The 72,089-nt window shown below is 40.1% G+C and overlaps 1 protein-coding gene across 1 annotated transcript; it reads left to right on the top strand.

Moving 5' to 3' along the window:
- Positions 1–40,572: 40,572 nt before the first annotated feature.
- On the top strand, positions 40,573–64,654 carry cdx1.L (caudal type homeobox 1 L homeolog). Its single transcript, XM_018251931.2, has 3 exons — positions 40,573–41,155; positions 61,831–61,976; positions 62,326–64,654. Exons 1-3 carry the CDS (start codon positions 40,723–40,725, stop codon positions 62,536–62,538), a joined length of 792 nt encoding a protein of 263 aa, XP_018107420.1. The 5' UTR covers positions 40,573–40,722; the 3' UTR covers positions 62,539–64,654.
- The last annotated feature ends 7,435 nt before the right edge of the window (positions 64,655–72,089 follow it).

Here is a 72,089-nt window from a genome sequence, read left to right as displayed (position 1 = left end):
AATAGGCAGACCAGTTAGTTATTGGAAGGATGGGGTCACCTGGAGGGCCCTATTCACAGTTAGAAAAGGCGCCACTTGATCTGGAGGGGCCCATTCAACAACTTGTATCAGCTTGTGTATTGCAATATTAAAGGGGTGGTATCACAAATCCAGTGTTTGGAAAGCAGCACCAAGAGGTGCCTTTGGACAGGTTACATTTTAAATGCTTATTTGCAGTATGACGGTTTGCTGCCCTAGACATTCTGGAAATATTATTCATCATATTGAGCTAAAGGGGGCTCTGACCCTGAATACTGGATGAAAAAGATGGGCTAAAACCAACAAAAAAAAAAAAGAAAAATTAACCACTGCCCTAAGCTACGTCCATGGTCACACACATTATTACGCAAGCATGAAGCACAAAATGGCAGAACAGAGAATCTGCACAAATAATTCAACACTTGTTGCCTATTTCACCCCACCATAATGCTGCACACCATAGACAGTATTTCAAATAGGACATTTCTGCATGCATTATGACACTAGGGATCCCAGTTCCAATCACGTCTTTATCCCCCAACTGACCTTACTTAAAATAAAATGTCAAATTGCATTTCAGGATGTAAAAGAAATGAATTAGGTGTAAACATTTTTCCCCAATGCAAATAAAAAAGTATACATAACTGTGTTACTATGTTATACAGTATAAACCACTTGCAAAATATAAGTAAAACATTCCTCTATGCTGCAGTGTGTTTTCAGGCAAAATGCTAACATTATCTTTCCCAAAAGAGTTGCTTTTTTAATCCAGTGATCCATTGACTTAAGATTTGTTTTACTGTAATTTTTTAAATATTCCATTATCGTCTCTCTTCCTTGCATCCTGCTTCCTTAGTTTCTATGTCAACCTTTAACTACTATATTTCCCTTTATATTTTATTATGCCAAGGGAGGTAAAGATTTCCCATAAACCACAAATAATGCTCCTTTAAACCATTGGTCAGCCAAAGACTGAACCACGAATTCAGCATAAAAAAATATTTTACTGTAAATTTTATGACCTTGTAATTAGTCCGTTTTTTTAAATATCCCATTATCTCCTCTCTTCCGTCCATCCTGCTTCCTCAGTTTACATGTCAACCTTTAATTACCATATTTTCCTTTATATTTTATTATTCCAAGGAAGATACAGGTTTCCCCTAAACCACAAACAATGCAGAGCCTTAATTATAAGGAACAGTGACCTGCAATGATCTGTGCGTTATTTTATCTTCACAGGGTCTTATTGGCATCTATTAAGTTTAACTGCTCTGTAAATACAATAAAATTATCTTGCTTTATGATTAATGTATATGTCTAACCAATTATTATACACTAACCCTACCATATTTGTAAATATCCATATAATTATAATCTAGAATGAAAAGAATGGAATTTAGAGTAAAACTTTGATTTTGATTTGCAGACTATTATTGCTGTGCATCAGATATAAAATACAAATTAAAAATACATAAAGGAAATAAAATTGTTACATAACAAATTTGATCTGGAAACTGCATTACAAAACGAAACCTAGAAATAAGTTATAAATGAATCCGCACTGAAAAATGTTCTTAATCCAGTGAGAAATCATTTTGAGACGAAAGAAAATCGAGTTTATGAATTCATTAAGAAATTAGTTTTTTTAAAATAATATTTTGCCTGTTTGAATTTAAGAATCCTATAGGAATTACATTTCAAAGACCAATTAAACACACTTTTAAATATTTCCAATCTGGATATATTACAAAATGAATGACTGACCAAAGCCATGTTTTTTGACATAATGTTGTTCTATTTCACCTGCAGACACAAAAGTTTATCGGCAATAAAGGATTTGTAGGCAGCTGCTTAGGCAGGGGTAGGGTGCAAGTTGCAACTGTCCAATTTCACACTTAGGAACTTTGTTCACTCATTTAACTGATAAAAATTTGCTTTTTCTGCACTTCAGAACATAAACTGAACGTTCACTTAATCCCTGTTTATTTACATATTTTATTATCTGAGTTAGAAGCAGTCAAGTAATCTACCAGCAGATCATATCATCTACAATGCATCACTTGTTTTTCTTTTTGCATTGTGTTTTGCTTCAATATATCGCTTGCTAATTACAATATATCAATGTGGTGTCTATAAAAAGCAAATACAATTTTACTAAGAGATTTCGTTTGGGTGATTTTGTGTGCAATATAGAATGGGTTATTTGTTATATGGCTGTAATTAAAATGTCACCAAGCTGCAAATTATATAAATATATAAACTCATTGGTTATGTAGCTAAAGCAAAATGACCTACTGAAGCAACATGAGATACTCATATTTAGTATTTATTATATTCTGTATGAGGACTCATCCAGAAGATCCAGAAGATAAAATAAACTCAGTCTCCCTGCACTTCAAATTAAATTAATTTGGATTGTAAGGTATTTAAGCGTTGATATTTGGGTTAAAATGTCATTTGATCTTCTGGTGAGTGTGAATGAAAATAAGTTACTTTGAATGGTGGGGGGATGGGAAAGGCTTTTTATTTCGCATTTTTTGATCCAGGGAGTAAGCTTTGTTCATTGATGCTTTCAGTTCCTGCCAGAGGTGGAACAATAGCTGAAAAGCAAGTTACAGGCTGAGGTATGAGATGTAACTAGTGGGATAACAGGATGTCCCCAAGGAATTAGGGATCTCTATGTATCAGGGGCTCCATCCATATACAGTGGAGCCTGATAGTCTCAGAAGGCGGAAAGATTCTGGGGCAGTGGGAGGGAGAATTGGACAAGAAATAGAACAAGGTGGATGATGGGCAGGTAGTACAAGGGGGCGTCTGGCACGTGGCACTTCCCAGCCCCCCTACCTGGGTCTCTCCTGTATTCCAGTACAGAGGTCGTTTCCCCTAATAATAACATGTTTTCTCTGATAAGCAAACCAGTTTAGCCATACAAAGCTGCTGAATGTTATCAGGGCTCCTTCTTATTCAGTGTCTTTATTGGGGTTTTAGTTGGATAACAAATCAAAGTTGAATTAGGTGACTCTTACCTAATTGGTTTTTGTTTGCCTTTCTGAGATGGCCCAGTGCAGATATCATACATGATACAAGTAATGTTAGTGTTGCCTTTATCTCTTCTGCTCCTGCCAATTCTGTTTGCTGAAAGCGTTACAACAAAAATCCTCTGATCATCTCCAAAATGATTTTAACTTTGTCAATGATTCTTAATAGCAATTTCACTTTGTTTTGGGGTAAACTTGGGTTTTGGATTATTTAAACAAGTTTAATAAACCGTTTTTAACAAATGTAGCTCTTTTAACATTAGTTCCTTTGTCAGTTTCTGAAGCTGGAAACAATGGAACAATTAACCAGGGAACAGTTTTACCATTGGTATCCCTGCAGCATTTAAAGGGATAATGTAATGGGAAAAAATGTTTTTTTTTCAAAACATATCAGTTAATAGTGCTGCTCCAGCAGACTTCTGCACTGAAATCGAATTCTCAAAAGAGCAAACAGATTTTTTTATATTCAATTTTGAAATTTGACATGGGGCTAGACATTGAAATGAAATCTCACCCTGGTAGTCTAGTGGGGGGACGGCGGGGACGCCCGCCGAGCTGCTGCTCCACCGCAGGCGTCGATTCCATTAGGGGCGCGCGTGCACTGTGTCCTGTTTTGTAGCGCATGCGCGCTGACGTCAGCGCGCAGTGGTGCGAAATTTAAAAAGTATTTAAAGGGACTTCTGTGTAGATTCAGTGCCCGTAATAGGATTGTATTGTGACCCCTGCCTGGCTATTTTGACTATTCTGACTTCTGGATCCTGACCTACGACAACTCTTCTGTTTAACCCCTTGATTGATCACCCGGTTTTGACCCTTTGCCTGTTTGACGATCCTTGCTATCTGCCTACCTCGACCCAGCCTGCCTAACTACGATTCTGCCTAATCCCGTTTCCCGCGACCGTCGGCCTAACTGACTTTAACAACTGTCGAGCCCCTTTGCCTGCCAGAACTCCTCGCCTTGCTCCTCTCGAAAAGTCCAGATGGCATCTGAGTACGCTGAGGGCTCCTCCCGAAGCCAAAGGCGGTCACACTACTGGTGAAGCCGAGACCAGGGAGCTTGGCACTAGTTCTGGTTTAGGGTGCCGACCGTGATATTATCACGGGCCATGGAGGACGAAAGTCACAATGAAGCTGCTGCTGCTGCTCCTCCAACTACCACCGAAGCGCTTCTTACCACTCTGTTACAGCGCTTGGAGGACCACGAAGAGAAGCAAAATTACCTCCTGCAGGGTTTCCACAATCTAACCCAACCTCTGGAGGCTACGCAAGCTTCGCAGCAGCAACCTGTTCCTGTTCCTGCTCCTTTGGGTTCAACTAGACCCCATGAACCCAAAATTTTGTGTTCCCCGAAAAGTTCAGCGGGGATCGCACTAAATTTTTTTTTTATAAAAAGGCATGCAAGCTGTACCTTAGTTTCTTTCCTCACTCTTTCCAATCTGGTGAGGAGAAAGTAAGGTTCGTCATGACCCTGCTTTTGGGAGATCCCCAAATTTGGGCCCTTAGGTTGCCTTCTTCTGACCCTGCCCGTTACTCCCTTGACACATTTTTTAACAGCATGGCTTTACTGTACAATGATCCGGATCGTGCAAACTCTGCCGATTCCGCGATTCGTAAGTTGCACCGGCGGAAAAGTGATGCGGATGTGTACTGCACCGAGTTCCGCCGGTGGGCAGTTGAAACAGGGTGGAACGACATGGCTCTACGGAGTCAGTTCCGTTTGGGGTTATCCTACTCTGTAAAGGATAGTCTTGTTAATTACCCCCTATCTTCCAACCTGGATGATCTCATGTCTCTCGCCATCCAGGTAGATAGGAGGCAGAGGGAGAGAAGGGGTGAGAGGGGTACAACCTTTTCTGGAGTTACTAATTTAAGGACTAATATTAGGACCCCTAGCTCCTCTATGCCTTTACCTCAGGAGGAGCCTATGCAGTTAGGCATATCCCACCTAACTCCTGAGGAAAAGGCACGCAGGTGTTCTTTGGGTCTTTGTATGTACTGTGGTGAGAAGGGACATTTTTCAAACCAATGCTCAAAGAGGCCGGGAAACTCCGAAGCCTAAATGGAGAAGGGGAACACAACATTCCATTAGTTCCTCTAAGTTTCCCCCTGAAAATTTTGGAGGTAGACAAAGACCCTTAGGGTCAGGTATAGTGTCTAAAAAGACTGGTTTTCTTTCTATGTGTATAGATAATCTACACTGTGAAGAGATAGCTCTGTACCTCATTGAGGGTGCTACCTCTCCTCTCATTTTGGGGTTACCATGGCTCCAGAGGCATAACCCTCTTATTGACTGGGTCTGGAGAGGGGTTATTCAATGGGGTTCAAAGTGTGGGGGGTTTGTATTCCTCAGGGAATGGCTACTACATCTTTAGAGGGTTTACCTGCAGCTTATGCAGATTTTGAGGATGTATTCTCTAAGAAAGCTGCAGAAACTTTACCCCCTCACAGGCCATACGATTGCCCAATTGACCTGATCCCCAGGGCAACTCCTCCCCGAGGAAGAACCTACCCTCTTTCATTGCCAGAAGCCCAGGCAATGAGAGAGTACATTCAGGAAAACCTGGAAAGGGGCTTCATTAGGCCCTCTTGTTCACCAGCAGGGGCAGGTTTCTTTTTTGTGGGAAAAAAAGATGGTGTCCTGATTTGTAGCGCATGCGCGCTGACGCCATCACGTCAGCGCGCTGTCAGGCCCTCTGCCAGAACTCCTTGCCTTGCTCCTCTCGAAAAGTCCAGGTGGCATCTGAGTACGCTGAGGGCTCCTCCCGAAGCCAAAGGCGGTCACACTACTGGTGAAGCCGAGACCAAGGAGCTTGGCACTAGTTCTGGTTTAGGGTGCAGACCGTGACAGTTTCCAAGCTGCCCTAGTCATGTGACTTGTGCCGGCACTTTAGGATGGAACTACTTTCTGGCAGGCTGTTATTTCTCCTACTTAATGTAACTGAATCAGTCTCAGTGGGACTTTGCTTTTACTATTGAGTGTTGTTTTTAGATCTACCAGGGAGCTGTTATCTTGTGTTAGGGAATTTTCTTTATTAAATTCAATATCATACAAATAAGCAAACACAAAGATAATCAGAACATTATATCATCAGAATGAAACATCAAAAGGAGATATTAACATTTTCCCATAATCTAAGATTTCTCTTAGAGATTTTAACCTCCTGTGTCTTAATAATGAGGATTTCCCTTAACATAGCATTGGCAGTATATTCAATAGAATCTACATCTTGGCCTGTTTCCTTATTACACAGACAGTCCCGACTCAGTTAATAAAGGGGAGGCATATTGTTTTTAGATAAAACCTCCAAATTAAACTTAAAGGAGAAGGAAAGCTACAGAGGCATTTTATTGCCAATAGATTAGCTGCAATAGTGCAAGCTAGAATGCTATATTTATTCTGTAGAATGTTTTACCATACCTGAGTAAAAAGCTCTAGAAACTCTGTTTGTTTAGGATAGGAGCTGCAATATTAACGTGGTGTGACATCACTTCCTGCCTGAGTCTCTCCCTGCTCTGGGCTCAGATTACAGTAGAGAAGGGAGGGGGAGGGAAAGAAGCAAACTGAGCACGCTCTTGCCCAGGGCAATGAGGTTTAAGCTGAAGGCAGGAAGTCTGATACAGAAGCCCATGTGTACACAATAGAAGGAAAGAAATGCAGTGTTTCTTTTGACAGGGGACTCAGAGCAGCACTACTTTCTCACTACTTAGATGGACCTTTCTGATAAGGCTTACTTAATTTTAACCTTTCCTTCTCCTTTAAGAAAAATTATACCAAACAACAAAACGGGACATACTGTATCATAGCCAGACCCCCTTCCTCCCTTGGCAAGAATGTTATCCCCCTCTTTACAGGATTCAGCCTGTTTCCCCAAAGCATTTGAAAGAAGAGGCTGTACATTCGGGCATACAAGGCTGTCTTTATAACAGCAATTCTTTCTTTACAAGTCAATCTCCAGGATTTCCATCTCTGAACTTTTGACATGGCAGTTACCAGTTTTTCTTCCCTGTTAAACTGCGCATTATCACTCCTCCCAAATTTGATACCTACTATATTAACCTGGGAAGGGGCTACAGGAAAATCCCCACACTTAAAAACAGGTTCAGTCTCCAAAACCCAAAAAGCCTCTGATTTGGCTCGATTGATACAAGAACCAGAGGCCCTTGAATATTTTTTGATGTGACTATCCAGAGCCTTAACTTCATCTGAATTAGAAATGACAATAATCACATTGTCCGCATAGGCTACTTATCTTGTGGGATGACAGTCAGAGACAACGATACCCTCCAATCCACATTCCTGCAATGATCTTAAAAAAGGGTCTATTGCAAAACTATACAAAAGTGGGCTTAAAGGGCACCCCTGCCTTACACCTGACTCAACTTCAAAATGTTCCCCTATCCACCCATTGATCAATGGAAAACTTTTTGTTCCCGCTTAGAGTTTTTCTTAACCAAATTCCAAACTGCTGGGGGATACCATACCTTGCCAAATTAGCCCATAAGTACTCATGGTCAACGTGGTCAAAAGCTTTGGCCTGATCTAATAACAGCAGAAACTTCCCATAACCATGAGTTTTACACCTCCCCAGAATTTCCCTTATTGTTAACAAAGCTCTAAAAATGTTCCACCCTTTAACCGTGCTGTACTGAAAGGGAACCAAAAGTGTCTCGGAAAGCTTAGAGAGTCTGGAAAAAAGAATCTTTGCTAAAAGTTTTCTGTCAGTGTTTAACAAAGCAATTGGTCTCCAGTTTTCTACCTGTCTTGGATCTTTCCCTTTTGATAACAGGATTAAGGAAGAAACCCTCATAGAGAAAGGAAGACCCCCACCTTGTAAACAGTCATTGAACAGCTCCACCAACACTGGCACCAAAAGATCCCTGAAAGTGATATAGAATTCAGCAGTTAGCCCACCTGGTCCTGGAGCTTTCTTTTTCCTTAGCTGCTTTATAGCTTCCGCCACCTCTTCACCTGTAATATCTGCTGTCAGGAAGGAAAAGTCTACCTTACTAATGTCAGGCCCAGGGGTCTTTTCCAAAAAATGTTTTATTTCCTCCCTCTGCAAAGCTTTTGTTTTAAACAAAGCAGCATAATAATCCCTCACCACCTCTAGGATACCTTCCCTTATCTCGACTAAGTTACCATCAGTATTAAAAAGGCCACTGATTAACTTTTTACTAACGGATTCCTTAAAGTTCTGAAAAGGATCTGGAGAAGCAGATTTCCCATAATCCCTCTCTAAAACCAGGGATCTGAATCGACTGTACTGGCACTGTTTCATTAAAAACTTGAGTCGGGTAATTTCCTCCCCAGCCGCCCCTACTGATATACAAGCTTCCAGTTTTTTTCTTAAACACTGATACTTTTTATTATTATAATGCACCGATTTAAAGGACACATTTTTTGAAAAAGACACGCAACTCCTTCTTAGCTCCCTCCCACCACTGAGATATAGAATCAAAAAAATCCACTTGTGAAATCTGACACTGAAAAAAATCTTTAAAAACAAACTCCCATTAAGTCTCCATATCCCCTTTCCCCTCCTAAACCCTTCTAATCCCCCAAAAACACAGTATACCCTTAAATGGTCAAAATATTCAACTGCTTCCTCCATAACATCAGAAAATGACTCCCCTTTTTTTATAAAAATCATGTCTAACCTACTGCTGTGGTCAGCACAGAAATACGTATCTTTCCCCACATGTCCCCCCCAGGTACCAATATCAACCATACCCTCATATGTGGTATGTGGTAAAAATCACCCGCTAGAGTAACTGGGATGGAAGTGCACAAAAACTGCTTAACTTCAGACAATAAGGTTCTTCTTTCAGATATTCTCTGGGGACCATATATATATGAGCCTTACCAAAACCCCCTCAATCTTAACATCAATCATTAGACATCTACCTATTTGTATCTCTACCAGACAGACTACTTCTAAAACCTTAACACCCTTAAAGAGGGAGGCAACTCCTCATGCTAAGTCTTCTGCTATAGACCATAGAGAGCAGCCATATTGCCAGTCTCTCTTTGCCCTAAACATCTCAACCGTCTTTGTGAGCCGTGTTTCCTGAAGGAAGATAACATTAGCCCCCGAATCCTTCAGACTCTCGTATGCAACAAAACTGGCCTTATCTGATTTTATACTACACACATTTGATGTTAAAAATTTAAAGGAAAAATCTGACATGGTATTACTTTTTACCTCTCCCTTTCTTCTACATCCCAGTCAGTCACCTCATCTTCCTCCATTGATTTCCACTCATCCTCTTTAGAATCCTGATCTTTTTTCTTTTTAACTTTCCTCCCTTCACTTGCCCTACTTCGCTTCCTCCTGGATTGCCCGAGGACCCCCTTAGAGCATTTCTCCTCCTCAAGTCTCCTCCTCCTCTTCTGCAAGTTCCCCCCAACTTTTACCATCAGGGAGAATGAATCTGTTTGACACAGGGATCTCCTTAGCAACAGTTATTTTGTCTTGCTTCTTCCCTGACTTTTTACCAGCCACTGTCCAATTACCCCCCTCTTTTTTGTTTTTTACCACCTCTTTTTTACCTGCCCCAACAACCTCCTCTCTTTCAGTACCTGCACCTTCCTTGTTTTTCCCTGTTCTCTGTTCTCCTGCCTGATTCCTTCCTGCTCTGTGGACTGATCCATATTTTCATTAGGGGAAGAAGCCTGATCATTTCGAAATTCTCTCTCAATATTTGGAAAATTTTTCAACACATTATGCCATGCCCCTGGGCAGTCCATATGCATATGGTATATATATATGGTATATGGCCCAACTGTTTACACAAATTACACCTTATCTTACCACATTCTTTATTGTCATGGCCCAGACCTTCACACAAATGCCTGTTGGACCCACAATTTAGGCTGACCGGCATAAAAACAGACCCCTCTCTCTTTGCCAATGAGAAAAGAGTTTGGCAGATGCTTGGGCACATGCAAATCCATGTTCAACCAAACCTGCACCTTCCAGCCACAATCCCAGAAGCCTTCCTCATCATACACCTTAGTGAGAGGGGAGAGGACAGTACACTGCCTGCACAGCCACACCAACACATCCTCATGGGGGACACATTCATGTTTAAAAGAGACAGTTACAAACTTAGTGTCAGGTTTAAAAACAGGTACTGCTTTAAAACCTTCCCATTCAGCCGCACCCTTTTTCTGTTCATATTTACACCAAAAAGCCTCTAAGGTTTGTGCTAACTTAAAGCTTACATCAAATTCGCTGTCAGATATTGTGATGAAAGCGAAAACATCATCAGGTGTAAAACCCAGAGACTGTTTACTAAGGTTTCGTGCTACAAACCTCCTGCCGGGCTCCTTCCCTTTTTCTCCCATCCACTTGATTTTGCAACATTTTTCCTTTTAAACGTAGTTTGATCCATAGCACCATTGTTCTGACCCAAACTGCTCCATTTCCTAACAGTAGCTGAGATATTTCTTTATGCATACGACCTGTCAGTGCAGGACGTATGGGGTTAAGTTCTCCTCTCTGGAGGCAGGACAAACAATGAATAAATTTTAGACTCCTCCTCTTCCTGTGTCTCTCCTTCTATCTCCAGTTTTTTGTTTGTCCTGCTCGGAGGCAGACATACCTCATACCTCCTCTCATTTTTTTATTTTTATTATTTTATTATTTTTATTAATTTTTATTCTACATCAGATTTTTCCAAGATGGTGTGCTCTTATTCAGGGTGAGCCCCCATTGGCATGCGCTCCTTCTGAAAGACCTGTACAGGCAATATAGGCATTTCTGGATGACCAGCGTTTTTTCCCCCCAGTATCCAGTCGCATAACCTTGTTTAAGGAATGGCTTGAATTTGGCGGTTCTAGCCTGGCTCCCCTTACTTGGCGATTCGCGTCTAGTGCGACTTCCGCCTTTACTCGTCACTTCCGCCTCTCTTGCAGTAGTGGTGGTTGGCGTCAAACAACTTGGCGCATTCTGTTGGCGTGCATAAGTGACATCACGCAAAACAGCATCGCACGGAGCACTACTGCTAAGTATCGCTTAGCTATTATACTGGTCTTTTTATCATAAGGAATAGCAACTACACTTGGCTACTGTTTACTAGAGTCATACACCCAGTCTATCATGGCTCATTCTAAAGATTTAGCTGACCTCATTGAGGAACTATCAGCCCAACCTGCCCTGTCTCCTAGAAGACACACCAGGCAGACCAAAAAGAGACCACATAGGAAAAGGACAGTTCCTTCCTCCCCTCCTCATCTTAAAAAGATAACAAGGACAGTGGTCTCAGATGAATCTGACATGGAAAGGGAACATCCTCTAGTGTTTGCCACTACAGCCACAGTACATGCTGTGCAGGAACCTGCTACTCCACCACAATTTTCACCAGGCCCTACTAGCCCTCAAAAATCACCACAACCTTTGCCAGGAACTTCAGCTAATACACAAGCTGACCCTCAATTTTCACATTTTATGGGGTGGCTACAGGCACAGATTAATTCATCTGTTCAACATGCTGTGACTAAACAGGCAACTCCATCTGTCAAACCTAAAATTAAACAGGCCTCTGTAACATCAGAACCCTCTGCTCCTCTTTCTGACTCTGCTTCTCAATCTGATTCTCAGGAAAGTGAAGCATCTATGTCAGATAATTCTGCATCAGATGAAGCATCTACTACTAAACAACCAGAAGATGTCAAATTACTCATTAAGTACCTACAAGACACACTTGAAATCAAAGAGACTCAACTTCTGATTTCCAAGGTAGATAAGGTTTCCCAAAAAATCCAGAATCTTTCCAACTAGTCAGTCAATTTTGAAAATTGTTTCAGAAGAATGGACTGATCCTGACAAATGCAATACCATTCCACAAAAATTCCAGTACCCAGTTGCAGACGAATTTAAACAAATTTGGGACAAATCTCCCAAAGTACACTCCGCTATAGTGAGATTATCCAGAAATACTACACTTCCATTTGAGAAGCAAACTGAGCACGCTCTTGCCCAGGGCAATGAGGTTTAAGCTGAAGGCAGGAAGTCTGATACAGAAGCCCATGTGTACACAATAGAAGGAAAGAAATGCAGTGTTTCTTTTGACAGGGGACTCAGAGCAGCACTACTTTCTCACTACTTAGATGGACCTTTCTGATAAGGCTTACTTAATTTTAACCTTTCCTTCTCCTTTAAGAAAAATTATACCAAACAACAAAACGGGACATACTGTATCATAGCCAGACCCCCTTCCTCCCTTGGCAAGAATGTTATCCCCCTCTTTACAGGATTCAGCCTGTTTCCCCAAAGCATTTGAAAGAAGAGGCTGTACATTCGGGCATACAAGGCTGTCTTTATAACAGCAATTCTTTCTTTACAAGTCAATCTCCAGGATTTCCATCTCTGAACTTTTGACATGGCAGTTACCAGTTTTTCTTCCCTGTTAAACTGCGCATTATCACTCCTCCCAAATTTGATACCTACTATATTAACCTGGGAAGGGGCTACAGGAAAATCCCCACACTTAAAAACAGGTTCAGTCTCCAAAACCCAAAAAGCCTCTGATTTGGCTCGATTGATACAAGAACCAGAGGCCCTTGAATATTTTTTGATGTGACTATCCAGAGCCTTAACTTCATCTGAATTAGAAATGACAATAATCACATTGTCCGCATAGGCTACTTATCTTGTGGGATGACAGTCAGAGACAACGATACCCTCCAATCCACATTCCTGCAATGATCTTAAAAAAGGGTCTATTGCAAAACTATACAAAAGTGGGCTTAAAGGGCACCCCTGCCTTACACCTGACTCAACTTCAAAATGTTCCCCTATCCACCCATTGATCAATGGAAAACTTTTTGTTCCCGCTTAGAGTTTTTCTTAACCAAATTCCAAACTGCTGGGGGATACCATACCTTGCCAAATTAGCCCATAAGTACTCATGGTCAACGTGGTCAAAAGCTTTGGCCTGATCTAATAACAGCAGAAACTTCCCATAACCATGAGTTTTACACCTCCCCAGAATTTCCCTTATTGTTAACAAAGCTCTAAAAATGTTCCACCCTTTAACCGTGCTGTACTGAAAGGGAACCAAAAGTGTCTCGGAAAGCTTAGAGAGTCTGGAAAAAAGAATCTTTGCTAAAAGTTTTCTGTCAGTGTTTAACAAAGCAATTGGTCTCCAGTTTCTACCTGTCTTGGATCTTTCCCTTTTGATAACAGGATTAAGGAAGAAACCCTCATAGAGAAAGGAAGACCCCCACCTTGTAAACAGTCATTGAACAGCTCCACCAACACTGGCACCAAAAGATCCCTGAAAGTGATATAGAATTCAGCAGTTAGCCCACCTGGTCCTGGAGCTTTCTTTTTCCTTAGCTGCTTTATAGCTTCCGCCACCTCTTCACCTGTAATATCTGCTGTCAGGAAGGAAAAGTCTACCTTACTAATGTCAGGCCCAGGGGTCTTTTCCAAAAAATGTTTTATTTCCTCCCTCTGCAAAGCTTTTGTTTTAAACAAAGCAGCATAATAATCCCTCACCACCTCTAGGATACCTTCCCTTATCTCGACTAAGTTACCATCAGTATTAAAAAGGCCACTGATTAACTTTTTACTAACGGATTCCTTAAAGTTCTGAAAAGGATCTGGAGAAGCAGATTTCCCATAATCCCTCTCTAAAACCAGGGATCTGAATCGACTGTACTGGCACTGTTTCATTAAAAACTTGAGTCGGGTAATTTCCTCCCCAGCCGCCCCTACTGATATACAAGCTTCCAGTTTTTTTCTTAAACACTGATACTTTTTATTATTATAATGCACCGATTTAAAGGACACATTTTTTGAAAAAGACACGCAACTCCTTCTTAGCTCCCTCCCACCACTGAGATATAGAATCAAAAAAATCCACTTGTGAAATCTGACACTGAAAAAAATCTTTAAAAACAAACTCCCATTAAGTCTCCATATCCCCTTTCCCCTCCTAAACCCTTCTAATCCCCCAAAAACACAGTATACCCTTAAATGGTCAAAATATTCAACTGCTTCCTCCATAACATCAGAAAATGACTCCCCTTTTTTTATAAAAATCATGTCTAACCTACTGCTGTGGTCAGCACAGAAATACGTATCTTTCCCCACATGTCCCCCCCAGGTACCAATATCAACCATACCCTCATATGTGGTATGTGGTAAAAATCACCCGCTAGAGTAACTGGGATGGAAGTGCACAAAAACTGCTTAACTTCAGACAATAAGGTTCTTCTTTCAGATATTCTCTGGGGACCATATATATATGAGCCTTACCAAAACCCCCTCAATCTTAACATCAATCATTAGACATCTACCTATTTGTATCTCTACCAGACAGACTACTTCTAAAACCTTAACACCCTTAAAGAGGGAGGCAACTCCTCATGCTAAGTCTTCTGCTATAGACCATAGAGAGCAGCCATATTGCCAGTCTCTCTTTGCCCTAAACATCTCAACCGTCTTTGTGAGCCGTGTTTCCTGAAGGAAGATAACATTAGCCCCCGAATCCTTCAGACTCTCGTATGCAACAAAACTGGCCTTATCTGATTTTATACTACACACATTTGATGTTAAAAATTTAAAGGAAAAATCTGACATGGTATTACTTTTTACCTCTCCCTTTCTTCTACATCCCAGTCAGTCACCTCATCTTCCTCCATTGATTTCCACTCATCCTCTTTAGAATCCTGATCTTTTTTCTTTTTAACTTTCCTCCCTTCACTTGCCCTACTTCGCTTCCTCCTGGATTGCCCGAGGACCCCCTTAGAGCATTTCTCCTCCTCAAGTCTCCTCCTCCTCCTCTGCAAGTTCCCCCCAACTTTTACCATCAGGGAGAATGAATCTGTTTGACACAGGGATCTCCTTAGCAACAGTTATTTTGTCTTGCTTCTTCCCTGACTTTTTACCAGCCACTGTCCAATTACCCCCCTCTTTTTTGTTTTTTACCACCTCTTTTTTACCTGCCCCAACAACCTCCTCTCTTTCAGTACCTGCACCTTCCTTGTTTTTCCCTGTTCTCTGTTCTCCTGCCTGATTCCTTCCTGCTCTGTGGACTGATCCATATTTTCATTAGGGGAAGAAGCCTGATCATTTCGAAATTCTCTCTCAATATTTGGAAAATTTTTCAACACATTATGCCATGCCCCTGGGCAGTCCATATGCATATGGTATATATATATGGTATATGGCCCAACTGTTTACACAAATTACACCTTATCTTACCACATTCTTTATTGTCATGGCCCAGACCTTCACACAAATGCCTGTTGGACCCACAATTTAGGCTGACCGGCATAAAAACAGACCCCTCTCTCTTTGCCAATGAGAAAAGAGTTTGGCAGATGCTTGGGCACATGCAAATCCATGTTCAACCAAACCTGCACCTTCCAGCCACAATCCCAGAAGCCTTCCTCATCATACACCTTAGTGAGAGGGGAGAGGACAGTGCACTGCCTGCACAGCCACACCAACACATCCTCATGGGGGACACATTCATGTTTAAAAGAGACAGTTACAAACTTAGTGTCAGGTTTAAAAACAGGTACTGCTTTAAAACCTTCCCATTCAGCCGCACCCTTTTTCTGTTCATATTTACACCAAAAAGCCTCTAAGGTTTGTGCTAACTTAAAGCTTACATCAAATTCGCTGTCAGATATTGTGATGAAAGCGAAAACATCATCAGGTGTAAAACCCAGAGACTGTTTACTAAGGTTTCGTGCTACAAACCTCCTGCCGGGCTCCTTCCCTTTTTCTCCCATCCACTTGATTTTTGCAACATTTTTCCTTTTAAACGTAGTTTGATCCATAGCACCATTGTTCTGACCCAAACTGCTCCATTTCCTAACAGTAGCTGAGATATTTCTTTATGCATACGACCTGTCAGTGCAGGACGTATGGGGTTAAGTTCTCCTCTCTGGAGGCAGGACAAACAATGAATAAATTTTAGACTCCTCCTCTTCCTGTGTCTCTCCTTCTATCTCCAGTTTTTTGTTTGTCCTGCTCGGAGGCAGACATACCTCATACCTCCTCTCATTTTTTTATTTTTATTATTTTATTATTTTTATTAATTTTTATTCTACATCAGATTTTTCCAAGATGGTGTGCTCTTATTCAGGGTGAGCCCCCATTGGCATGCGCTCCTTCTGAAAGACCTGTACAGGCAATATAGGCATTTCTGGATGACCAGCGTTTTTTCCCCCCCAGTATCCAGTCGCATAACCTTGTTTAAGGAATGGCTTGAATTTGGCGGTTCTAGCCTGGCTCCCCTTACTTGGCGATTCGCGTCTAGTGCGACTTCCGCCTTTACTCGTCACTTCCGCCTCTCTTGCAGTAGTGGTGGTTGGCGTCAAACAACTTGGCGCATTCTGTTGGCGTGCATAAGTGACATCACGCAAAACAGCATCGCACGGAGCACTACTGCTAAGTATCGCTTAGCTATTATACTGGTCTTTTTATCATAAGGAATAGCAACTACACTTGGCTACTGTTTACTAGAGTCATACACCCAGTCTATCATGGCTCATTCTAAAGATTTAGCTGACCTCATTGAGGAACTATCAGCCCAACCTGCCCTGTCTCCTAGAAGACACACCAGGCAGACCAAAAAGAGACCACATAGGAAAAGGACAGTTCCTTCCTCCCCTCCTCATCTTAAAAAGATAACAAGGACAGTGGTCTCAGATGAATCTGACATGGAAAGGGAACATCCTCTAGTGTTTGCCACTACAGCCACAGTACATGCTGTGCAGGAACCTGCTACTCCACCACAATTTTCACCAGGCCCTACTAGCCCTCAAAAATCACCACAACCTTTGCCAGGAACTTCAGCTAATACACAAGCTGACCCTCAATTTTCACATTTTATGGGGTGGCTACAGGCACAGATTAATTCATCTGTTCAACATGCTGTGACTAAACAGGCAACTCCATCTGTCAAACCTAAAATTAAACAGGCCTCTGTAACATCAGAACCCTCTGCTCCTCTTTCTGACTCTGCTTCTCAATCTGATTCTCAGGAAAGTGAAGCATCTATGTCAGATAATTCTGCATCAGATGAAGCATCTACTACTAAACAACCAGAAGATGTCAAATTACTCATTAAGTACCTACAAGACACACTTGAAATCAAAGAGACTCAACTTCTGATTTCCAAGGTAGATAAGGTTTCCCAAAAAATCCAGAATCTTTCCAACTAGTCAGTCAATTTTGAAAATTGTTTCAGAAGAATGGACTGATCCTGACAAATGCAATACCATTCCACAAAAATTCCAGTACCCAGTTGCAGACGAATTTAAACAAATTTGGGACAAATCTCCCAAAGTACACTCCGCTATAGTGAGATTATCCAGAAATACTACACTTCCATTTGAGGACGCAGGTTCTTTTCGCGATCCCATGGACAAGAAAATGGAGTCAGCCCTTAAACGGGATTTTACTCACTCAGCGGCCATTTTACGTCCAGCTTCCGCTTCTCTTAGCGTAGCTGGTACAGCCCGTTTCTGGTGCCAGGAACTACGTAATTCTCTCTGCAGTACACAACCAGAGGTTTCTATCATTTTAATTAAACTAAATCTGGCATTATCCTTTCTCAGTGAAGCATCCCTAGAAATTACAAAATTGTCTTCATGAGCTTCAGCAGCTTCCATTACAGCACGCAGAGTACTATGGTTGAGACAATGGTCTGGAGACACAGCATCCAAACATAGACTAATCTCACTGAAGTTTGAAGGTGCACAACTTTTTGGCCCACAACTCAAGCAAATAATTTCTGAGGTTACGGGTGGCAAAGGTTCCTTCCTTCCTCAGGGCAAGAGACCACGCAAAGAGACAGACGTAATTATCACCACAGGTCTTGGGGATCTTACTCTAGAAACAATAACAGAGGACGATCTATTCAGTGGAATACTACTCCACATCAATCATCTCAGAGAAAAATCAAACCTTGGCAATCTCAACAGAAATCTGTTAGGAAAGGTGGACCACCCAAGAACCAGGATTCCTAACTCTCACACCACAAACAGACTGCGAGTGGGGGGCAGACTACAAAAGTTTGCCCAAGTTTGGACAAGCTCAATTTCAAATTCTTGGGTTCTCCAAACTTTAAGCGTAGGCCACAAAATATTCTTTACCAAATTTCCACCGAAAAGCAGGTTCGTTCCTTCAAGTGTTTCCACAGACCCTGTCAAAGCAGCGTCTAACACAGAAACTCTTCAAGAACTTTTAGAAAAGGGAGTTATATCTCCCGTTCCCCGAAACCAACATTTCCACGGTTTTTACTCAAACCTTCTTCTAGTGGTTTCCGTCCAGTCCTAAACCTACAACCTCTCAACAAGTACATCAAATATCAACGTTTCAAAGTGGAATCTGTTCGCTCCATCACTTCTTGCATTCCTTTAGCAGCCTTTATGACAAAAGTAGACCTCAAGGATGTATATCTCCACATTCCCATTCACCCAGCCCATCAAAAATTCCTCAGATTTTTTATGGACCAGCACCACTATCAATTTCAGGCCATGCCTTTCGGGCTGACTTCCGCACCTCGGATTTTCACCAAAGTCCTGAGAGCACTCATTGCAAACATTCTTCCCGTACCTGGACGACATCCTCATATTCTTGGATTCGGTCGACAAGGCCATCAAGGACACTTAATATTCTATATACCAACTACAAATTCATGGGTGGATAATCAACTTTCAGAAGAGCATGTTGACTCCCACACAAGTACTACCATTTCTAGGAATAATAGTGGATACCTGCAACCAACGTTTATTCCTTCCAGAAGAAAAGATCATCAAAATTCAATTTCTAATTGCAAAAATTTCCTGCAAACCAATTTCAGCATTCTCCATCTCCAACTGTTAGGCCTTATGGCGTCAACAATAGACGCAGTTCAATTTGCAAAATTCCACATGCGTCCTTTCCAACGAGCATTTTTGAGACTATGGAACAAGGATCACCAAGATCTATCTCAAATAATTGCCCTACCTCTCACAGTTCACAACAGTCTCCATTGGTGGTCACAACGTGTCAACCTATCCAAGAGCAAACCTTGGTGCCTTCCAAATCCAATGGTGATTTCCACGGACGCAAGTCTGTCAGGATGAGGAGCAACCTGGAACGATCTCAGTTGCCAGGGTCTCTGGGACTTTCATGAACAGAGGTTACACATCGATGTATTAGAGATAAGAGCAATTCTGAATGCCCTCCTGCACTGATCAACATATATCCAATTTACTCACATTTGAATTCAATCGGACAACAGCACAGCTGTTGCCTACATCAACAAGCAAGGTGGCACAAGGAGTGCAGCAGCAATGACAGAAGTCACCAAAATCATCAAATGGACAGAACAACACTCTGCCCATCTGACAGCCATCTACATTCCGGCATTCAAAATTGGCAGATGGACTATCTCAGTCACCACACATTAGACCCGGGGGAATGGAGATTGAAGACGGCAGTCTTTCAGATGATCACAGATGGTGGTCAGATGGGGCACGCCTTGTGTGGATGTCATGGCATCAAGACACAACAACCAACTTTCAAGATTCTTCTCCAGGATCAGGGACCCAATGGCAGAGGCTATCGACGCTCTAGCTATACATTGGTCTTTCCAGATGGCGTATGCATTTCCTCCCTTGCCAATCTTACAGAGAACACTCATCAAGATCAGGAAGGAACAAGTTCCAACAATTCTAATAGCTCCAGCTTGGCCTGCACGAACATGGTTTGCGGACATAATGACAATGTTGGCAGATCAACCTTTTCGACTTCTACTGTCACCAGAGCTTCTAACACAGGGTCCATCTTACTATCCAGACGTGTTACTTCTCTCAAAGTACAGACATCAGCACTAGCGGCCTTATTCCAAACACAGTGGGCAGCTCTTCCGGAAGTTCGCCTATTTTTTCAAGGACTGAACAGACTAAAACCTCCAGTAAGACCCCTGTCCCTTCGTGGGACCTCAAGATTGTGTTGCAAGCTCTAGAAGCCCCTCCTTTTGAGCTTCTCGATTCTGTGGAGCTAAAATTTGTGACTCTCAAAACAGTTTTTCTTTTTGCAATAGCCTCAGCGAGAAGTGTCTCTGAAATAGCCTCACTTTCCTGCATGTCACCTTGGCTGAAATTCCATCCAGACAAGGCGGTACTTCGTACCGATCCTAAATTTCTACCAAGAGTAGTCACAGCCTTTCATTTAAATCAAGATCCCAGTCCTACATCATCCAGACTCAGGCAGTTCTACTAGCACTACTAGTACTCTAGATCCTGTTAGAGCCCTAAAGACTTACGTAGACAGAACTCAGTCTCTCAGACACTCTGATGCTCTATTTATTCTTTTTGGAGGTCATAAAGTGGGTTTTCCTGCTTCCAAGAGAACCATTGCAAGATGGATTGTAGACACCATTTCCACAGCTTACACCAAAGCAGGAATACATCCTCCTTTAGCAATTACACTAGGAAAGTCAGTACCTCCTGGGCATACCATCAAGACTTAGAAACAATTTGTCAGGCAGCTACATAGGCATCACCTCATACATTTTCCAGATTTTACAAGTTTGATGTTTTCCATTCTCAACAGTCTGAGTTTGGCAGGAAGGTGCTACAAGCAGCGGTAGCACGTAGTTAGCTTCCTGATAGTTACCCAAGTATAGGTTTTTTAGTTTATACAGTTAATGATTATATTATTCCCGACCCTTTTTTTGGACCACTTTGGGACATCCCCATACGTTCTGCACTGAAAGGTAGGGCCGTATGCATAAAAGGAATTTACTTACCTGGTAAATATCTTTTGCATAGGCCCGTACTGTCACATACCTCCCAACATTTTGGATGTAAAAAGAGGGAGAAAAATATTTTTTCGCACGTAGCGCAGCAATTTTTTGGACCACACCCTTTCTGTGGCCACACCCCCTAATTACCATTTTACCAAAATTTGGCAGGTTATGAAAGTTTGAAAATATTTCTCTTTATCTAAACTGTGTTTTTGTGTCTCAAAAATGTTACAAAGTATCTTATTTGCACATGTGGCTGTCCTGGGCTCTCTGCTAAAAGCCAATTAAGTGAGAAACTTTGTTTCTTTTTCTGGCTGTTCAGTGCAGAGAAAAGAGGGACTTTCCAGTACAAAAGAGGGACTGTCCCTCAGAAAAAGGGACAGTTGGGAGGTATGCTGTCAGTGCAGCATCCCGCCCTTTTGTGTGGAGGCTGGTTGCTGCCGTTCCTTAGTTTAGTTAGGGAGTTAGTTCTATGTACTCTATATCTCTCCTTCACAGACTTTACAATCAACTGGAGATAGAAGGAGAGACACAGGAAGAGGAGGAGTGTAAAATTCACTCATTGTTTGTCCTGCCTCCAGAGAGGAGAACTTAACCCCATACGTCCTGCACTGACAGTACGGGCCTATGCAAAAGATATTTACCAGGTAAGTAAATTCCTTTTCCTGAATATCCACTTTTCCTTCTTCCACCCCCTCCCCCACATTTCATTAGAATTATTGGGTTCAGGCAACTTTGCATTATCAGTGATTGCACTGCTGTTCCCACCTGAACCTGCTTTCTCAGCAACCACCGTTGCTTTTGTGTTTAACCCTTTACCCACACCCCCTTGCTTCCCCTTACTCATAACATTTAAAACAATATTATTAGATATATTGGAAACAGAAGGAACATTAGAAACATTCAATTCATTTCTGCAGTGACTATTTTCATCCAGTTCAGTTTCATTACTTTAGCTAAGTGCAATTGTATTAAGTATTTTTCCTTTAAACCATTACTTAATTCATTTTCACTTAACTCATTCGGATTTCAATCATCCAAAATAGTCAGTTCCATGTCCTGCACATCTTTACCAGAAAACATCCCCTTAGAAACAAATTCCTTCTATGCTGCAGACTCTCCTTTCTGCATTTGCTGAAATCTCTCTTTATAACTATATGTCTCTCTCCAGGGCTCAATCTTTTTAAGAACAGTCTCAATTTCACTTTCCACCTCCTCCAAATCTTCATTTAACATCGTAAGCTCTCGTATCTTCCTTGCTCGGCTCTCACCCTTTGCCAGTTTAATGTCCATTGCAATCCTACAAATGTTACTGTCCAAAAACAGTTTTTTCTTATTCAAACCATCCATGGCTCTAAGAGCCCCCACTGCAAAGTCAGTCTCCAGAACAGAATCTTTAGCAAAACTTTCCCCATTGTCAGTATGCTTAATCCAGTCTCCATAAACCTTCTCATACTGATGCCTCCTTTGCTGTTTGCTCTCCTGCTGCCCCACATCACTCCAGCTGGCAGTGTCTCTTACCTCCGCAGCTTGTCCCTCTTTAGCCTCTGCCTTCTGCAGTACCCCTTCTGCCACTTGTACATACACTACTGGGGACAGCAGCATTGCCTTTCGGCATACTGGGGATGGGGCAAAAATAAGCAGCAGAAAAAAAAAAAGAAGGAAACTTGGTTTAAAACAAAAAAAGGGAAAAACAGCTAATCTTAACTCACCCAGACCCAAAAGGGCCTGGACAAATCATAAAATCCACCAGAGAGTCACCAGGGAACTGCTAGCCTGTTGTTACCCTCCTAAAGGGAGGGGGTGATATCACTCCAACTTGTAGTACAGCAGTAAAGAGTGACTAAAGTTTATCAGAGCACAAGTCACATGACTGGGGGCAGCTGGGAAACTGACAAAATATGTCTAGCCCCATGTCAGATTTCAAAATTGAATATAAAAAAATCTGTTGGATTTCAGTGCAGAATTCTGCTGGAGCACCACTATTAACTGATGCATTTTGAAAAAACATGTTTTCCCATGGCAGTATCCCTTTAATGAACAGTTTTGTACCAGGTTTTAAACAGATTTTTTTAATATTGATAAAGGGATTGGTCCCCATAAATAAAATTAATGAATGGATTTTGAATTCTGTCAGTTTTCTTATGATCCCAAAGTCCCTTATGTCTGTATCCAAGCTGTGTATCCAAGCTGCAATGGTTGGTAGATATGCAGGGTATTGCCAATATGCAGCTTATGCCAAATCTGTTTTGTTTACACGTTTTTATGTATATTTTTTTCTCCCATGTCAATTTCCGTGTAATTCCACGCATGCGCAGTTGTCGCAAATCGGCAAACTGCTCCAACTGCGCATGCGCAGAAATACAGATTTCCCAGTCAGCTTACAGAGGACATGGAAGATGGATGCGTGGAACTCTGCTGGAAGAATCTGAGCCGAGGGGTAAGTATGGAGTATGGGGCATTTCCCCGGGGGGGGGGTGGAAGTTAGCCTGGGGGGAGGAGGGAACAGGTTTTTTCCCCCACAGGTTGAATTCTCCTTTAAGGGCAATTTTAAAAAAGATAATGAAAGAAAAATGTGAGAATATAAATTAATGGAAATGTTCAATTCTCTGAAGAAGGGACTAAACCCGGGCCTTGGATTTATAGCTAATTATGTGTACTAAGAAAGGACTGCACCAGGTCAGAAATACCAACATGTCTGGATATGGAATTCCTTTGATTCTACACTCCAATAATTCAGCCCTAATTTATACTCAGCCTCTTTGACCCACATTATCTTGTACCTTATCTGCTTGTCTCTTGAAGATCCCCTCGTAAATTACTTTGACACCTTACGTATAGATGTATATTCCTTTTTTGTTGGTCATTTGACCTATGAGCTGAATGTTGTATATATACCAGAGAACACCACAGCTCGAAAAAGGAACTAAAATGTTCTGAAAGCTTGCTATTATTATATTAGTTAGCCAATAAAGGAATCACATTTATACCACTTTTTTTTTTCTTTTTTTTTTTGTAACTTAGTTTTTATTATTTTCCACAATAAAATACAACAGTTTGCAATGATGCCTTTCATCTGTATCTGTTTTCATTTGTACAATAATGGCCTTTGCAGCTTACAAAAATATATATCGCAATGTGTATTAACCATACAGAGCAGAGAGGTAGGGGAGGGGAAAACCAGAGAAGGGAGAGATGAAGAAAAAAAAAAAAAAAAAAGGGGGGGGAAAGGAAAAGAGCCCTATAATACAACACAGTCGGTATTGGAATTGAAATTAGAGGAGGTGGAGCAGAATGATAATCACTTTTACAGACAGATGTCGATCCAACAATCGTCATACATCCGGAGTTTCGGCATCCCCAGTAGTTAGGAAGTAATCCCAATTACCCCAAACCTTACTATGCAAGTGTAGTGTAGTGCTTATTCGGGCTGTCATTTCCTCGAATTTCTTATTGCTTTCAAGTCTAGAGGTAACCTCTTTAATTGTAGGAATTACAGGGGATTTCCATTTCGATGTGATCGTAAGTTTTGGGACAGGTAGGGCCAGTAGTAGATGGGGCATCTCCACATTTAAGGGTGTTTTAAAAACCAATGTTATTAACTTAACAATATCTGACCAGAATTGTGCCAATTTCGGTCACTCCCATAGTATATGATGTAGTGTGCCTTTGAGTTGGCAGCCCCTCCAACACAAGGGGCTGCTTTGCGGAAACATGTTAGAGAGTCTATCTGGGGTAAGGTACCACTTCATCATAGTTTTATACACACTTTCTTTTTGTTGAGTACACACCGTAATTCTATGCGCATTTTCCCACATTTTCTCCCATTGGAATTGAGTCAGTTCCTTACCCCATGCGTTTTCCCAGTATCGCATGTAGGAGTGTTTAGGGAATGGCTCATGAGGTAAAGCATTTAATAGGGCATACAATTGCGAGATAAGACCTTTGTATGGAAAGCCGCTACCTAATATTTTCTCAAATGGGGATAGCTGTATCTGGTGTTGCTGCCCATATAGTGTAGTGATATAGTGTGTAATCTGGAGATATTCCATCTTTTTCCCCATATTCCAATTGCATTTTTGTGACAGTTCATCATATGAATATAACCGCTTCATTAATGGGTTCATAAAATCACTGATCCTATTGAATGCATGAGCCGCCCAATCCAATTGGTATGATTTCCCTTGCCCGGGTAAAAAATTCGCAGGGAGCAATGTCAAAGCCGATGGATGTTTGCTAATTTTATATTTTCTTTGGCATTGCTTCAATATTGCTAGGGTAAATTTTATGGGTTGTGGAGATGAGTTTGACAGTTTAGGGTTATTCGTTAATATCAAGTTACTAATGTGGTAGGGAAAGGTCCAAGCAGCCTCTAAAAGCGCCCATTTGGTGGGAGCTTGTGGCTGAAGCCATGCTAGAGTTTGGCGTAGGTGTGAAGCCTCGTAATATTTCCCAATGTCCGGTACTGCAAGACCTCCCTGATTCCTTCCCGCTAAGAGTACAGAGCGTGGTATTCTAGATTTTGCTGTGCCCCATATACAGTATATTTGAATATCAGTTTTGTATATAACCCAATTTGGAGGCAGGAATATGGACTGGAATAGTCTCGAAAAGAGATAATAATTTAGGGAGGATGATCATTTTGATTGCTGCTATACGCCCAAACCAAGAAACAGTGTGGGCCTTCCACTTCTGCATATCTTTCGTGATTTGAGTCACTAGAAGTGTAAAATTCGCTTGATATAGCTGATGGTAGTGTGGAGTCAGTTTAATTCCCAGATATTTTATGCGTAGTGTTTGCCATTTATAGTGGAAGTCTTCTTGAAGAGCCCTTTTTGCTGAACCTTCCAAGTGGAACATAAGGGCCTCAGACTTTGCCCAATTAATTTTGTATCCTGCCATCTGGCTATAGGTATGTAGAATGTGGTAAAGGTTGGGTAGTGAGATAAATGGATTGCTGAGAGTTAGCAGGACATCGTCTGCAAAAAGTGATACTTTATAGGTTTCAGCGCCCACCATTATTCCTGTAATGTCTGGGTGTTCCCTTATTTTGACAGCTAACGGTTCTATACTTAGAGCGTAAAGCAGAGGTGAAAGCGTGCAGCCCTGCCGAGTACCATTTCTGATATGAATCGGTAAGCCAACATCTCCATTTTGTTTTAAATAGGCTGATGTCGTTGTGTATAATGATTGGACTGCTTGGAGAAAGGGTCCTTGGAATCCCATAGATTGGAGAAGCCGAGTCATATATGTCCAGTCTAGCCGATCAAAGGCTTTCTCTGCATCTAGGCTCAAAACTACCGATGGAGTACCACGAGACTGAATAATATCTATGAGATCTATCGCCCTGCCGGTATTATCTCCTGCTTGACTTCCCAAACAAACCCTACTTGATCAGAGTTGATCAATCTGGGTAAAAGTGGGGCCAACCTTTGGGCTAGCAGTTTAGTAAAAAATTTTAAGTCACTATTCAGAAGTGCTATGGGCCGATAATTTCCGCATTGCGATAGATCTTTGCCCTCTTTGGGTAGAACCGTTATATAGGAGGAAAGCATAGTGTTTGGTATTTGTTCTTTTCCTTGTAAGAAAATGTTAAAGAGTTCCGCTAAGATTGGGGCTAATATTGTCTGAGAGGTCTTATAGTATGTATTGGTAAATCCATCAGGTCCCGGAGATTTATGAAGAGGAAGAGCCTTCAAAACTCCTCCTCTGTCAATGTTGGTAAGTGACACCCGTCTAGGAATTGAGCAAGTTGTTGTGATTTAGCAATGTTTGTATGCACGTTGGCAGTGAATAAGTTGTATAGTGACGAGTAATAGGAGTGGAAAGCTTTTGCGATTTGGGTGGGGTTATGAAGGGCTTCTCCAGTGTCAGATTGGATTGTCAAGATTTGTGATTGTCTATTACGTTGCCTTAATTTATTAGCCAGTAGTGTGTGGGCCTTATTCCCCATTTGGTAATATTTCCTCCTTGTCCAGATCAAGGTTTTCTCTGCCTCATGTGTGGCAATTTGCTTTAAGGAGGAACGCAAATGCCTGGGCCATTTTGGGGTTTGGGTTATGTTGATACTGAGATTCTAGATTAAATAGTCTGGATTTAAGATTGTATGTCTCCTGCTTTCTATTGCGTTTCCTCGCAGTGGCGAGTGAGATAATGTGGCCCCTAATGACCGCTTTATGGGCCTCTCAGGTGAGTGCTAAGGAATCTATAGACCCCTTGTTCTGGGTAAAGTATTCTTTAAGGTGGTTCCCTAGGGACTCCCTAATGTTAGGATCGTTAAGAATAGTCTCGTTTAACCTCCAATGCGGCTGTTTTGGTATCATTGAGGGAATTGGGATATTTAGAGTGATAGGGGCATGGTCTGACCATGAAATTGCTTGAATAGATGTGGTTATGGGGTACTTCAGACAATTTTGGGATACAAAGAAATAGTCCAAACGCATTGATGTCTGATGAGGGGAGGAGTAGATTGTATATCTGCGGTCTCTGGGGTTGTTGATACGCCAAGAGTCAAACAGGGCATGGGATCTAATAATAGCTCGGAAATGCTTAGCATTTTGCGGTACTCGGGAGGTACGGGAAGGGCAATTTTCTCTATCTAAGATTTCGGAGTATACCAAATTAAAGTCCCCCCAATTATCAGGATTGTGGAGGAATATTTGTTTGCCAGGGATAAAATTTTGCGTAGCATATGAAGTTGTTTGTTGTTGGGTATATAGACATTAATCAAAGTTATCGGTGTACCAACGTAAGAGCCCTGCAAAACCAGATAATGACCATTGGGGTCTGCAATTTGTTTAGTTATCGTCAAAGGACAATCTTTATGTATCAGGGTCATGACCCCAGCCTTTTTATGAGGGTCAGATGCCTGATACGTCCTATTGTACATATGGGAACTGAGTTTATTATTATCGGACACTTTGAAGTGCGTTTCTTGGAGGAACGCAACTTCAGCCCTAAATCTCTGAATTTCCTTTAGAGCCAGCGTCCTTTTTCTGGGACTTTTTTAACCCCTTTACATTTAAGGAAAATAATCTAACCATATTGGGGATAGAAACAAGAATGCTGAACAGTGAAGCTCGTACGTTGGTAAAGGTATACTGCACATATAAGCATATAAATCGACCTTATTCAAAGTTAAAAACTTATCAAAACATATAACAAACCTCTGTAAACCAATAGGTGGCTTATACCACCCCATAGCAAAATTATCAGAGACCCATGAATAAGAAGCCCCCTCCCTCTTGTTAAAGGATTTCCTAAACATATTAATAAGCAAAAAAGTCAGGAAGTATTGCATTAATCGTTGCATTGTCCTCTTGTTGAGAGAATGTAGTGAACAGCTCCAGTATGTTTTCCGCTCAGAGCGGGTGGTGTAAAATGAAGAAAAAGAATAGGGCTCGGGATATAGTAAACCAAAAATAACAGTCAGCAAAACTAAACTTAAAATATGTACAAACATTGGCGTTACCTGAACCTGGTAACCTGAGACACTATGGGTAAACTGCATCCGAATACCAGTGTCAGGGGGAGCGTCCGGGCAAAAAGGATCCAGTAGAGAAGTCCGTCCCTCCACGTGTTGTGGGAGTCTCCTCATGTATCGGTAAAGTTGGCAGACCGAGATCGTTCAAAAACTTGTTGCTGTTTTGTAGGTTTGTAAGAATATGCTGCTGTCCTTTAATAGAAACAATAAGTTTGAAGGAGAACCCCCATCTATATGGAGTGTTGTGAGCTCGGAGATGTTGAGTAATTGGTCGAAACTCCCTTCGTTTAGCCAGCGTGATGGGAGATATATCATTGTAAATTTGCAGCTTCGCCCCTTGAAATTCGATATGCGTTGAGTTTCGAGTTTCCAAAAGGACGCTCTCTTTGCTCTCAAAATAGTGGCAGCAGACTACGATATCTCGGGGAGCCGATTGGCCAGATTTCCTGGGACCCAGTGCTCGGTGTGCCCTATCAAATCTCCAGGCTTCCACTGGTAGATCAGGGCAGAGTTTAGAGAATAGGGCTCGAAGATATTGCCTTATGTCTTTAGGTAGGATGCTTTCAGGGGCACCTCTTATGCGGAGATTCTGACTGCGGTTCCGGTTTTCCAGATCTTCGCAATGTGATTTGAGGCTAGCCATTTCTTCCTGTAATGTGAGCTGATCATCTTCCAGCGTATTATGCCTTGCAATTAGGTTATCCGAAATAGTCTCCAACTTATCTACTCGCTGGCCTAGCGAGTGTAGCTCTGTCTTAAATTCATGTACTGCGTCTTTAACTGCTCCAGTTATGGCTGCAGATAGTGAATTGTGCAGAGCTGATAATTGTTGTGCTAATATATCGGCTGTAACAGGTGTGGATGTGTAAGGATCTTTAGCCACATTAGAGGTTGATTCCATCCAGTTATCTGGAGTAGGTGGGCGAGAGAGCAAGCAGGAGTCTGCGTCATGCTCCAGGACCATGCTGCCAGCTTTGGCCTTGTATAGCCTGTCTGTGGCCCCCTGCTTTAGCAGGGCTGGCGTCTGTGAGTGGACCCCAGATGGCGAGCTAGAAGCCGAGGTTTGGCTCATATCGTGGTCCTCATTATTGTCCTCCCTAACTCTACGCACCTTATCTGTAGCCATGTATTTGAGCTGTGTAGGGGCCCAAGTCGACTGACCGTTGGGAGAGCTGAATGTTGGTGCGTGGCTTTGTTTCAGGTCATCACCTCCATCTCTGGCCCTGCGCGGCTTGGCGATCGCTGCGAGTTTGTGCTAGGAGGGTGTCAGTCTATACGGGCTTTTAGGCGATCCATCGGGTGAGGTCTGATCTGGGTCCGAGCCTGCGCCGCCGTCTTGGATCTTCCGGAGCCTGTTAGATGGCGCAGATTTATGTAAGAACGGCGTTAGGGTGCCTGCCGGCACACGGGTTCTCTTTTTTCCCATATTGGTGGGCTGCAGCTGTGGGGATCGTAAGTTTGCGGAATAAGGCTAATATTCGGGGGTTTATAGCCTCTGGCTATGGAGCGACGGATATGTGCGTCTTCACTTGATCATGTTGCGCATGCGCCCCCCATTTATACCACTTTTGTTATTTTATTTCAAAAGGGTTGCCCTGTAAGATTATTTAGATAAAATTAATTCTATGGGTGACGGCCTTTCCATATTTGGAGATTTTTGGATAAAGGGTTTCTGGATAATGGATGCCATGCCTGTACTATATTTTGAGAAAAAGAGAAATGAATATAAAACTATGATTTACCTAAAAACAATCTCCCAGTTATTTAACCGAGGAGCCAGAAGATGGATGCGTAACAACTCCACTGGAAGAATCTGGCCCGAGGGGTAGGTATGGAGTATGGGGCATTTCCCGTGGGGGGGGAGGGGTTAGTTAGCCTAGGGGGAGGAGGGAGAGAGGTCTACCTGGGGTGGGGGGTACGGGTTTTTTTCCCCACAGGTTGAATTCTCCTTTAAGAAACAAAATTCTTAAATCCTTTATGAAGTGAAAAGGGTTATTGAAATGATTTCCTATTGTTGTGTCCAGTTTTTTTATTGGTTATAGTGAATCGGTGGTGTGTATTTGTCTTTCTCAGACTTTGTCCAGTCTCTCCTATATACAGTCCCCCTGTTATGCATTTAGTGCATACCACATTGGAAGTACACGCCATTGGAAGAAGAACAGTTGTAGTGACCATGGATGCTGTATTCCTCTAATGTGTCTGGAATTGCTATTTTGTCTGAAGTCAGGATGTTTGGGCAGGTTTTGCATTGTTTTTTGCCACAGGAGTATGTTCCATTTTTGGTGGGGTACAATAAGGCACTTCTTGTTATTAGTGACTTTAGGTTGGGAGGCTGTCTAAATGCTAGGAGTGGTGGGTCTGGGAATATGCTTTTGAGCCTTTTGCCCTTATGAAGTGTACCTTGGCTATTTTTCTGAGGGTCCTTAGTTGTGTATTGTATGTGACCACTAGGGGAACCTGATTTATTTCAGGTTTTTGTTTATACTGCAGAAGGTGACTTTTGGGAATCCTGGTGGCTGCATGAATGTATTGATCTTCAATCATGGGGTTGTAGCTCCTGTTAATGAAGTCTGCTTTAAGTGTTTTGAGGTGTTGGTTCCTTTCAGCGGTGTCCGATCATATAAGATTGTATCTTAAAGCCTAGCTGTAGATTATTGATTGTTTAGTGTGGTCAGGTTGAAAGCTGTCATACATTAGATATGATGATTTGTCCGTTGGCTTTCATATATGGTGGTTTGAAAAGTATTTTCCCTGATGTGAATGGTTGTGTCCAGAAAGTGGATGTGAGTGGGAGAGTAGCTCATTTTCATATTGATAGTTGGATGAAAGTCTTGAAACTGTTTGCGAAACTGAATAAGTTCCCGTTTAGTATCTGTCCAAATTATGAATATGTAATCTATATAGTGGAGGTATGTCAAAGGCTTGGTGTTGCAGGTGGAGAGGAGTTTTGCCATGAAGAGATTGGCATACTGGGGTGCAAAGCGTGTACCCATACTGGTTCCCATCCATTGCAGAAATACTTCCTGGCCGAAAAAAGAAGCAGTTGTGTGTTAATGTAAACTCAATCAGTTGTACAACTGTTTGGGATGGTGGGTCATGCTTTTTCAGAAATGTTTTGCAGGCATCTATACCATCCTTGTGTGGAATGTTTTTATATAATGATTCCACATCCATTGTTGCCAAAATGGTACCCTCTGGAAGTGATCCTATGCCTGCAAGTTTGTTTAGCAGACAAGTTGTATCTTGTAAATAGCTTGTTGTGCCCCTTACAACAGGTTTTAAGACTTTAAGGTTTTAAGACAGATTTTAACTTTACCTATCTAAATAATCCAAACTTTTTAAAATGATTTCCTTTATAAAACAGTACCTTGTACATTTGTTGCAACTTTTTTTTGCTTCGACTTTTTCAAGAAGAATTATTGATAAAAGTGGTAGTTTATATATATATATATATATATATATATATATATATATATATATATATATATATATATATATATATATATATATATATATATGTGTGTGTGTGTTTAATTACTTTAGGAATTTCAGCAGCTATCTGGTAGCTAGACTCCATTTTACCCTAGGCAACCAGGCAGTAGTAGTTTGAATCATGGCAGAATGAGAAAATGGAAAATAAATAGGAGAGGGCCAGAATAAAGAGATGTGATAAAAAATAACAATAGCAATAAAACTGTAGCCACACAGAGCAATACTTTTCTTTTAGGCTGCCAGGGGCAGTGACCCATATTTGAAAGCAGGAAAGAGACAGAAGAAGAGGTCTAACTTGAAAAATATAAAAACTTAAAAACAATACTAAAAGTTAACCAAAAGGCACACTAGCCCTTAAGACACAATTTTCAGTAATATTGTTAACCCAAAAACAAATTAAGTTAATTTACAAAATTTTCACCCATTCTCCTTATGTGCTTTCCTATTGGATGCTTGTTTTTCTTTCATATTGGTGCAAGGAGAAAATGTGCTGTGCAAATGCATCAGATTTCTATGGGGTGCCGTTTGTCCCAAATACATTCTGTATACAAAACTATCCCTAATACACAGAATGAATGTCTCTCATGTTATATAAGTATTTGTGACCATACACAGAGAAAAAAAATATACAAAAGAATTATTTCTATTAAAGAATGAAAACAAAATCTGGTTAGTGCACAAAAGGATGTCATTATATCACAAACTTCATTCTGTACATTTTAACAAGCAATCTGTCGCACAAATGTATAACCTCCATGTAACAGACGCACTTATGTGCAAAATTACTTACAGAATGAATTATGTAAAAACAAAATTGGACATAATATATAATAGTGTAACTAACTTGTGCTTGTTAAGCTAGATTTGACTGACAAAATAGATATTTGTGACAGAAAGCAAGATTTTATAGCACAGGATTCATTCTTTCCACAAAATGACAGTTTTGTTTCACAAAACAGATAAAATAACCATTCTGTGAAGCAACACTGTCAGTCACATTCCTGAACCAATAAGAAAAAAGCTTATTGCCATATACAAACAAGATGAGATGTGGCCAGCTCTGCTCCACATGGCTAAGGCAAAGTATCTGACCTGCTATAGAGGGCGCCCTCTAATGTCCCCTGTGCTGCATAGTAATAAACATGAACAAACCTTTCCTAAAAGAGCTGCTGTTAAACACTACAGGTTCATAAATGTAAGTTTTTACAAATGGCTGAGAAATATAATGCTGCACTTATAATGATTGTAGAGAAAGAAAAGTATGCAAAACTTATATAAATATGATCATTTTAGGCGATATGACTATTCTTATTGTAGTAACCTGCTTGTGTGGCCATTTTGGTTAAGGGCATTCCTGCTGTTTTGCCATTATCTTATGACTCACTCCTGTTCCTCTTCCTGTCTAAGCTGAGAGTAATAATGGGACAGGCCACACCCACCTGCGATGTTGTATTAAATGTACCAGAAGTTACTGTGCTTGTCTGGCTGCTTTGTCTGACTCTCAGAGTCAGTTATAATTTTTGTATATGATAGTTAGACTCCAATGTCTCCTCCTAGCTGTAATCTTGCACCAATTAGCTTGTAGTAGTCTCTTAATAATGTGCTTAGCTATAGTTCAACTACTACATAATAGCTTTAGCCAGAGATTTGGGACTGAAAATGTGAACACACATTGTGTTTAGTATGATGTGTAGCTTATATGAGCAGCCACTCCTGAGTACTGTGTGTAAACAAAAGGCTTCAGGACTTCAACTTTACCTCCTTTCGTGAATTCGGGTCTTTTCGCAGCTTAGGGACTTCAGCTTCGTCTTTTCGGCACTTCCGCATTCTGTAATATGCGAAATGGCCGCATGGCTCGGGCGCTCGTAAAGGGGACCCGGCTCTTTGAAAAATGCAGCACTTCTGGGCCCCCCTTCAGGCCCGGAACACTTGTCCCCCCTGCTGGCGGCCCTGGACATGCATGCGACATGGGCACAGTTGTGCTCTCTGCTCTAGTGTTGTGCCCCCCTCGACCCACTCTGATGTGAAAGGGTTAAGCACTGGGCAGGTAAGGGGACAGCATCATTAGAGTCTTTTGTTATAAATAAATACAAATCATTGTGCAGCTTGTTGCTTCTATATAAATAGATTATGAACCCTTGCCCCTGCCTAAATGACCCCCTTTTGTTTACACAAAGTACTCAGGAGTGGCTGCTCATATAACCTACACATCATACTATAGAGAATGCGTGGTCATACCTCCCAACATTTTGGAAGTAAAAAGAGGGACAAAAAATTTGTAGTCATGTAGAGCGGTGAATTTTTTTGACCACGCCATTTTTGTGGCCACACCCCGTAATTACCATGTTCATTTTACAAAATTTGGCAGGTTATAAAAGTTTGAAAATATTTCTCCTTATCTAAACTGTTAAAATTACTTATTTTCTTATCTCAAAATTGTTACAAAGTATCTTAGTTGCACCTGTTAGCTGTACTGGCCTCTCTGCCAAAAGCCAATTAAGTTAGAAATTTCAGACACAATAAAGATCTTTACACTTTGAATTGGTGCCTGCTGGAAGTCTGCGTTCATTGAGTGCCTGCTCCTTTTTACATTTCGGTTCATCCGCCCCCTATGCTGAGGGCTCAGGGCAGTGCACCTGGGCCACTTCCCTTACGTGGTGAGTAATTTGTTTACCACATTGAAGTACCCACACTACAGATGACTTCTTGTAAGTTAGAAATTTTGTTTCTTTTTCTGGCTGTTCAGTGCAGAGAAAAGAGGGACTTTCCAGTACAAATGAGGGACTGCAGGCTGAGCTGTTAAAAGAGGGACTGTCCCTCCAAAAAAGGGACAGTTGGGAGGTATGCACTGTGCACATGATCAGTCCCAAGTCTCTGGCTAAAGCTATTATGTAGTAGTTGAACCATACCTCCCAACATTTTGGAAATAAAAAGAGAGACAAAAAATTATTTTGCATGTAGTGCAGCAATTTTTTTGACCACACCCATTTTGTGGCTGCACCCCCTAATTACCATGTTTATTTTACAAAGTTTGGCAGGTTATAAAAATGTGAAAATATTTCTCCTTATCTAAACTGTTAAAATTACTTATTTTCTTATCTCAAAATTGTTATAAAGCATCTTAGTTGCACCTGTTAGTTGTACTGGCCTCTCTGCCAAAAGCCAATTAAGTTAGAAACTTTGTTTTTTTTTCTGGCTGTTCGGTGCAGAGAAAAGAGGGACTTTCCAGTACAAATGAGGGACCTCAGGTTGAGCTGTCAAAAGAGGGACTGTCCCTCTGAAAAAGGGACTGAGAGTCAGGCAAAGCAGCCAGACAAGCACAGTAACTTCTGGTACATTTAATACAACATCGCAGGTGGGTGTGGCCTGTCCCATTATTACTCTCAGCTTAGACAGGAAGAGGAACAGGAGTGAGTCATAAGATAATGGCAAAACAGCAGGAATGCCCTTAACCAAAATGGCCACACAAGCAGGTTACTACAATAAGAATAGCCATATCACCTAAAATGATCATATTTATATAAGTTTTGCATACTTTTCTTTCTCTACAATCATTATAAGTGCAGCATTATATTTCTTAGCCATTTGTAAAAACTTCCATTTATGAACTTGTAGTGTTTAATAGCAGCTCTTTTAGGAAAGATTTGTTCATGTTTATTACTATGCAGCACAGGGGACATTAGAGGGCGCCCTCTATAGCAGGTCAGATACTTTGCCTTAGCCATGTGGAGCAGAGCTGGCCACTCATCTTGTTTGTATATGGCAATAAGCTTTGTTCTTATTGGTTCAGGAATGTGACTGACAGTGTTGCTTCACAGAATAGTTATTTTATCTGTTTTGTGAAACAAAACTGTCATTTTGTGGAAAGAATGAATCCTGTACTATAAAATCTTGCTTTCTGTCACAGATATCTATTTTGTCAGTCAAATCTAGCTTGACAAGCACTAGTTAGTTACACTATTATATATTATGTCCAAGTTTGTTTTTACATAATTCATTCTGTAAGTAACTTTGCACATAAGTGCGTCCGTTACATGGAGGTTATACATTTGTGCGACAGATTGCTTGTTAAACTGTACAGAATGGAGTTTCTGATATAATGACATCCTTTTGTGCACTAACCAGATTTTGTTTTCATTCTTTAATAGAAATAATTCTTTTGTATTTTTTTTCCCTGTGTATGGTCACAAATACTTATATAACATGAGAGACATTCATTCTGTGTATTAGGGATAGTTTTGTATACAGAATGTATTTGGGACAAACGGCACCCCATAGATTTCGGTACCATATTAAAGCTTCCTTATCTGGCAGGTTTTAACATCAATGTACCAAATGCCCATAACATTTTCTCCTTAATATAACTGGCTTCACACATCCAAGTTTTCTATGAGTACTTTGGCTCCTTCCCATCTCACCAAATCCTTATGGGAGTTGAAGTTAACTGGAACTTAAGTTAAATGTAGTATGTTGTAGTATAGGATATCCTATTCTTAACAATATTTCAATTGGTCTTTATTTGTTAATTTCCATTGTTACAAGATTTTATTGTTTATGCCTCTACATTTTCCTGGCCTATTTGTTTTCCAGTCTCTATTTCAAAATGCTGCTTGGTTTCTAGGGCACATTGGATAAGATAAAAACCGTAGCTATGAGTTATTGTGTAATAAAGCATAATTATGTCAGGAGATGGGACTGTAAAGCTGGCCAAACACCCACTCATGGCAAGGTTGCAAAACATGAGGATCTTTGCCCAATTTTACCTCCAAGGTCTTTGGCCAAACTGCGATGATCCAATTATTGGCCATGGGGCAACACCTGGATCATCCTAGGGACTTATGTGGACCCAGTTGGCAAGTAGCCCATCAACATGCCAATGTGGTTCTCTGGCCAAATTCTATATCAGTTTGTCATAGGGTTCTCACCTGGTCAGTGTTTTACTGGCTTGGTTGGTAAAAATAAGAAAATTGTTGCCACACTTACCGTAATTTTAATTTCCTGGCCATCATCCTCCATAGCATCTTAATGTATGTGGGGATACTACCCATATGTTTAGATGCTATGGAGAATGATGGCCAGGAAATTAGAAAATTGTTCACATATTTACCATAATTTTTTCCTGGCCATCAACCCCCATATCATCTAAAAATACGGGTAGTATCCCTGCATACATGTAGATGCTATGGAGGGTGATGGCCAGGAAATTACATTTGAAATTATTCATAGGGAACAAATATGAAAATATAAGCAGGCTTGGTCGGTAAAATTATGTTTGATGCGAATGTTATTCATAGGGCCGAAATATGAAAATATAAAGCCGGTGTATTTTTTCAGAAAAGATGACAACTCGTAGGTGGACAGTGTGCTGGGAGGCCCCCATACACAGGCAAATAATCTTGATCTGGAGGGGCAGAATTGTCAATGTTTAGTGGCCTGTGTATCGCCAACTTTACTTTGAGATCGTGTGTATAGTAAGGCAAGATGCTGTCGGGGCATAGAACAGTAACTAACGGTTAGTGTGTACAAAATGGCAACACAGGTTCAGAAAACTTTTCATTGGGCCTGTCCAACTTTCAGTCATGAGTTGTTCAACTGTTGTGGATACCTTTGTCCCTGATTCCACTGATCTCAGGGAGTGCAGGGATTTGTAGTTCAACAACTGCAAAGCCAAAGTTTGGACATCCCTGCACTGTAATATTATTGCAATACCCAAGCATGTCTGGTTCGACAGTCTGTACAGGTCTTTAGGAGATTGTAAACAGATTATCAACAAGGTAGAGAGTATTCGAGTAAGATATGGTTTCCATAAACCCGTGCCGGGGTTTATACATTCTGCATAATTCCATTATTGGCTCTATCTTTTCTTGGGCTGTTTATGAGCTATTTATGCATTCTGAGGAGCCATAAGTCAGTCAGTATTGTCTGAGGGTGGAGATGTATTATACTCACAGGGGTACTGAGGCAGAAACACATTAAGGGAAAGGATCACCAGGAAATGAAATTACGTATACACATTTAGGGCAGAGACACATGCAAAGATTTGGGGAGATTCTCACTGAAAAGCCTTCCCGCCAGCTAGAATCTAAATTGCTGGAGGGATGGCACTCGGAGTGATTAATTTTCCGAAGTCGCCTGAAATTTCCTCGTGAGGCAAAATGCTCACTTAAAAGCTTGTTTACTTTTCGGTTTTTCTCAGGTTCTTTATTTTTAAGAATTGTATTAATTTGATTTTTGATTTGATTTCCCCTTTGTGAAAGCACATTCTCAGCAAAACATTCCAATAGACAGCCAAGTAGAAGAAATGTTATGTCCTTGTGAACCTGGGCCACTTCCTCAATGTGGTGAGTAACATTTATACCTTATTGGAGACCCTTATTAAAGTTTAAATAAAAGTCTTGACTAAACTAGAATCCACGATTGAACCATATTTATTATTAAAAAAAAAGGCACAATGTAATTGGGGACAAACTCGATAAAATCAAGCAAAAACCGGACTTGTACAATTTTTTCAGGAGTTTTTTTCTGAATTGCTTGATTTTTTCAGATTTTTGCCTGAATAGTCCGAAATAGTCTGATTTTCAGGTTAATTCCAGCACAGACCACAGAAATGATCAAATAGGATAGGGACCTCTCCGATTGACTTTTATAAATAAATCTGGATTATTTGGATATAATAAAGCCTATGGAAGATGGCCTTTTCGTAATTCAGAGATTTTTAGATAATTGGTTTCCGTATAATGGATCCCATACCTGTACAAATAACAGGAATCCCATCTCCCATTTTAATCAAATAATTTCTTCAAAAATGACCATCCCATTTTAAAACAGTACCTTGTATTTGATCCCAACTAAGGTATAATTCATCCGTATTGGAGGCTAAACAATCCTATTCGGTTTATTTAATTTTATTTAATGTTTAAATAATTTTGTAGTAGACTTCATGTTTGGAGATCCATATTATGGACAGTCCCCTTATCTGGAAAATCTTAGGTCCCAGGCATAGATCCCATACCTTGTTATAAAGCTACAGGGTGTTCATACACCTTTATAGGTACAGCTGAGCATATAATAACCCTTTTAAAATAATTCTCTATTCATGAGGTGTGCCTCACCTAGAATCTCAGTCCATATTTACTGGAAAAACTGTGATGTGCTATAGGTTATGATTGAGAACTACCAGTTAGGGTATAAGTTAGATATGCCATTGCTTAGTTGGGGGGGATTGTATGGACACACACCTTCACATGTAGCTTTCCTTTCAGTAGGTGTGGGTGGGGTTCATGAAAGGAAAGTTATATTGACCTAATGGTGTTCTACTTGGAAGGAGTAAAAGTTCAGAAAATTAATTTAGATAACTCTACAATATGCTTTTGTTTTTTTTATATCTTTGGGGTTAATCAAGTGAGCTCATTGGTGTAACATAATAAATCACTTTACCCAGGGCAGACTAGATATATGATGTCCATTGTTTGCACAAATACAGTAATTGATAAACAGTGAGTAGCCATTGTGTCTTTTATACAGCTCAGGTTAGGTTTTTTATTGAAGCTAGAATTCTTTCTCTGCTAACACATTTATTTTTAAATTATTTGAAATTTATCAGTTGAGAAATCAAAAAATTCAATCTAGGATCTCATAATCCTCTAAATTCAACCAAGACTGTATGATGATCAGTCTGAACAGCACCTTGTGACTGGTCATATATACCCAGATCATCAGGCAGTATGGTTAAAACCGACCAAATTACCAAACCAAATTTGGGCATGTATGGCCAGCTTAAGCTAGTGACACACTCAAGTACATGCTGTGTCAAAAAAGTACGGCCAAATACACCACATCGTCAGGCATCGCAGTGTAAAAAAATGATGCACTTATCAAGTTGTTTACTGATTTTCAGGAATCCAGCATAAAAATATGCAACTGCTTGAAAAATTCCAACATGTTTTTATGCATTATTTTTCAGAGCACCTTTGCTGGAACTTAATTGACACTTGAAGTTTTCCCATTGACTTTAATAGATTATTGTAAGTGTAAAATAACTGTAACCACTGTTTGGGAGGCACAACATCAAACATACAATACGGTAGGCCCCTTGGTGTTTTATCAGCCAACGCAGAAACTCTCAGAGACAACATCGCTTTTTTTTCTAATGATGTGCTAGTGAATATTTATTGCACTTATTCAACCCCCCCTTTCTCTGATTCAGAACCAGAAATAAGCACAAGATTAAAGACAAACTGCTGCGGAGAACCTTATTGTAAATAAATGTCAGCAAACTGCAAGCACTTACCATGGCAAGATAAAGTGTCCAAAGGTAATGTAACCAGGATAAGATATAAACAAATAAATAACTTGGACAAACAGACTTAATGAATGGAAGGGAATCTGCAAATTTTCTTAATATACTTTTTCTTTTCATATTTAGCTTTAAATAATTAGCAACTTCCTTGAAAACTTTTAATTATTCTCAGGCTTTTTTGGGGGCAATATACACTTGTTCCTGTCTTTAGAAATATCCTGCTATGTAACTAGGGTTTGTAAGTTTAGCATACTAAAAAAAACAGTGGCTTTGATTTGTTAATTGACTTTATGCCATTGTCCAGCAGCTTTTTTCCCCTGGAGACACACTCACACACACTGGGGCTATCTGTTGAGCCATTTGTACCATTTGTATTCACCTAATGGTTCCACTTTGATTCTTGCACTTGAGTTGTACCTTTGAAATGTAAAGCTGTCTTTCAATGCAAATCATTGCCCCGGTGGCCCAATAAAAAGGCTCAGGACAGGGAGGTGCCTCCCATAGTGATTTTTAGAGAGCTGCCAAGGAAGGTGAAGGGATCACTCAACCAGGAAGAAGTAGCTCAGAGCTGAAGGAAACTCCAGAGACTCAGAAGAGGCACATTATGTGCACACGACTTCTTGGCAAAGATGTACGTGGGTTATCTTTTGGATAAGGACAACAACATGTACCCCAATCCTGTCAGGCACCCCAGCCTCAATTTAAATCCTCAGAACTATGTACCTGCACCCCCTCAGTATTCTGATTTCCCCAGCTATCATCATGTCCCTGGGATTAACAGTGATCCACACCACGGGCAACCAGGTGGCACCTGGAGCTCTTATAACCCCAGCAGAGAAGACTGGTACCCCTATGGACTAGGACCTGTTGCTTCTTCAGCTAATCCAACACAGATCGCTTTCAGTCCCACTGACTATAATCCCGTGCAGCCAGCAGGATCTGTACTTCTACCTCCTTCTATAAATTCTTCTGTTCCCCCTCTGTCCCCCAGTGCACAAAGGCGCAACCCCTATGAATGGATGAGGCACACAGGGGTCCCCAACAACACCACCACCAACAATGGTGAGTACTGGGAAAGTTATATATATAATATAATATATATATATATATATATATATATATATATATATATATATATATATATATATATATATATATATATATATATATATATTATGTAACTACAGGAATGATTATATAAATTGATTTAGGGGATTGGAGGCAAGTGTTATGTATTGTACTGCAGGAAAAATATTTGAGGTATATTGTGGAAAATACTCATTCTCGTCATGATAAAAATGTAATAGAGCGTGGTGCTAATAACACCAAGGTTGCACGTTTGATTCCCCTACAGGCCAGCTATCTTGTTTTTTCTAACATTTATTTATTAAATTTAAAATATATGATACTGTATGCTAAGATATATATATATATATATATACATATATATACATATACACATATATAAATATACTATATATGTTCATATGGTGCACATCACTACTCCTTTGTATAGTTATTTCTGATGGTTGTCGATATCTGGTTGGGCCCATGCACCCCTATGGCAAGGAAATGAACTATGTATGTGTGACTTGGTCCATAGGATATAACAGTACTGGATTTAAAATAATGGTTTGTCTTTATGTAATGCAGGTTGGGATTACCACGAGATTATGTCTACTACATGCATAGTTTAAAAATGTATAACAGACTAAGTGTCTCCCCGTGATAATACACAATAAACTGTGTATGTGACTTGGTCCATGGCATATAATGGTGCAGAATTTAAATAACTGTTTGCCTTCATTTAGTGGGGGCTGTGATTACCATGTGATTATGTCGTTTGATTTCTTTGGTGTTTAAATGTATGATATATTTTTAAGTCAGTGTGGCTTGAAGAAGGGGGATGGACACCTCTGGAACATTAATTTTTCTGGCGTGACTTTTAAATTTTTTTCTAATAAATAAAAGAGTAGTGCTGTGCACCATATGAACTTTGTATTTATAGGGGATATGCATGCACTTCATTACAAAAAATTCTATTCATCTATGCTGGCAATTGATGAAATATATATAATATATGTGTGTGTGTGACAGAAGAACTTTACAATCTGGGGAAAGAATGCTTTGCCTACCAGCTTGGAAGCTTGGAATCTAACAAGGAGCAGTTGCAGGATGCCTGTGTGGGTTGTGTTTGCTTGAATTGCGGAACTTGACTCAGTTTTAGCTGAACTACCTACCACTTCCAGGCACAGAAGATCTTGCATGCATGTGAGATCTTGCTTTCTTGCAGCAGTTGGGAACAAGGGTGCAGGATACCCCTCGCTCCTGGGTAACCCACAGTCACGGGCTGGTTTACTCCAGGATTTTGCTAATAAGTGGAACGATGCATTATCTAAATGCTCTTTGGAGCTGATGGGTCTTATAATTGACTACAAACGACAGGAACTTTCCAATATCAGAGGGGATCAAAGAATCATAAACACAGCTAACATCCCTTGAAAAATCTCCTGATTTTGACAGATTAGATACGAAATTGCAGGAACATCTTCCATGTACACATGGGACCATATTAGGTGTCTACATGGCTACAATTTTTTTCCTACCAATCTTGGCTACCTTGGTTATCAATTAGCGACACTGCAATGTTTTTGTTGGCATGCACTTTACGGTTACAATTACAGCCTGAAAGCTATTCATGGCATACCCCTGTAATACGGCAGAATCTGCATAGTTAAAATGCCCCATATGCCATTGCTTGTCTGGGAAAAGTTTTGTTTTTATTAATTTACTTGATCTACTTGATCTATGTTAGAAATTAGCTGAATGTGCCTCAAAATGGTAGAGCATTTATGGGACAAATGCCTTCTTCTGCACATAAAGAAATTAGAGCTATTTATCTGGTGTACCATTTGCAGGCTGAACAGTCACAACAGCATTAAGGTCTTATACAAGTGGAATTTCAATGTTCCCTCGAATACCTTCTATGTGCACCAAAAAAAAACTTTCTGCGCAGTTTTTAAAAACACTGTGCTTAGGTCAGAACTATGTTGTTTAGAAATGTTGTTTATTTTCACACAAAATTCTTTGTGCACAACACAATTTCTTGTGGGCCTCAAAGTTTGTGGTCATATGCACGAGTGCAAACCTTAGAGGGTACATAGAAGTGAATATATTATGCTGTAGAATGCTTGTATAACATTTATAAATATGTTAAAAGAGCATACAGTATATTACCATATTTTCTACATATTTTTGTCATTGCAATCTTCTCCAATAGACAAGTGACAGCCAATAATGTTGAACGTGACCTGTGACATGTGACATGTGACACGTGACACGTGACACCAGACATTGGTCACCGGCCATACTGTGTGTCCCAGCAGGTTTTCTGTCACATTACGGAGAGGTGTTAATGTGGTGTGTATTGTGCACAAACTTTGGCACAGGGCTACTATGTGTTAATAGGATAGAGTCTTGTTGCCATTTGTTTATGTCTGTGGGTGTTTATACCATTCACCTTTCTGCAGGGGCGATCCTGGCCCCTCCGCCGCCTGAGGCAGCTTGCAGTTGCTGCCGCCCCCTCCCCCGTGCGCTCACCTTTTTGCACCGGAGGGTGTCCGGGGGGTCCACAAGGGTGGCAGAGAGGGCCAGGGTGATAGCGCTGAGAGCATAATTGCGCTCTCTGACTGAAAATGTTTTTGTTATTATTCACCCCCAGGACTTTAATAAGGTAGTAATTTACTATAGAATTTAATATAGTAATTAGAAAGGAATGATGCTTGCCACCATAGAAAAGCATAGAAACCACTAGCTAACAGTGGCCAAAGATTGCATTCTGTTATGTTTCGGGTAGCCGAGGATGAGTAGAGTATAACAGTGCTGTATTAGCAGAGTCATGCAGCTATTGCACAACAGTAACTTTCACTTTCACTTTTAAGCTGTCAAGAAGTATGCACAGTATGTCTGAACACTGTGCCATCTACAGGCCATTTGTATAAACACAACATATTCCCCTATAGTAGGAAAGCATTTGGACAACTATAATGAACAGCAACAATTAAACAGTATGCATTTTTAAACAATATTATGCATTATTCACATCACGTAGTCCTGGGTCCATGCAGGTAGTTTTCTGATTCTCTCAGTACGCCTTATAGGTTCACTTTCTTCAGGTCTATTGCGGTTGACATCAGGAGTAGGAAAATGTCCTTCATCAAATGGAGCTTCTCCAAAGTCATATCTCACAGGAGCAAGACGACTTGCATTCCATATGCGTCCATCAGACAGTTCATATGTGTATGGTCCTTGCTGGCGTCTCACTCGGCTCAGTAGGCTACAGGCTCTTTGCTAGGGATGGGCTGCACCTCAATGATGATGGGGCAGCTGTTTTGGGAGAGAAGATGGCTAGAGGGTTGGAGGAGATTTTAAACTAGGTGTGGGGGGGAGGGTTCAGTAAAAGATTCACTGGAAGACAGGTTAGATGAGATAGTGGGCAAAGAAAGGGAAAATGGGGGATGAGATTTGGCTGGGGATACTGTTAAGGATAGGGAGGACCACATGTCATATGTTCAATATGGTACCAGTATTAAATGTATGTTTACAAATGCAAGAAGTCTGACTGGTAAAATGGGAGAGCTGGAGCTGCTGGTGTTGGAAGGAAAATATGATGTGATTGGTGTGGCCGAAACATGGCTGAATGAGTCACAGGACTGGGCAGTAAATATCAGTGGCTATACTTTGTTTTGGAGGGATAGAGGCAATAGAAAAGGAGGAGGGGTATGTCTGTATGTTAGGCAGGATTTAAAAGCTCATATAAAGGAGGAGGTTATGTTAGAAAATGAGGGGGCAGAAGTCGTTCTTCACCAATTGTAAAGAATCCAGCAAATTAATCGTAGGAGTATGCTATAGACCCCCTAATGTAAGTGAGGAGGAAGAGACAAAGCTCCTAATGCAAATAGAAAAGGCTGCTAGTTTAGGTAAAGTAATGATAATGGGGGATTTTAATTACCCAGATATTGACTGGAGCAACGGTACTGCTAGATCAGTTAATGGGAACAAGTTTATAAACTTATTGCAGGACAATTTTTTAGCACAGGTTGTTGAGGAGCCTACCAGAAAAAATGCTATTCTTGATTTAGTGATCTCAAATGACCCAGAACTTATAGCAAATGTGCAAGTCATTGAACCCCTGGGTAATAGTGACCATAATGTTATATCTTTTAATGTCTGGTGCAAAAAACAAAAATATACTGGGGCAACAAAAACCATGAATTTTGCAAAAGCTAGTTTTAGTGCCTTGAGGGCTGCCCTACAGAGCATTGATTGGGGCATTAGGTTTTCAGCTAAAAACACAGAACAGAAATGGTTGTCCTTTAAAATGATATTAAATCATTACTGTTCTCAATTTATTCCCTTAAGGACTAAACGTAGAAGCTCTAAAAATCATCCTGTGTGGCTTAATACAGAAGTAAAGAAGTTAATGGGAAAGAAGAGAAAGGCATTTAAAAACTACAAATCTGTAGGGACAGAAGCTGCATTTAATGAATATAAACACTGTAATAAATGTTATAAATCAGCAATCCGGAAGGCTAAGAAAAGAAATGAAGAGTTAATTGCGGTGGAGGTGAAAACTAACCCTAAAAAGTTTTTTAAATATATTAATAGTAAAAAGATGCAGGTTGAGAGTGTTGCTCCATTAAATAATGGTACCAGTATGGTTGTAACAGATACAGATAAGGCAAATGTGTTAAATCAGTTCTTTTCTTCAGTGTGTTCAGAGTCTGGGTTCACAGGCTCACTTAATAACTGCACGAATGGTTCAGCTCAATCTAGTCAGTGGCTGACTCAGGATATGATTCAAAAAGCTTTAATACAAATTAATGTAAACAAGGCTCCAGGGCCTGATGGCATACACCCCCGGGTTCTAAGAGAACTTAGTTCAGTTTTAGACCAGCCCTTATTTCTGATTTTCTCAGATTCACTGTCATCTGGTATGGTGCCTATGGATTGGAGAAAAGCTGATGTTATTCCAATATTTAAAAAGGGATTATGATCTCAGCCTGGCAATTACAGGCCAGTAAGCTTGACATCTGTGGTAGGCAAATTATTTGAAGGCTTGTTAAGGGATCACATTCAAAATTTTGTCCTAATGAATGGCATTATGAGCAACAATCAGCATGGCTTTATGAAGGATAGGTCATGTCAGACGAATTTGATTGCATTTTATGATGTGGTAAGTAAGATTCTGGACAGTGGGGGGGGGCAGTAGATGTGATCTATTTGGATTTTGCCAAAGCGTTTGATACTGTGCCCCACAAACGACTGCTTTCTAGACTAAGGTCTGTTGGGCTTAATGAAGGCGTTTGCACGTGGATAGGAGACTGGCTACAGGATCGGGTACAGAGGGTGGTTGTTAATGGGACATTCTCTACTTGGAGTAAGGTTCTTAGTGGGGTCCCCCAGGGCTCAGTATTGGGTCCACTTTTATTTAACTTGTTCATTAATGACTTAGGGGAGGGTATTGTAAGTTATGTATCAGTGTTTGCAGATGACACAAACTGGCAATCTGGGCAGCTAAGTGGCAAATGAGATTCAATGTTGATAAATGTAAAGTCATGCACCTGGGATGTAAAAATATCCAAGCCACTTATACCCTTAATGGGACTGCACTAGGCAAATCCATTATGGAAAAGGACCTTGGAGTCCTTGTAGATGATAAACTTGGCTGTAGCAAGCAATGCCAGTCGGCAGCATCAAGGGCAAATAAGGTCTTGAGCTGTATTAAAAGGGGCATAGAGTCAAGGGAGGAGGGGGTCATTCTTCCACTGTATAGAGCACTTGTAAGGCCCCATCATATAATAATCTCTCTAATGCTTTATTTACCAGTAGGTCTTTCCATCTGACACAATGTCACCCATTCCGATTAGAAGAAAAGAGGTTCCGGCTAAATATTTGGAAGGGGTTTTTTACAGTGAGAGCTGTGAAAATGTGGAATTCTGTCCCTGAATCAGTTGTATAGGCTGATACATTAGATAGCTTTAAGAAGGGGTTGGATAGCTTTTTATCAAGTAAGGGAATACAGGGTTATGGGAAATAGCTCATAGTCCAAGTTGATCCAGGGACTAGTCCGATTGCCATTTTGGAGTCAGGAAGGAATTTTCCCCCTATGAGGCAAATTGGAGAGGCTTCAGATGGGTTTTTTGCCTTCCTCTGGATCAACTGGCAGATAGGTAGTTAATAAAAAAAAAAAAAAAGGGTTGAACTCGATGGACATGTGTCTTTTTTCAACCTTACTTACTATGTTACTTCAAGTGGTGTAGTAAATTTAGATTGTCCTTGTTTCAGTATTCCTGGTTTCTTAATTCTGACTAAAGAGCCAGGCTGAAAGTGTACTTCTCTGGCACCACGTTTTCTGTCAGTATAAGCCTTGCTGGCTTGTTGACGTTTCACAATGTCAGAAGTAGATGATTTTGTAGGCACAGTATTTTGTGTAAGTTTGATGTATGCAACATGTAACTTAGTGCGCATTTGTCTGCCATGCAGGGGCGTAACTACCGGGGGAGCAGGGGGTGCAAATGGGCCAGGGCCCGCACTCCCGCAGGGCCCCCCCAGAAGATCGTGCGTGCTGCAGCCGGCTGGAGTCAGAAAAATATCGCACAAGAGGGTGGGGGCGGCCCGTCTGCACGGCTCGCACCAGGGCCCGCCCCCACCAAGTTACGTTACTGCTGCCATGTAATAATTCAGCAGGAGATGATTGGGTTGTTGCATGGCACGTTGCTCTGTAGTTATGTTGTAAATACTTTCCAAGGTTTCCCAGTAAGATTTGCTGTCTGTAGTGCTTCTTTCGGACTTCTGTTGAATCGCTCGATTTCTCCATTTGCCTGTGGGTAATACACTGAATATTTCCTATGCACAATATTCCTCTCTCTTAGAAAGAATTCAAACTCAGATGAGAGAAACTGTGGTCTGTTGTCTGATTTTAACTTATTTGGATTAACTTCTCTGCTGAAGACTGTAGACAGAAATGTTATTACTGTAGCTGATGTTATATGAGAAACAAATGCAATTTCAGGCCATTTACTGTAATAGTCTATCAAATAGCAAATTTGCAGTCTATAGGAGCATCTGTAAAAGGACAGACAATATAAATAACAATTTTTTCCCATGTTAAATCAGGAAATGGTACTGGTTTGACATCTGGTCTCATCTTAACTTTCTGTACAAAGTTCTTTGCACAGCCCAGTGAAGTGTTGCTTTGTGGTGAAATTTTAGACACTGACTGTGTGGCAGGCACTGGTGCTGTAGTAATGAGACCATCAACTAATTGTAGGTTTAATGCAGCAAACAGATCCCTTCCAAGTAAAGCAGTACCCTTATTCACAATGTAAAAGTCACATTTTGCAGTATTTGATTCAAATTGTACTGGCAAGCAACCAAGCACAGGGATTGGATCCTTTAAGTAACTGACCAGTTTCTGGGTAGGTGCAACAAGCAGATCTTGTTGAAAATATCCTTTCGTAGTATAGAAACAGCTGAACCTGTATCAAGCATCAGGTCAATGTAAGCGCCGAACGCAGGTTGAGACGCAACATGCTGCATTTTTCCTGCGTTCGGCGCCTACACGCGCCTGTGTGAGTACAGCCCCATTTGAAATAATGAAATGCATCTATTCCTGTGCTCCCCTGCGGCTGAACACAGAAAAACGGAACGCAGGGGAGCGCAGGTAAAAACGCTCATGAGTAAGAGCCCTAAACGGCAAAGTGGCCATAGATAGTGACACAGGGACATCACCAATTCACAGGCTTGAGGACACTTCACTAACGAACTAGACAGTCGCTATCATTCGTTAGCACCCTATCGCCAGGTGACTTTGCAAATTCACTAAGATGCAAATTTTTCTGAAAGTTAACTCTTTCGCCACAGTTTACTTCCCCACTTCAGACCAGGTGAACTAAGAAAACAAAGCCACATCTTCCTCAATCTTATGTCAGTGACATCATATCCTGTATGCCGGAAATGCATTAAAGTTGTAAAAAACGCTGATGATTTTTCTTTTTTTAAAGCAGGATTGCCTTAAAAAGTCCAAACTATTAAAGATCTACAGTATGTGTGAGGATTTTTTTTAAACTAATTTGAGGGGCATGCCACATTTGTTTAAGGGTGGGCTCATGTCTAGGGCATTAGAGGATCTCCTCTGTCTTTATTATGGCTCATTGGACATGTGTTTGAAAAAGTGGCCACTGTAAGCATTTTCACCAACATCACTATTAAAGACGTCCATACAACTTTTAGCTACCCGCCCTATTCAAATTAACCAAAACGCAAGAGTTCTAGTGAAAAATGTACGCTAGCAAAAACTTCGCTATGAAATGCTTGTCCAGCCGATGTAACAGTATCGAAAATTTGCCAGCGTTCGGCTGCTAAGACATAACTTCGCATTTTAGTGAATTAGCGTAGTGGTAACAAATTTGCACCTGGTGAAGTGGAGTGTATTGAAGTGGTCGCTGGCAAAAATTTGCCCTTTAGTGAATTTGCCCCATTGTGCCTTAGGCTCTTAAAGGAATTGTTCAGTGTAAAAATAAAAACTAGGTAAATAGATAGGCTGTGCAAAATAAAAAATGTTTCTAATATAGTTAGTTAGCCAAAAATGTAATGTATAAAGGCTGGAGTGATTTGATGTATAACGTCAGTCAGATCACTACTTCCTGCTTTTCCTGTGTAATTTGTCCTTTGAATGGTCATTTTTATATTAAAGCCTGAAATATCATTACTTTATTTTAATGAAGTAATCATAATATAGTGCTGGATGGTTAAGCGCCCTATGCTACTGTTTAAGTCCATGTTCACCATAATTACCTTGGTTCACACTGACTGGTTACCCTGGTTACCAGGCAGTAACCAATCAGATACTTGAGGGGGGGCCACATGGATCATATCTGTTGCTTTTGAATCTGAGCTGAATGCTAAGGATCAATTACAAACTCACTGAACAGAAATGTACCATGTGGCCCCCTTCAAGTCGCTGACTAGCTCAGATTTATAGAGCTGAAAAGCAGGAAGTTGGATTCTGGCTGTTTTATTAGACATCTGTTCACTCCAGCCTTTATATATTACATTTTTGGCTAACTAACTATATTAGAAACATTTTTTATTTTGCACAGCCTATCTATTTACACAGTTTTTATTTTCACACTGAGCTGTTCCTTTAAATTCAGACTGTAAGTTCAATACAGTAGGGGTTCATTATGCTTGAAAACAATGCATTAAGTATAGTAATGTGCACCTAGCATGTACAATATCTGTTCTTATTACTGGGGCGAGGTGGCAAACCGAATATCACAATGTATTTGTCATCAGAAAAAGTAATTTTGGTAGCTAAAACTAGTCTTAAAAACACCCACATTAATTTAATATAATATATCAAATGTTCTAGTAAAAAAAGTTCTAACAAAAAAGTTCTAAATTTTAGGTGGATTGTGGAAGGTAAAGGTAATTATGGTGAACATGGACTTAAATAGTAGCATAGGGCGCTTAACCATCCAGCACTATATTATGATTACTTCATTAAAATAAAGTAATGATATTTCAGGCTTTAATATAAAAATGACCATTCAAAGGACAAATTACACAAAAATAATTGTATTCCTTTTGGCCTTTACTATTTGTTGTACTGGGTAAGGATTGCAATGTATGTTGCATTTGTGGATACCTCCTAACATTTGGAAAATAGAAAGAGAGATAAAAAGATTTGCCATGCCCATTTTATGGCCACACCCCCTAAAAATCACATCTATTTTACAAAATCTGGCAAATTTTGGAAAGTTTGAACACATTTCTGGGGGTTTTAGGGTGAGATTTTATGTGTTATTACAGTTTTGCTAATGAAAGTGAATTGCAAGTCACAGTTTCGCCAAGAGACCTGCTTATCCTAAGAGGATGGCCTGAACTTGCCTGTGTATCCAGTGCTGGGCTAATAAAAGCATCTATGGCTGGTCCCCTAAGGAGAATCTAAATGTTTTTTTCTGATGCAAATTGAGGGTCTGAGAGGGTCCTTAGCAGGAAGAAGGAGGAGCGATACAAGGGACTTCATACATTCAATTGTCCCCAGGATTTGTCCTGGCCTGTTCTGGGGCGGAGAAACACAGGAAGATCTTTGAGCTATCATACAATCCCTTTCCATGGGAAATCATACCATTCTTTCTAATGCTTTGGAGAAAATTCAGACAGACATGCATGAGAAAATGATGTAGGGCTAAATGACAAGTGGTTAGTTTATAGAAGAGAAACCTCCTAGAGTTGGGCTGACAGCAGTGCGTGTGTGTGATCATCCAGGATCAAACCCTGAGCCAGATACTAGTCATTCTTTACATCAGAAATGAGATAAGGTGTTAAGGGACCCATATATGGTCAGATTTATGATGCAGATTCAGGGGATTCAGCAGCTTATCTGCCCGTGTATGGGGTCCTCCGACAGGCCTTGCAGATTGAAATGTGGCCAGAAATTTTTCAGATCTTGATCAGGCAGACTTGAATTTTCTGTTGAATTGAGGTCTGGAACGGCTCATTGATGTGGTCCTTGCTCCGAATTTTCATATCCTTTGCATTGTAATGCGATCGTTTGACCCTAAGGCCAAACAATCACATTACCAAGATATCACCCACCCAAGTTGAGCTTGTTGGAGGAAAGATTTGCTCATTTGGCAACATTGATTCTTGTTCAGTAAATCAATTGCCATATTTTTCTTTTTTTTTGGCAATGTGACTGGGTACTGGCATGAACTTTGAAGACAATAAAGATAAACAGTTATGAAGCTGTTCTGTAAGAAACCTACCCTGGTGGTGTAGTGGGTAGCGGGGTCCACGCCGCGTTCTTGGTGGGGACGCCCGCTGCGCCGCTCCTGTCCTCCCATTGCCGGCGCCATATTGGATTCCTCTCTTAAAGGCGCATGTGCGCTGGCGTGGTTGCGCACGTTTTGGCGCGAATTGGGACCCTATTTAAGGCCCATTCAGACCTGTAGCCAGTGCCCGTTATAGGATCATATCCTGTGGTTTCCTGAGCCTTGTGCTACCTGTTCCTGAATTTGCTATCCTGACTGTTATTCCGTGTTTGACCCAGCCTGTTCCTGACTATTCTGACCTCTGTATCCTGATCCTGCCTGTTTATTGACTACCGAGCCTGCCTGATCCTGTTTGTCTGATTACCAAGTTTTGACCCTTTGCCTGCCTAACGGCAACTCCTGCCTGATCCAGTCTGTCTGATTACCTGGTTTTGACCCCTTGCCTGCCTGATGATTCTGTTATCTGCCTGTCCTGATCCAGTCTGTCCTGTTTTCGTTTCCACCAGACGCCTTGTCTTTGACCTTCTGCCCAAAGACTCTTGCTTTGCCCCTTTGCCAGCCAGAACACCTCGCCTTGTACCCCTCATTAAGTCCAGGTGGCACCCAATTAAGTTGAGGGCTCCTCCCAAAGCCCAAAGGTGGTCACACTACTGGTGAAGCCGAGCCGAGACCAGGGTCCTTGGCACTTGTTCTGGTATTGGGTGCCGGCCGTGACATGTTCTTGCTGAATAAAATAATTCTACTTTAATGTTTTGCTGCTCTAAATACAGCATCAAAATAGTCCAATTACTGAAGATTTCTTGTTATTCTCATTAACAACAATTGGGTACAGTTCTTGTAGGTACCGTTCTCATAAGCAATCACTATTATATGAATAAACAAGTATGACTAGAATTACAGCTGTTACATATACCAATCCCAGAAGGTTTTTTTTTTTTTTTAGAAGAACCCCCCACCCAAAATAAAAAAATATGGAATAACTGCTACAGCTTTAGATCGTATATTATCCCTTTGATGCAACATCAGAATTGTTTACATGCAAAACCTTCTCCTGTGCATAAAATTAGTTTTCAAAGGAAACAATACAAAGTTGAAACTAGGGTAAAGCTTCCATGTCTTCTCCATGGACAGACAATAAGGTATGAGTGCATAGCATTATATGTGCACAGAGCATCACATATCTGCATATACCACATATGTGTATATTTATTCTCATACCTATGGATGGAATCTGCCCTATTTAGTAGTCATTTTTTCCAGTGTATTCTCTCAAACAACAGAAAGATTGTCACTCATAAAAGAAGAAGTTCTGTGTTTGGTTGGTACAGAACTGTTGCCTTATCTCAAGTAGTCAAATGTATTAACCAAACATGGGTTTACCTTGATGCAACTTCTTCTTTATGTAAATATTTTAAGAGGATCTTTATGTGATGGGTCATACCAGTAAAGGGGTTGTTCACCTTTGAAATAACTTTTAGTATGATTGTAGAGAATGATATTCTGAGACAATTTGCTTTTGGTTTTCATGTTTTAAAATGTATGGTTTTTGAGTTATTTAGCTTTTTTTTTCAGCAGCCCTTAAATTTGCATTTTAAGCAATCTGGTAGCTATGGTTCCAATTACCCTAGCAACCATGCAGTGATTTGCATAAGGGACTGGAATATGAATAGGAGAGGCCTGAATAGAAAGATGTAGCAATAACAATACATCTGTAGCCTTACAGAGCATTTGCTTTTAGAAGAGGTCAGTGACCCCCATTTGAAAGCTACAAAGAGTCAGAAGAAAAAGGCAAATAATTATAAAACTATAAAAAATAAATAATGAAGACCAATTGAAAAGTTTTTTTTTAGAAATTGCCATTCTATAACTAACTAACCTTAAAGGTGAACAACCCCTTTAATGACAAATCCATGGCCTTTAAGGTGTTTTTAATATTAACTTCCAGTATTCCTTGCTTACACTGTTGCAATTTTTCTCACAATAACCAGCTTCCATGGGCGTCCACAGAGGGGGGCAAGAGGGGGCAGTGCCCCCCCCTGGGACTGTGCACATAAGTTTCCACCTGTTCGTGCATTGGCCCCAGCTTACTGTGGTTTCTGTCGCGATCCCTCGAAGATTTTTCTTCTGTGCAGCAGAGTTTCCTTGTCACGGTGCTGCCGGATGGTATTACTTCAGCTGTGACAGAGAGAGAGAGCAGCCAGGGAGCATCTGATTGGCCAGTAGCACAGATTGCAGCGCGGGAGAAAACGAAGGAAGGAAAGCCCTATCTATTGCAGTCTGCAGCCTTGTACTTGTGAGTTCTGGGGGTATTTATACAATTACTTGCCCCTGTGCCATCTGTTTGTGTGTTCTGCTGGTATTTATGAATGTACTTGCCCCTGTACCATCTGTTTGTGAGTTCTGGGGGTATTTATACATGTACTTGCCCCTGTGCCATCTGTTTGTGAGTTCTGGGGGTATTTATACATGTACTTGCCACTGTACCATCTGTTTGTGAGTTCTGGGGGTATTTATGCATGTACTTGCCACTGTACCATCTGTTTGTGAGTTCTGGGGGTATTTATACATGAAATTGCCACTTTGCCATCTTTGTGTGAACTAGGGTTGCCACTTGTCAGACAACCGGTATTTTGAAGGGTTGCCCGGGTCAAAACTTCCTGGATGGTTTTTCAAATTAGGGAAACTGTGCAGGATTCCCTTGATTGACCCGGCGATCGGCTGATCGCCATGGCATAGCTCCACCCCCTGATGGCAGTGACACACCCACCTATCTCACAGGCCCGCCCACAGATGCCTCCTTGCCCCACCCTGGAAAATTTTCTGCGGACACCCATGCCAGCTTCATACATTATTACAGCATGAATGTTAAGGTTTATTGATAATGTTTTCTCAAACAACAAAAATTCTGTAACTAGCAAAAGAAGAAGTTTCACGTGAAATTGGTAAAGCAGCATGCCGCCCCCTTAAATCCTTAAATGGCTGAATGAGTCGCATGACTGGACAGTAAATATCAGTGGCTATACTTTGTTTCGGAGGGACAGAGGCAATAGAAAAGGAGGAGGGGTATGTCTGTTTGTTAGGCAGGATTTAAAAGCTTATATAAAGGAGGAGGTTATGTTAGAAAATGAGGGGGCAGAAGTCTTGTGGGTGGAGTTCTTCACCAATTGTAAAGAGTCCAGCAAATTAATTGTAGGCGTATGCTATAGACCCCCTAATGTAAGTAAGGTGGAGGAGGCGAAGCTCCTCATGCAAATAGAAAAGGCTGCTAGTTTTGGTAAAGTAATGATAATGGGGGATTTTAATTACCCAGATATTGACTGGAGCAACAGTACTGCCAGATCAGTTAATGGAAACAAATTTATAAACTTGTTGCATGACAATTTTATGGCACAGGTTGTTGAGAAGCCAACAAGAAAAAATGCTATTCTGGATTAAGTGATCTCAAATGACCCAGAACTTATAGCAAATGTGCAAGTCATTGAACCCCTGGGTAATAGTGACTATAATGTTATATCATTTAATGTCTGGTGCAAAAAACAAATATTTACTAGGGCAACAAAAATTCATGAAACCATGAATTTTGCAAAAGCTAATTTTAGTGCCTTGAGGGCTGCCCTACAGAGTATTGATTGGGGAATTAAGTTTTCAGCTAAAAACACAGAACAGAAATGGTTGTCATTTAAAATGATATTAAATCATTACTGTTCTCAATTTATTCACTTAAAGGGATACTGTCATGGGAAAAACAATTTTTTTCAAAATGCATCAGTTAATACTGCTGCTCCAGCAGAATTCTGCACTGAAATCCATTTCTCAAAAGAGCAAACAGATTTTTTTATATTCAATTTTGAAATCTGACATGGGGCTAGACATATTGTCAATTTCCCAGCTGCCCCAAGTCATGTGACTTGTGCTCTGATAAACTTCAATCACTCTTTACTGCTGTACTGCAAGTTAGAGTGATATCACCCCCCTCCCTTTTCCCCCCATCAGCCAAACAAAAGAACAATGGGAAGGTAACCAGATAACAGCTCCCTAACACAAGATAACAGCTGCCTGGTAGATATAAGAACAGCACTCAATAGTGAAAACCCATGTCCCACTGAGACACATTCAGTTACATTGAGAAGGAAAAACAGCAGCCTGCCAGAAAGCATTTCTCTCCTAAAGTGCAGGCACAAGTCACATGACTTGGGGCAGCTGGGAAATTGACAAAATGTCTAGCCTCATGTCAGATTTCAAAACTGAATATAAAAAAATCTGTTTGCTCTTTTGAGAAATTGATTTCAGTGCAGAATTCTGCTGGAGCAGCACTATTAACTGATTCATTTTAAAAAAAAATGTTTTTTCCCATGACAGTATCCCTTTAAGTAGTAAATGTAGAAGCTCTAAGAATCATCCTATGTGGCTTAATACAGAAGTAAAAAAGTTAATAGGAAAGAAGAGAAAAGCATTTAAAAACTACAAATCTGTTGGGACAGAAGCTGCATTTAATAAATATAAACACTGTAATAAATGTTGTAAATCAGCAATCTGGAAGGCAAAGAAAGGAAATGAACAGTTAATTGCGATGGAGGTGAAAAATAACCCTAAATTTTTTTTAAATATATTTATAGTAAAAAGATATGCAGGTTGAGAGTGTTGCTCCATTAAATAATGGTACCAGTATGGTTGTAACAGATACAGAAAAGGCAAATGTGTTAAATCAGTTATTTTCTTCAGTGTACACAATAGAGGAGTCTGAGTTCCCAGGCTCACTTTATAGCTGCACTAATGGCTCAGCTCAATCTAGTCAGTGGCTGACTCAGGATATGATTCATTAAGCTTTAATAAATATGAATGTAAACAAGGCTCCAGGGCCTCATGGCATACACCCCCGTGTTCTAAGAGACCTTAATTCAGTTTTAGACCAGCCCCTATTTCTGATTTTCTCAGATTCACTTTCATCTGGTATGGTGCCTATGGATTGGAGAAAAGCTGATGTTATTCCAATATTTAAAAAGGGATTACGATCTCAGCCTGGCAATTATAGGCCAGTAAACTTGACATCTGTGGTGGGCAAATTATTTGAAGGCATGTTAAGGGATCACATTCAAAATTTTGTCCTAGTGAATGGCATTATGAGCAGCAACCAGCATGGCTTTATGAAGGATAGCCAAACGAAATGCAGATGCACACCTAAAGGTGTGCCTTTATGAAGGATAGGTCATGTCAGACAAATTTGATTGCTTTTTATGATGAGGTAAGTAAGATGCTGTACAGTGGGGGGAGCAGTAGATGTGATCTATTTGGATTTTGCCAAAGCGTTTGATACTGTGCCCTACAAACGACTGCTTTCTAAACTAAGGTCTGTTGGGCATAATGACGTTGTTTGCACATGGATAGGAAACTGGCTACAGGATCATGTACAGAGGGTGGTTATTAATGGTACATTCTCTACTTGGAGTAAGGTTCTTAGTGGGGTCCCCCAGGGCTCAGTATTAGGTCCAATTTTATTCAACTTGTTCATTAATGACTTAGGGGAGGGTGTTTTAAGTAATGTATCAGTGTTTGCAGATGACAGAAAACTATCCAGCCCAATTAATGCCATCCATGTGGAATGTGGCATCCTTGCAACACGATCTTGACAAACTGGCAATCTGGGCAGCTACGTGGCAAATGAGATTCAATGTTGATAAATGTAAAGTCATGCACCTGGGATGTAAAAATATCCAAGCCACTTATACCCTTAATGGGACTGCACTAGGCAAATCCATTATGGAAAAGGATCTTGGAGTCCTTGTAGATGATAAACTTGGCTGTAGCAAGCAATGCCAGTCAGCAGCATCAAGGGCAAATAAGGTCTTGAGCTGTAAGGGGCATAGCGTCACAGGAGGAGGGGGTCATTCTTCCACTGTATAGAGCACTTGTAAGGCCCCATCTAGAATATGCCGTTCAGTTTTGGTTTCCATCACTCAAACAGGACATTATTGTATTAAACAGGGTACAGAGAAGAGCAACTAAGCTCGTGAAAGGTATGGAAAATCTTAGCTATGAGGAAAGACTGGCCAAATTGGCGATGTTCACGCTGGAGAAGAGGCGCTTAAGGGGTGATATGATAACTATGTATAAATATATAAGGGGATCATATAATAAACTCTCTAATGCTTTATTTATCAGTAGGTCTTTACAGCTGACAAGAGGTCACCCATTCCCATTAGAAGAAAAGAGGTTGTGCAGGCTGATACATTAGATAGCTTTAAGAAGGGGTTGGATAGCTTTTTAGCAAGTGAGGGAATACAGGGTTATGGGAGATAGCTCATAGTACAAGTTGATGCAGGGACTAGTCCGATTGCCATTTTGGAGCCAGGAAGGATTTTTTTCAACTGGCAGTTAGACAAAAAAAAAAAAGGTTGAACTTGACGGACGTGTGTTTTTTTTCAACCTTACTTACTATGTTACTATGTTACTATGCCCTAGGCCGGATGGCCTCTCCACAAATCCAGGCCTGATCATACCACCCCTTAAAGAGATACTGAAAAAATTTGTGTCAGTATCACTTTAAGCTTAACGAATAACGGATCTTTCCGTAATTTGGATCTTCGTTCTTTAAGTCTACTAGAAAATCATGCAAACATTAAACAATTCCAATAGACTGGTTTTGCTTCTAATAAGGATTAATTATATCTTAGTTTGTATAATGTACAAGGTACTGTTTTAGTTTGAAAATTTGGACTACTTAGATAAAATGAAGTCTATGGGAGACAGGCTTTCTGTAATTCAGAGCTTTATAGATAACAAGGTTTCTGGATGACAGAACCCATACCTGTACCAATGCCCCTTCTGAAAGCGAAGATGGGGTACTGGAGGATGTCACAGTAAGAATCTCTTCTGCTTGGATCATTGGCCCAAATGAATGGTACAATGTTATTTGGGCATATAGGTAGATAGTCAAATTGCGTAAATATTCAACTCTTATGGTCAATTAGGCAGATAACTTCAAATTTGACCCATTTATAGCAACTCTAGCATATTTATGTCCCTGTTGGGGTAGTATTCCTAAACAAACCTATTGTTTGAGTGTTCATGAAACGTCTAGTCTGAAGTTTGCATTCCTCTTACTAAATAATAGAGTCAATGTAACACACTAATTATGGCTTATGTGTACTGTAAATCAGTTAAGGGCAGGTCCCCAAAGCCTATGCTGATAAGCCAGCTGTCTGCATCTGGGATAGGAAATTAATATCCCCGCTTATCACTAGGATAGTTATTAAACAATATATATCAGAGGGCTGCAGGTGAAGTGCCTCATTAATGTGGATAAATAAAAAAATAACAAAGTAAAGCTGCAGTTCCACTGGCTCAAAGCAGAACAAAAATGCAATTAAGAACAAAATTGCACTTAATTGCAGTAGGAAAATTGCAGTTTCATCTTCTGAAAACGAAAATAGCCTGTGTTTCATCAAAATGAACATGAATTAAAAAAGTCAATGTTTGATTGCCTGCTAGGAGTAACAGCATTTGTGCAAAGTTCCACTTCTGTCTGTACATTCCTTAGCAGTGTTTGTATTATTTACATCTTTAAATAAAGTTATAGAAGTGAGCTATAGTAATGCAAAACTATTACAGGGTATTAAGGTATCAATTGTGAGCAGGATCAGACGAACAGCCAGTTCTTGAACAGGGCAAAGTCCATTTATTGTTCACATATAAAGACTTTGGGAGCAAAGCAGCATAAAACAAAACAAAATCCTGGCCACACTTGGGCTCTAACTAATACACAGGGTAATTTCCCTCTCTACTAACCGGTCCCCTACTGGGATTCCCGGTCAAACAAAAAAACAGTACAACTCCACAGAGTCACAGTACCTTTATAAAGTCCTTCCCCTTTCTGGGAAAATAAACAGCCTCTTCCAATGGCCACAATCCGCTCCCAGCTCTCCTCAGTGTGTGTCTCAAGCTTTCACTCTGAGTCCCAACCCTCTCTAGCAGCTAGCTGATCTAGCCTGCTAATTATTCCCCAGGTGAGACTTTCTAGGGGAATCAACCCACTCAGAACTGCTGTACATATGGGAGTAAGATATGAACCTAGGGGAAATATATCTCCCTTCTCACTGTGTTCCAGTTACCGGTTCACACAAGGTATGTTTAGAGCCACAGAATACACAGCATTTTGGCATAAAATTGGCCCTGTGACTAATAGCATGTATCAGGTGAACAAAACTGAATGGGAAGTAATTTGAGGAACAACATTTTAATCATGGCAAACAGGGTTGTCATATTATGGAGTAACCAGATCAGAGGAAACTGTTTGTAAAGGGGCAGGAATTGGGCTAGATCAGTGGCTTAACTGGGTGGGCCATGGGTATAACCAGTGGCGAAACGAAATGTCACTGGACCCCACAGTAAATTCGAATTTAGGGCCCCAAAACATTGGTAAGTTGATCTATTTTAACAAGATATATTTAAATTGGTCATTATTTATCATCTTAATTGGCCCCCTATATTTCTGTGCTGCTTCCTCTGTAGTTACAACTCTGAATATAACCCTATCCATAGACCTAAAATTATTTTATGATTTCAAAAGGGAGATTGAAAGAAGAACAATATACCTACTAAATCCAACATCTAAAACAAGTCAGTTGTAATAATATTTCTTCTTGTACTTGAAAGTTTTGCTCAAAAAGTAAAAAGCAAGACAGAATACATAAAAAAGATTTGCTCAATAAGTAATAAGCAAGACAGAATACATAAATTCCATGCTTATAAATATGAAGGTAGAAAGAAAGGATAGCAAATTTAGAGCACCAGCCTCTCTCCAAAATACATTTATTTTATTTAATTGGCCAGTTTGTGCCTGCTGAACTACTCCAAAGATAAAATTAAATATAAAAAATGTCTGTGAAGATCAACATTTAACCAAGCTTTGAACACAGAGAATATATTTAAAATATTAAAGTAATATTAATTGGACATGGCTTCAAACACCTTGACTCCAGGCTCCAGCAGAAAGGCCTGGTATAAGATGACTGAATAGGTCAACAAATAAAGACAAAACCATAACTAATGTTAGATAAGCTTTCTATCAAACTCCTTTGTGGGTGGCAATTAACTATTTTACCCCTAATTTATCCATTTTAATCTATGCAAACACACCACAAATAATTGTTATTGTTTGTGTAAATGCTACTACACATCGTATTGATTCATGATTGCAGTTGCCAGTTGTAGTCTTGCCAGACTACAAATGTAAAGAAGACATGGAATTTTGATAATGTCGTTGCAATGGATAAAATTAATTTATTAAATTATGATGCAGGATCTGTTTCTTAAGCATAAGTCTTCAGAGGCTCATGGTTCATTATTATCCTAGTTTTAAACTCTAAAAACAGTTGCATCAAGGTTTTTGAAATGTTTTATTGACCTATCTATTACGATAGGAGAAATTTTTGGTACGGGCAGTGTCATTTGATAGTGTCCCTTCTAACCAAACCTTTGCCTGTCAGCAGGGCCTCCCACTCATGCCCACTGGTAACCTGTGGTGGACCCTGAAAACAAGTAAAATGAAGCAGCTTTATTTATTAATACAAAATAATAATAACATTGAACATAAATACTAAAAAGTCACTAAGAATTTTAGTTTGAATTAAGCCAGTGGTCCCCAACCAGTTTTTATTGTGAACAACATGTTTCTCACCAACCCTTGAATGTTGCTCTAAGTGGCCTCAAAGCAGGTGCTTGTTTTGGAATTCCAAGTCTGGAAGCAAGTTTTAGTTGCATATGTCAAGCAGAGCCTCCTGTAGGCTGCTAGTCCACATAGGATCTACAAAACAGCCAATCACAGCCTTATTTGTTATCCCCCGGGAATGTCTTAATGCTTGTGCTATAAGTGATAACAGTTGTTCTTCTTGTTTTTAGGTAAGACAAGAACAAAAGATAAGTATCGTGTGGTCTATACAGACATCCAGCGCCTTGAATTAGAAAAGGAATTTCATTACAGCCGATATATAACGATCCGCAGGAAGGCGGAACTGGCAGCTGCACTGGTGTTAACGGAACGGCAGGTGAGTCATTAATAATTCTCAACACAAACAGTTCAAGTTTTAAACAATTCGACTATTAAAAAATTAAAAACAAGGGACACTGGAAGAGGAGAGGATATAAACTGAAACCATATATTGCTGTGGAGAAGCAAAACTGTACAGAATGCCCCTGAACCACGTCATCAAGTAGAACAAAGAGCCTCATTTGTCAACATTGTAAGGGGCTGCCATACTATTATAAATTGCAGAATTCTATCATTTTGCCTTTTGTGGAAGGCACTATTGTTGTGGTTTTCGAGTACACAAATTGTTTCCACATTCATAACTGGTCTTCAAAAACTTACAGGTCTGGATGTGCTTCTTTTTACAGGTAAAAATCTGGTTCCAAAATCGTAGAGCAAAAGAAAGGAAGGTAAACAAGAAAAAAATGCAGCAGCAAAGTCAACAGGCCCCCACAACCACTCCAACCCCACCATCAGTTGGTACCACTGCTGGAATGGGAGGGCTTTGTAGCAGCAGCAGCAGCTATAGCAATTTGGTATCTCCATCCTCAATGCCTAGCAAGGAAGAATATCATTCGTAAGGTATCAGCAGTCAGTGCACGTTTCTGGAGAACTTGCTGCCAGCCAGTTTTCTCAAAGGAGAACCATCAAATTAATTTCCCCAGCTACAGAATGCTGCAAGACAGGACTGGTGAACTTTAATTGTGGATCTAGCAGCAGTTTACTCTATCACTGCAGAGCAGACAGTAATCATGCCCTACATGTATAAATAGAGAAAATCGCTCTGTGTGTACTTTATTGCCCAGGAATTGGACTTTATCTTCTCTTCATTCTTGTTACTGAATACTTAATGAAAGGCCTAATTGAAAAGGCATATTTTTTACGTGCTTAACAGTAGCATATTTTTTTTTCTTTTTGATAAAAAAGCATTTTTGTATAATTTCCAAGTAGGGCATCTCCATAAGTGATAAAGTAGAATTTTATTTCTTGATCACAGCCTTGTCTTATATTGTAATCTCCATTCTCCATATGATTCCAGCTGAGCCAACATCACTCCCAAAGAAAGGAAAACAAAACTGATTCCTGTCTTATCACTTTAAACAATATGTAAGAAATGAAGGAGTGCTGATTTGTGTTTCAAACTCTTCTTTTACTTGTTCTAACTTGTGTGTATGTATATGTATATATACATTTATAGGTACTGTTTATAAACTGCATCTAGACTGATTTGAAGAGTGCAGTCATCTTTGGACTTAGGGGTAGGGTCACGGTCTATGCCAGGTTGGAGTACATGTTATCCTAATGGAATCTGCACCTCCCTGTCTTCCTAACACACCAATGTATTTACAAACGTATTCCAGAAAGCCCATGGCTGTCACCAGTTTTGACCCCACATTTGTAAGAATATTGAAAAAAATATGTTTATTATTTACATTTCTATTCAGTCACACACAAACAAAAAGAGTTTGCTAATTCAGATTTTTTTTTTTAGAACACTCTGACCCAACATGCATGCCCAGGGTGCTCTGTGCTGAACTAATAGATCTATTCTTTAGTGGCTAGTTTGTCTTTTAATATCCATGGTTAGATTGGCCAAAGAAGCAGTGAATGAATTCAGCAATGAGACCAAACAGCTGTTTTTACCATATGTTTCCACCTTTAGAGCAGGTTTAAAGATTCTATGGTTGATCAGAATTTATCAAAATAAAATAGCAAACTATTAATTTAACTATTGGAATTATTGTATATATAATAATATATATTGCCAGTCTTCTACGAAGGTATTACTGGTCCCGTAATAGCCATTTTCCATTTAGCAGCCTGTCCACCAGTTCATTATCATGTTCCACAGGCCTTCCATTGTGTTTGTAACTATTTAAGGCAGAAGAAAGTATAGCCTAGTCATCCAAGAGGCATGTCCTGACAAATTTGGGCCATAAATTACATTTTCTATAACAAGGGAGATTTTCCTAGGTTTTTACTAACCCTTAAACATAAATACTATAGGCAAAGCAAAGTCTGCATTCAGAATTAGGTGGCCATACATAGCATGATGTGCCAAGTTCCAATTTAACCTGCATACATGGATTGCCATTTTGCAGTGGGCAATGACTACATGTCTGAGCATTTCCAGGTCGGTGATGACCTGATACAGTATATGCTATATGAATTGGGTCATCTGTCTGCCTAGAGTTTAACTGATTGTTTTAAGGGCCACATCATACAGTATATAAATATCATACAGTTTTACATTCAACATCCTCTACAAGTATGGCTTGCTTTACAAATCATTTTATAGCAATAAGTAAAAACCCTGCAACTGAAGAACCATTTAAAACTATCCTCTTAATATTTCCATTTGAAAAGTACAAATGTAAATGTTAATAACTGAAATTAACCCTTTAAATTAATTTAATAAATCGTTTGTGGATTCATTTGACCATATACAGTAAGACTCTTTGAATGTTAATAATACGGAACTATAATATTTATAATAATAGCTCATATTCACTAACTTCATAAACCAGAGACAGCACATTTTCGTTCATATATGTTTCATGGGCTAAAACTGGGACTTTCTGTATTTTGGGGGATTTACTCCGCATTATAAATGTTAATTTTTATGAGCTCTTTTTCTTTGCTAACATATGGATCTTTTGAGGTCAAATAATAAATCTATTTATTTTTTGGTGTAAATTTTACTGCGCAAGATGATTTATTTTGGTTTCAGACAATTTCAATGTACATGTGTGTGTGTGTGTGTGTTCTCCATAGCAGAGATAATTTAAAAACTGTAGTATAAAAGTGCAAAAAATACACAATCTAAGAAATAAAAACAGACTAATAAGGGAAAAATCCCCACTTTTTATGTAGTTTGTATTGCACCCTCTTTCACTTAGACAGTAAACACAATTACATGACAGTGCTAAATGTAAAAAGACCAATGGTGAAATAAGAAAGGGCTGATGGAAATTGTCCTTGGCTGAGTCCCTTGGAGGATGCTCTGTAATCATATTATTATCATAGTTATTATTAATTGTAATAATAAACAACTTATATTATATCTATATATCTATATATATTATATATATATATATAATCTACTGTATTACTCAAAAAATTAAATTTTCCTTTTTATTGTAGAACTACACGGACATTTTCAGCGCGATCTGATGTGCTACGACAAAATGTCGGTGTCAAAACACCGGCATCAAATAGCATGCGACGGAAATAAAGTAAGTGAATGCATTGTCAGATGGTGTCACATCATGCAGCGTCTGCATCCGTTAGTCATGTCGGATCAATGATGTGACACCATCCGACAATGCATTCACTTACCTTATTACCGTTGCACGTGATTTGATGACAATGTCCGTGTAGTTCTACCCTTATGCAGTAGATGAAATCTGTGATCTCCCTAATGCCTATTCTAGAATATCTAATATACACAAAATAGCCGTAGAAGTTAGACATCTATCTGTCCAACATCTCATTCCCAAACTAAGGATATTTCTTTGACACTACTCCTTTGGCAAGGATTTCCAACAGATTTTGCATCAATGATTGTGGAATTGCTTCCATTCATACATGAGAGTATGGGCACTAATGGGAATGGTTTACACCTGCATTGCAGTTTATCCCACAGGTGATTGTTTGGTTTAGATAGTAACATAGTAAGACATAGTAAGTTAGGTTAAAAAAAGACACACGTCCATCAAGTTCAACCTTTTTACTTTTTTTAACCTGCCTATCTGCCAGTTGATCCAGAGGAAGGCAATAACCCCATCTGAAGCCTCTCCAATATGCCCCAGAGGGCGAAAAATGCCTTCCTGACTCCAAAATGGCAATCGGACTAGTCCATGGCCTGGATCAACTTGTACTATGAGCTATCTTCCATAACCCTGTATTCCTTCACATGCTAAAAAGTCATCCAACCCCTTCTTAAAGCTATCTAATGTACAACTGGTTCAGGGAGAGAATTCCACATCTTCACAGCTCTCACTGTAAAAAAACCCCTTCCGAATATTTAGTTGGAACCTCTTTTCTTCTAATCGGAATGGGTGATCTTGTGTCAGCTGGAAAGACCTACTGGTAAATAAAGCATTAGAGAGATTATCATATGATCCCCTTATATATTTATACACACCGTATATACTCGATTATAAGCCGAGTTTTTCAGCATCCAAAATGTGCTGAAAAAGTCTACCTCTGCTTATACTGGAGTCAGTGGGCAGTAGCTGAGATTGCAGTCACTTTTAATCATTCCTATACCAACAGTTCGCTTGGGGAGAGACTGCAATATCACACAGCGCCCTCTGTTGGTTATATGAAAGAATAACAGTGACTGCAATATCACACAGCGCCCTCTGTTGGTTATATGAAAGAATAACAGTGACTGCAATATCACACAGCGCCATTTGTTGGTTATATGAAAGAATAACAGTGACTGCAATATCACACAGCACCCTCTGTTGGTTATATGAAGGATTAACAGTGATGGCAATATCACACAGCGCCATCTGTTGGTTATACAAAAGATTAACAGTGATGGCAATATCACACAGCATCCTCTGCACATGGTAGTGGGACAGTGGGAAAATGCACACAGTAATCCGTTTGGCAATTCTCTGTCACCATCAACTTTGCAAAGAAGTCCAGTTGATCACTAGGGGGGTCGCTTTGGCGGAATTTGCGCAGCTCGGAGACAGGGCTGTAGTTGTGTCTAGGCTTATACTCGAGTCAATAAGTTTTCCCAGTTTTCGTAGGTAAAATTAGGTACCTTGGCTTATACTCGGGTCAGCTTATACTCAAGTATATATGGTAGTTATCATATCACCCCTTAGGCGCTTTTTCTCCAGCGTAAACATCCCCAATTTGGCCAGTCTTTCCTCATAGCTAAGATTATCCATAGCTTTTATCAGCTTAGTTGCCCTTCTCTGCACCCTCTCTAATACAATAATGTCCTGTTTGAGTGATGGGGACCAAAACTGTACGGCATATTCTAGATGGGGCCTTACCAGTGCTCTATAAAGTGGAAGAATGACCCCACCTCCCGTGAATCTATGCCCCTTTTAATACAGCTCAATACCTTATTTGCCCTTGATGCTGCTGACTGGCATTGCTTGCTACAGCCAAGTTTATCATCTACAAGGACCCCAAGGTCCTTTTCTATAATGGATTTGCCTAGTGCAGTCCCATTAAGGGTATAAGTGGCTCGGATATTTTTACATCCCAGGTGCATGACTTTACATTTATCAACATTGAATCTCATTTGCCACTTAGCTGCCCAGATTGCCAGTTTGTCAAGATCCTGTTGCAAGGATGCCACATTCCACATGGATGGAATGAATTGGGCTGGATAGTTTTGTGTCATCTGCAAACACTGATACATTAAGCTGGCCATAGATGCAAAGATCCGATCGTACGAATCATCGTACAATCGAACTTCCCCATCTCCCGACCTGCCACTATAATTGCCAGGCTGAGATTGTCATCCCTTTTTAAATATTGGAATGACATCAACTTTTCTCCAATCCATAGGCACCATACCAGATGAAAGCGAATCTGAGAAAATCAGAAATAGGGGCTTCTACAAAACTGAACTAAGCTCTCTTAGAACCAGGGGGTGAATACCATCAGGCCCTGGAGCCTGATTTCTGTTCTGTGTTTTTAGCTGAAAACATAATGTCCCAATCAATTCTCTGAAGGGCAGCCCTCAAGGCACTAAAATTAGCTTTTCTGAAATTCATGGTTTTTGGAAGGGCTGTCCAGGAGAAAACGCCTGTCTGTATTTCCAAATTAGAAAATCCGAACAGAACTTTGAGGTGAATGGCACAGCAATCAGCCAATTGCTGATTGCCACATCATAACCCCACCCCCTGATGTCATAGACTCACCACCAAAAGTCACCTGCCCCACTCCTGACATCATCCTCTCCACCCCCTACATCATCCACCCTGCTTAAACTACCCTGGAAAAGTGGCAAACCTAGTGCTCAAGGCCCCCCTCCCAATGTCTGCTCTGCCTTAGTCTGCAATGTGTTGCTTTCCTTTCACCACCTTCCATCTCCTTAAAGGGGCTGTTCACCTTTAAATGAACTTTTAGTATGATATAAAAAGTGATATTCTGAGAGAATTTGCAATTGCTTTTCATATTTAATTTATTGTCGTTTTTCAGTTATTTAGCTTTTTAGAAGCCTGAATAGAAAGATGAGTAATAAAAAGTAGAAATAAATATACATTTGTAGCCTTACAGAACATATTTTTTTTGATGGGGTCAGTGACCTTCATTTGAAAGCTGGAAAGAGTCAGAAGAGAAAGGCAAATAAACAGAAAAATGAAGGCCAGTTGAAAAGTTGCTTAGAATTAGCCACTCTATAACATACTAAAAGTTAACTTAAAGGTATACTGTCATGGGAAAACTATGTTTTTTGCAAAACACATCAGTTAGTAGTGATGCTCCAGCAGACTTTTGAAATAATTTTTTCAAAAGAGCAAACTGTTTTTTTAATATTTAATTTTGAAATCTGACATAGGGCTAGACATTTTGTCATTGTGACTGTGACTTGTTCTCTTATATACCCCCTCCCTTCCCTCCCAGCAGGCCATCAGCAGAAAAATGGGAAAGTAACCAGATAAGAGGTTCCTGGTAGATATAAGAACATCACTCAATAGTAAAAATCCATGTCCCACTGCAACTCCTTCAGTTACATTGAGTAGAAGAAATAGAATAGCCTGTCAGAAAGCAGTTCCATAGTGCAGCTCTGGCTCTTTCTGAAAGCACATGACTTAGCAAAATGACTTGAGATGGCTGCCTACACACCAATATTACAACTAAAAAAACACACTTATTGAGTTAGAAATAAAATTTTACACGGTAGTGAATTATTTACAGTGTAAACAGTGTAATTTAGAAATAAAAACTACACCATAAAAATCATGATGGAATCCCTTTAAAGGTGAACCACCCCTTATAGCTGTGATCAGGTGAGAGAGGGAGCTCCCCTTTCTTGTTCATCCTACATTCTCACTTCCTTAGGGCAATGACAGATGTTTTGTTGTCGGTAATTAATCTCAGGTACTGCAGGCTGGGGTCGACCCCACGTCTGGGGTGGACTGTATGGACCTGTATGGCCCTGTATGCCTACTTGAAATGCAAAGTCCTGTTTTGAATCTCAGTCCACATCTACCTCATGTTACTGTGTATTTTTTTTTAAATCCAGAGTTACTATGGAATTCTTGTATTAAGTGAGGCACTGCACTAGTCATCAACGGCACCTTTATATGCACCATGGACAGTAAAGCATTAAAAAGTGTGATTACATATTGCCTTAGTGTTATTGCACATATTTCACACATTTTGCTTATTGACTTTAAACAAAGATTCAAAATGCCCAAAATTGCCCTTTTTAGTGTCAATACGAATTAGGTAAAAACTCTGCATGTTGTAATCCTTTTCCATTGAGCTCTACTCAGTTTTCTTTTGTAAGGTAATTCGGGTAAATTTTTAATGTTGGGATAACTGTTATTAGAGGGAGCAGGTAACTAGTTGGTGCTTCTGGTGATCAAGTAGGGGGGGTAAAACAGGGTTTTAAAGTAAGAAATGTTTCTATATTCTCATGCAATTTTAGCTTACATTATTGGGAGGCAACTTGGGCATTTGGCATCATTTTGAGTATGAGATAAAATGTGGTGAGAAAAATGCCTTATAGTTAAAAGAGTACTCAGCACCTGGGGCTGCTGCCACCTTTCATCCGCTTCACGTTTCCAACTTTGGAGCAGGTCAAGAGAGAACATTAATGTTACACTATGGGCGGCATGTGCAGGACCACTCTGACAGTCCTTGACATTCACAACCTAAGCAATAAGGGATTTGTGAGTGACTATATGAGGTGCAGACTCATTAGAATTAACTATTTACAGACAAAACCATGACAAAATATGGCTATTATTTTAAACCTCTTAATTGCGCTAAAACTAACATTCACAGTGTAGTACAACAGTCATGAGAACATCAGGGCAATGTTTTGATGAAAAATCCATGAAAACAAACAATATTCAGTGTATATAACTAAGGTTTCATTGGGGTAAAAATTAGGTTTTACTGTACAATCATATTAATCTGTTAGTTAATTCCATGGGGAAGTATATGACAGGTTTTACAAACAACTTAAATATTGTATATTGGAAAGTTTATTAGAACTGTTTTTTCTTTCTTTTTCTGTCCGTCTAGTGGTATAGAGATATGAGATATTTTGACTTTCAAATGAAAACTATAACTCTCCCTCTGGATCAACTAGCAGTTAGGTAGGTTATATATAGACTAAAATGTTGGATGTGTGCCTTTCTTCAACCTAACTTGCTGTATGACCGTATGTGGAGTGTCCTGACATTTGGCGTGCCATGGCAATCGGTTGTTCGGTCGATTGGACAGGTTAAAAAATTTCTGTTGGCTACCTGTAATATCTCTGCATTGCCGATCTGACAATATCCATGACCTCTGAAGGAAGTACATGACAATATCCATGACGGAAGTACGTATACACTGAAAAGAGAGGTAGTCCGTAGGGCAGGTCGTGGGCTGAACGTCCGTGGTCTGTACAAATATCTATAAAACTACATGGGGAAAAACCACGTGGGGACATTTGGCGCCCAAATGTTCGTGGCCCAATATTGTGCGACAAAACCCTTCTCTTCAAAATATTTTACTATATAACTTAAAGGGATCCTGTCATCAGAAAACATGTTTTTTTTTCAAAACTCATCAGTTAATAGTGCTACTCCAGCAGACTCCTGCACTGAAATCCATTTCTCAAAGGATCAAACAGATTTGTTTATATTCAATTTTGAAATCTGACATGGGACTAGACATTTTGTTAATTTCCCAGCTGCCCCTGGTCATGTGACTTGTGCCTGCACTTTAGGAGAGAAATGCTTTCTGGCAGGCTGCTGTTTTTCCTTCTCAATGTAACTGAATGTGTCTCAGTGGAACATGGGTTTTTACTATTGAGTGTTGTTCTCAGATCTACCAGGCAGCTGTTATCTTGTGTTAGGGAGCTGCTATCTGGTTACCTTGCCATTGTTCTTTTGTTTGGCTGCTGGGGGGAAAGGGAGGGGGGTGATATCTTGCAGTACAGCAGTAAAGAGTGATTGAAGTTTATCAGAGCACAAGTCACATGACTTGGGGCAGCTGGGAAATTGACAATATGTCTAGCCCCATGTCAGATTTCAAAATTGAATATAAAAAAATCTGTTTGATCTTTTGAGAAATGGATTTCAGTGCAGAATTCTGCTGGAGCAGCACTATTAACTGATTCATTTTTTTTTCCCCCATGACAGTATCCCTTTAACTATATAGCTGGATATCAAATGCTGTCATCCTTTTAAGAAGTTTAACAAACTTGATAGGCAGAACATATTTGAAGAAAATAAATGTTTATTTCTCACGTTACATGTAGTTTGTTTTGTTTCACAAATATCTCAAATATTGTTAAACATTGCATTTTTTTTAACAAAAAAAACAAGATTAGAGAATATTTTCTCAAATATTTTGCTCTAAAAACAAGCTAGAGAATATTAAGGCTGCAGGCTCTGCATGAGCAACCAGGAGGCACTTCTCACCGCCAGAAGTCAGAACATTTTTTTTTTTGGAAAAACAAGTTCGAGAATATCATTGAGGAGATGATGAGAATATTAAAGAATATGCTGGGTGCTGTGTTCAGTACTAAGAGACTAGACTACAAGTTACAACTGAGATCTTTTGAAAAACAAGTTAGAGAAATATTATAGAGGAGATGATGAGAATATTAGAGAATAGGCTGTGTGCTGTGTTCAGTTACATAGTTACATAGTTACATAGTTAAATTGGGTTGAAAAAAGACAAAGTCCATCAAGTTCAACCCCTCCAAATGAAAACCCAGCATCCATACACACACCCCTCCCTACTTTTAATTAAATTCTATATACCCATACCTATACTAACTATAGAGCTTAATATCAAAATAGCCTTTGATATTATGTCTGTCCAAAAAATCATCCAAGCCATTCTTAAAGGCATTAACTGAATCAGCCATCACAACATCACCCGGCAGTGCATTCCACAACCTCACTGTCCTGACTGTGAAGAAACCCCT

Source organism: Xenopus laevis, chromosome 3L, assembly GCF_017654675.1.
Source record: "Xenopus laevis strain J_2021 chromosome 3L, Xenopus_laevis_v10.1, whole genome shotgun sequence".
In the NCBI taxonomy this organism is placed as follows: Eukaryota; Metazoa; Chordata; class Amphibia; order Anura; family Pipidae; genus Xenopus; species Xenopus laevis.
This window is presented reverse-complemented; position numbering and strand designations above follow the sequence as displayed.

Bases quoted from the DNA above. Each gene is read 5' to 3' on its own strand.
- cdx1.L (XM_018251931.2), top strand. From the start codon at position 40,723: ATGTACGTGGGTTATCTTTTGGATAAGGACAACAACATGTACCCCAAT. The intron at 41,156-61,830 runs GTGAGTACTGGG...TCTTGTTTTTAG, and splicing joins CAACACCACCACCAACAATG to GTAAGACAAGAACAAAAGAT. The intron at 61,977-62,325 runs GTGAGTCATTAA...TTCTTTTTACAG, and splicing joins TGGTGTTAACGGAACGGCAG to GTAAAAATCTGGTTCCAAAA.